This window comes from Marmota monax, unplaced genomic scaffold (genome assembly GCF_021218885.2).
Source record: "Marmota monax isolate L192 unplaced genomic scaffold, Marmota_monax_Labrador192_F-V1.1 WCK01_AAM20220418_F8-fsc00776, whole genome shotgun sequence".
NCBI lineage: Eukaryota > Metazoa > Chordata > Mammalia > Rodentia > Sciuridae > Marmota > Marmota monax.
This window is the reverse complement of record NW_026692771.1, coordinates 51,879-123,071: the sequence shown is the minus strand read 5'-3', so window position 1 is coordinate 123,071 and position 71,193 is coordinate 51,879. Positions and strand designations below refer to the sequence as shown.

Here is a 71,193-nt window from a genome sequence, read left to right as displayed (position 1 = left end):
GAGGGAGGGAAGGAGGGAGAGAGGGAGGGAGGGAGAGAGGGAGGGAGGGAGAGAGGGAGGGAGGAAAGGAGGGAGAGAGGGAGGGAGGGAAGGAGGGAGGGAGGGAGGGAGGGAGAGAGGGAGGGAAGGAGGGAGGGAGGGAAGGAGGGAGGGAAGGAGAGAGAAGCGGAAACACGGGATTCCAGAATCAAATCCACAAAAGAATGGAGCACTTGCGGCATACCTGAGGCCGTCACTCGGCGGGACGACAACCCCGAGCACTTCTCAGAGAAACCAGAAATCCTGACAGAGTTCTAAGCAATCTTTCCTGAAACATGACTGTCTTCCTACAGGTCATCCTAAGTAACGCCAACAGCCAGCTCTAGGGTTCCCAAAGGCTCTGAGAATATAACTTTGTTATACCCAACTCTTCAGTAAGAGACTGCCCAGGGTCTGAGTGGACACGTCCCTGTGTGGAGAGACGGAGCCTCACCGCAGTCCACAGAACACGGCCCAGGGGCAGCTGGAAGGTCCGCAGAGCAGTTTCCATCACGGGCTCCTGCAGTGAGCCCAGAGCCCTCTAGGATACCTGTTCACAGGGAGGAGTGGCAGCTCCTACCCTAAGGTACCAGAATCTTCTCACAGTGCCAATCATGACAGAGAACAGTCCACTCGCAGGACCAGCCTGGGCAGCACTGTTCCTACAATCCTTCAAAAAAGAACACTTCTTTCTGGGCTGATTTGTCATTCTTTAATTATAAATTTTCATTATAAATTAACGTGCAGCTTAATTATAAATTAAACCGGGATCATTACTTTCAACAGTTCAGTTATACCTGGAATATAACATTTAATATTCATATAACCTCATTTTATTTTACCTCTAAAATATCTTGAACACCTGTGAACCTTTCATTTCAAAATTCTACCAGTGAATTCAACTTAGGAGTTAACTTGGAGACGTCAAAAGCCCTTTGGAAATTGTTTTAGACAGCTTTTTCGCTGCTGTGACTAAAAAGACCTGACCAGAACAACTGTAGGGGAGGAAGAGTTTATTTGAGGGCTCACAGTTTCAGAGGTCTCAGTCCCGGAAGGCTGGCTCCACTCCCTGGGGCTTGAGGTGAGGCTGAACATCATGGCAGAGCATGTGGTGGAGGGAAGCGGCTCACATGAGATCAGGAAGCAAGAGAGAGAAATTCCACTCTCCAGATATAAACTATATCCCCCAAAGCCACACCCCCAATGCCCACCTCCTCCAGCCACAGCCCACCTCCTCCAGGTACCATGCAGTTCATCCCACCAGGGTCAGTTCACTGACTGGGTTGAGGCTCCTGTAACTCAGTCATTTCTCCTCCAAACCTTCTTGCATTGTCTCACACGTGAGCTTTTGGAGGACACCACATCTAAACCATAAAGAAATACACCTACACACACGCACACAGCCATTCCAGAGGTCTATAAATGGTAAGTGTGAAGGTGACACTGGTCACGAAGGGTGACAGAGGATTACACACAAATTGAATGCTGAGTCCCGGCTGCCTGTTGCCACCAGGCTCTCCAAGTCTCTCCAACTAAACCCATCCAACAGGGGTTCAGGATAGGGCCAGGCTGGCCCCCGAGAACCACAGTCAAGGGCTCCCCGGAGGGCGTTTCTGGGAGTCACCACTGTGAGTTCATCTCCTCAAGTTCCTGTGCCTGCAAGTGACCTAGTTGACAGGGTCTCCCTGGCCTAAGTTATTACAGAGAAAGTTTAACAGGAAAGGATTCAAAAAAGCTGGCCTAACAGGGGTTATTCCAGGAAGGCCGAAGGTCCCGGAACACAATGGCCTTTCCTAGCAACACTCTGCTGACAAGTATCAGTCCCACTATTTCGCCAAAACTCAAGCAGTGATGACGTACTACTGCTGACAATCATAGAAGAGCAGACCCCTGATCTTGGAATGCAGAAAACGGTAAGTCCAAGTAAGTTACTCAAAAGTAACTCATAAGACACTTGTAGGAATGGTAAATGCCAAGGAGGTGAGAGGGTGCCCAACTGCTGGCTTGCCCTGCCCCCTCCATCTCACCCAGCCCCGCCCCCTCACAGACGTGTGCTACACACCAAGGGGCTCAGGAGGGGTGTCTGGAAAATCCAGAATGCTGGTCAGGAAAGACACACAAACACTAGGGCACACATGCTGCCACACTGTGGACGAGCCTCCTGCACTTGGGAACGGCGGTGGCAACAAGTGATACCTTAAGTGGCCTTTGTCAGCATCGCTGACTGCAGGTTCTCAGAATCAATAAGTACACAAAGCCAGTTTTGGCTTATAATGCATAAAGAATGGTGGGTTTGTTTCTTACAGCTGAAACATTTTATTTTCAAATTAAAACTTTAAAAGTATGACCATCAGAGTAAAACAGCATCATAAATCAAAACGGGGATCTCTGACAACAGCCCAGCACTGTGGAGGTCTAGCACTGTTGAGGTCTCTTACATAATGGCTATTTTATAACCACCAGCAAGAGCCCTCAGGGCATGTCGTGAGGGCCGCTGCCTTCCCTGGGCTGAAGTCACTTGGCACAGAAGGCGTCTTAAAGACTCCAAGGTGTGGTAACATCTGTGACTCATGAATTGTCCTTTCGTTGCTGGACCGATTACGTGATTTCCAGCATTAAATACGCTATTAGACTCTGATTCCATTTGTTGACTACATACAAACAGTATTCAGTAAACATCATGTTCATTAAGGCAAACTAGGGGGATCACCTAGAGAGATCACCAAGGAAGGTGAGGGCGAGTGTCCTTAAACGAAGGGTCCCGCTGACACAGGGGCAATATGAGAAGGTAAGGTGGCTTTGCCCAAAGTCCGGACAGAACCGGAAGAACCTTGAGCTAGCAGAAACTCCCAAGGGCTGGGCAGCACAGCACCCAGAAAGGGCGGAAGCCCCACCAACGGCGCAGGGATGCTCTGACTGAAGGAGGGGAGCCGGAGGGTAGGGAGGCAGGACCAGAGGTCCAGGACCAGGTGGGCAAGAAGTGGGCAGGAGGTGAATCCACAGGGGAACTCAGACAAGGGGACCCCTCCTGAACTCAATCTCCAGGTGAGCTAGGGGTCTGGAGCTCCCTTTGAGTTTCACGTCCCGTGATGTTATGAACTGTGTTTCCTAGAGCACGTGTAGTGTCAAAGAGAAGGGACTCGCCACCCAGGACCCCACCCCTTCTCCAGGCAGGAGGGGTAGGCCCTGGGTCTCTCCAAGCCTTGATGTCCTCCGGTGCCTGGAAGCAGAGAAGTGTGAACGGCAGGCAGTCACCTCCAGGGAGAAGCCCAGGGCAGATGTAGCCCTTCTGACTGCCTCGTTTTGGGCCTCTAGGAGAACATCTGGAATAAATCGAACGCTAACATGTACATAGGCAGCATGCATTCACCCACTGCTGCAGTACAGGATGGACGTACTGCTTGGGATCAAATGTTCTCTCCTGTGTTTGCCGCCAGCTTCGCAGCTTCAGAGCACACCCAGTACACTACACGCCCATGGCCAGAGAGGGGGCCTGCTGAGATCCAGCAGCCACCAGGACAGCCAAGGGCAGCACACATGCTGGACGCTGCAGCCCTTTGACCTCTGCTTCTATCAAGGCTCAGTCAAATGAAGAGCACTGCAGGGCGATGAAACCAGCCAGGAAATGGAAATACCCAGAGTGACTCCAACGGATTTCAGCAACACGGAGCAGCGGGACAAGTGTGCATTGGGTCCTCTCCTCCTGTCTCTGCTTTCACAGTTTCCCTGCCCCACACCCGCACCCACCAGGCACCCACTATTTACACCACAGTCTTCGAAGCAACCCTGTCCAAACTCCACTCCTGCTCTGCCCTGGGGTAAGAACTGCACTCATACTTCAAGTTCAAAAATGGTTGAACTCGGCCATTAGCATTTTAGAAGATCTGGACAGAAAGTGTCATGTCAAAGGAAGAAATCTCCAAATGACAGGTTTTCAGATCAACTGGACAAAACACTCTGAAGAATGGGGCACGGGGTTTTTCAACTTTTCAAACAAGCAGCGATGAGCCACAGCTAAGTGGGAAATGGCGGCTGCCACTAACTCTGCTTTTAATTCTCCTGTTTGCTGGCTAGTCTGTCTGGGGAGCGTGTGCTGTCCATACTTGTCTTCTTCCTGCCATCCTTCCTGGGGGTCTCCTGATCTGCATCCAAGGACATCCCACAGATGGACAGGCACCCTCAAGCTCCTGTCCAAGTTGGACCACACAGAAATGTTTAAAGCCATCATATGCAGGTCTGTGATCCTGTCCATCTATTATCTAGCAAGAAGGGTCTTTTAAAAAATTTGGCCTACACAAATCTCAATATGCTACTCTACACTTCACTTTTGACATCTTGTCTTGGCTAGGTACAGTCCTAAGAGTTTACAACTCAGCACATTAGCATTTTAGAAGATCTGGGCAGAAAGTGTCATGTCAAAGGAATACATCTCCAAATGACAGCTTTTCAGATCAATGAGACAAAACACTCTGAAGAATGGGGCATGACATTTGGGTGAGGCCATTTTTTTTTTTTTTTTTTTTGCTGGAACTATCCTGTGCGCGCAGGAGGTTCAACAGTACTCTGGTCTCTACCCACCGTCCAGGGGCACCTTGCCAGGTACAGCAACTACAGACTTCTCCAAGCATTGCTGAATGTACCCTGGGGGGCAAAATCATCACCCCACCATCACCACGCCCCATTCAAGAACCAGAGTTAAAGTGCAAATGTAAAGCCAAGCCACAGTTGGGAAGAAAACCTTGATGGCTGTTTAAGGGTGATAATGTGGTATGCAGTTCCGAGTTGCCCCTACTCACAGTGTGTATGTCGTTCTACTGTAAAGAAAAGAGCTTCAGGGGCTGGGGATGTGGCTCAAGCCGTAGCACGCTCGCCTGGCATGCGTGTGGCCCGGGTTTGATCCTCAGCACCACAGACAAACAAAGATGTTGTGTCCGCCGAAAACTAAAAAAAAAAAATATATTAAAAAATTTTCTCTCTCTCTCTCTCTCTTAAAAAAAAGAAAGAAAGAAAAGAGCTTCAAAGAAAAAACAATGCACCGGAGTATCCAAAATACTCTAGATGATAACAGAGTATTAAAAAGAGTATCGGGCTGGGGATGTAGCTCAAGCGGTAGCACGCTCGCCTGGCATGCGCGGGGTGCTGGGTTCGATCCTCAGCACCACATAAAAATAAAATAAAGATGTTGTGTCCGCCGAGAACTAAAAAATAAATATTGAAAAATTATCTCTCTCTCTCTCTCTCAAAAAAAAAGAAAATAAAGAGTATCAAGTGAAGCCCCAATTAGGAACCTAATCTGAGGAATTCTGCTGTTCTTTAATCATGAAACATGCTTCTGAAGCAACAGATACTAGAAAAGAATAAAACTGAGACACCTTTGCCCATCAGCTGAGCCAGCCCAACAACTTCAGAGCAAGCTTGAAACAAAGGTAACTGGTTGCTCAAGTAACGGAACGGAGCAGTGCTAACCCCTATATGAAGTGACAAGCAGCTTCAGTTTTACTAAATAGTGATTCAGCTGTTTAAAATATGGCAGCCCCCACCCCCCAAAATTGATGACCTTCATCTTCTACTGGTTGGTATTTTGGAAGCAATAAATACCCAACTAATACTAATTTATAGTTTCATAGAAGCAAGAGATTCTGGTGTGCTGTTGCACAGTAGCGATACAGTAGTAATGAGAGAAGACAGCAATGTATTGCACATTTCACAAAGCTATAAAAGAGGATTTTGGAAATTTTTACCATAAAGAAATGGCAGGTGTTTGAGAGGAAGAAATGTTTGACCTGACTCAAACATTACACAATTTTTATTGCACATATACTGAAACATCATGCCACCATGATTCTGGTTTCTTATGAGTTTAAAAACTTACTTATAAAGAAAAGACAGCAAATCTACAAGTGCTTTTCCCATTCCTGTTTGATGGTCATCTTTCTCTTCTTCCTTCCCCTCCTTCCTGAGTCAGTGGAATGCCCTGAGCATCCCAAGATAAAGGCAGGGCTGCTGGGCAAGGGAGCTAGGGACCTTGCTGCTCTTTTCTGAGGCGAACAGAGGATTGGTTGTCTGCCTGGAACCATAAAGGAAGGAATGCCAGGACGCAGAGCCTTGAAACAGATGTTCTACCTATTTGCAGAGGGCTGCTTAAAACAGATTCCAGTCTCTTCTCTCTCACTTCAGATCCCAAGGGTTGTAAATTATGCCCTTTTCTTCCTACTTGGAGGGCCTACCAGAGGCCCTCCAAGTTCCAGGCAGTGCCCAGATCAGCACTGCCTGGAACTTAGTAATGAAGGTGTTCAACCCTCGCTCCAACGTGAAATTCCCGGGGATGGGGTCCAGCAATGGCCTTATAGCAAACCCTCCTGGTGATTCCCTATGCACCCTAGAGCTGGACGACCACTGATCAAGGCCAATGTTATACGCACAAAAAGATCCTTTTCCCAGAAAGCAGAAGTGTAATTCTCATTTCATCCTCGAACCTAGGCAAGGGTAGATTAGCAGCACTCCAAGGAGAAGGACCTGCTCAGCGGTTAAGCGCTGATCAAGGTTCCAAAGATAACGACTTGGGGGTTACGCTAGGGCTGTGCACGTCTGTTCACTGTTGAATAAAAGGTCTGTCGCACTCTACGAACAAAGTCCGGAATCTTTTTTCTCTCTTTTCGCTCGGGCTCTTTCAACGTTCATCAGGGGGGAAAGAAACCTGCGCGGGTGGGTACCATGCCAGATGCCTCGCGTCTCACTGAGTCGGAATGTAACAGCAGGACGTGGGAAAGGTATTTTCCAATGAAGAACACTTAATCCTGCCCTAGTCCCTCGGGTCTCGGACCCTGGGACCACCGCACGCACCCGAAAGGAGGCAGTCACTCGATGGGGACGCGGCCGGCTCCCCCAGCGCGGATCTGCTCTCCGCCTGCCTCCGGCATCGCGACGCCACCAGGGGCCCGCGAGGGGAGGGGCGCCCCCGGCTCGGCGCAGGGGGACCGTCCACTCGGGGAACCCGCAGCCCGGCAGCTCGGAAAGAAGCCACGCGTCCCAGGAGGCGGGAGAGGGAGGAGAGGGCGCGGGGCGCAGGCAGGGAGGGCGCCCGGGACGGGGACGGGGACGGGGACAGGGGCCGGGACGGGACGGTACTCACTGTGGGGGTCGCTCTTCTCCCGGACCCCGTCCACTCGGCCGTCGGGGTGGATGCGCAGGAAGAAGCCTCCGTTTTTGCAGTAGAGCCGCTTGGGGTCCTTGAAGTGGCCGGGCGGGAAGGCGCCGCCGCCGTCCTCGGGCAGTGCGGGCAGCGTGGTGATGCTGCCGGCTGCCATGGCCCCGCCGGGGTCCCTCCGGGCCGCCCGGGCCGCCGGAGCCGCCGCGCCCCGGCCCCGGCCCCGGCCCCCGACCCGCTCGGCGCCCCGGCCGCGGCCCCCCAGCCTCCCGTCCGGCGGCGCGCGGCCGCGGGCCCCCAGCCTCGGGCCGCCGCGCTGTCCCGCTCGGGTCGCCGCCGCGAACGCCGCCCCGCAGCCGCCGTGGGCCCCAGTGCGCCGCGCGCCCGCCGCGCCCGCCGCGCCCGCCCCCTGGCTCGGCTCGGGGCGGCTCCGGGCGCGCGCGGACACGCAGGCGCGCGACCTGCCCGGCCCCCGCCCGGCGCAGAGGGGCCCCGGCCGCGACTCCGCACCGCCCAGCCCGCGGGCTGGACGCCGGACCTTCGTGCGCCCGGCCCCTCTGCGCTTGTTGCCCGCTGGGTTTCAAAGCAAAGCAGCCTCTTCCACCCAAGAGGGAGAAGGGTGGGCAGCGGGGAGCCGCCCCCAACACGCGGGATGAAATGCTGAACTAACGCGGGAGACAGAAAGGCCAGATAAGGGGGCCGCCGAGCTGCCCAGAGGAAAGGTGCCTTTCTGTTTTGTTTTGTTTTAATTAGTTATACTAATTAATGACCTTGGTACAATGACCTTGACGTATCATACATTTGAATCATTTTTCTGAGTGTGCAGGTTGCAGAATCACATTGGCCATGCAGTCACGTATATGCACACAGTAATAATAATGTCAGTTTCATTCTACTGTCCTTCCTATCTCCCCATCCCCTCCCCTCTCCTCCCATCACTCCTCTTTACCGACCATTAGCTTCAGTCGAAGCGGTAACATGAGGATGGACCCTCGTCTCCATAGCAGAGTGTCAGTGTCTTAACCCGGGCTGCCATTTGCCCTGGCTAAAGTGTTAGGCATTTCTTGGAGACAGCATATTTCCTGAAGATCCCAAACTACAAAACTGAAGTTCGTTGCATGTGGTGGTTTTCAGTAGCATATAGCTGGTCCGACACACAAGTCACAAAATGCTCGTGCAGAACATTTACAGGTATGGAGTGCCCACCACGTGCAAAGCATTGGCAGTGGCTTTGGGCAGAGGCAAATCAGATGGAATCTTCCCCAGGCACACCCAAGGGGATAAGACAGGGGCATCAGGAAGCCAGCAGGAAGCACCAAGGCCGCCATGCAAGACCCAGCACTGTGGCTGCCACACTGTGGGTACCCCAGTTTTCCCAGAGGTGGGGGATTTGGTGAAGCCTCTAGAAGAAGGTGCCAATATTTGTTCCTGTGGAGGAACAAGTGTCAGGGACTATGCACATCCACCCCTCTATAATGCACATGATGAGTTTGGGTTTTTAAAAAACTTTTTTTGTAGTTGTAGATGGAAAGAATGCCTTTATTTTATTTGTTTATTTTTATGTGGTGCTGAGGATGGAACCCATGCAAGCTAGGCAAGCGCTCTGCCACTGAGCTACAGTCCCAGCCCAATGAGTTGGATTTTAAGTAGATCTTTTTACAATGAAAACAATGTATTCACTCACAGATACAAACAAGTCTGCTGAGGGTCTGCGTACTGCCCGTAAGTCCTCAGGACACAGCAGGGTGTAGATCAGAAAGATCCGTGATCCAAAGGCACTTGGGTCTCACGGTGGGACAGGGACTGAGAACCATTATAAAGAAAGAAAGAAGTTACAATTATAGATAACGATAGTGATAGGGAATTGCTAGTTGTTTCCATAAATATAAATGATTCTCCCACCCCCAAATAATCACTATTAACATTTTAATATTTTCATTCTGATATGCATGTGGGAGTCTACAAAGTAAACGAGATCCTTTATATAGTTTTGCAACCTACTTCTTTCAATTAAGTGAATATTGCAACCACTTTCCAGTTATTATCCTAACATTATGCATGTTAGCTCATCATTAGTCATTTAGCTTATCTCACATTTTCTCATTTTAATCAAGGATATAATGAACACCCAGATTACTAAATCTTTCTGTACATCCATGATTATTTCTTTAGAATAAATTTCTGGCACTAAAACTTGACTCAACTGATATTAAAATCTTAAAACCCTGAGACTTGAGAGCCTGAAGCAGGAGGATGGGAATTTCGAGGCCAGCCTGGGCAACTTAATGAGACCGTCTCAAAATAACAATACAGAACTGGGGCTGTGGCTTCGCGGTAGAGGGCTTGCCTGGCGTTCATGAAACCCTGCTTTTCATCCCCAGCACCGCAAACAAACAAACAAATAGAAAACAAGTCACAACACTTTTAGGCCTTGATACAGCTTTTTAAAGTACCCTCTCCAATGCTATAATAATTTAACCTCTCTCAGGCAGTTCTCGAGGTCTCTGGTTCACCTCATCCCTTACAGCAGAAAAATTTGAATCCGTAGGTATTACAACAGACTTGAAAGGCAATTCAGAGACTTCATGTTTGTGAATATGAAAGGAGAAAGAATGCTGGAGTGAATTTACAGATAGGTACAAAGCTGGCTTGTCCAATAGGCAGGGCAGAGAGATAGATACTTGTCCTTCTACTAGATATAATTGTTATGGGACAGGTTGCTCTGAAAATATACCAAGTCCATTTTGTCCAAATTGGAGAGTCTTTATTTAGCCAGCCAGCCTGTGACTACTCCTTACAGGACTCATAACTGTCTCTGTGAGGAATAGCCCTGAGTCTGAGTGTTTTAGGATCATTAAAGGCAAAACCCACAAAAACCATACCCCAGTTGGCATAGCAGCAAGCAAGCAGGGGTACAGAAGCTGAACTGAGCCGTTAGCAAAACAATGCATTTGACAAAATACAGCACACCTCTGTGTTAGAAACACTAGAAAAACTAGGCAAAGTAGGAACATACATTAGCCTTGTAAAAGCTATATATGTCAAACCCAAGGCCAGCATCATTCTAAATGGAGAAAAATTGAAAGCATTCCCTCTAAAAACTGGAACGAGACAGGGATGTCCTCTTTCACCACTTTATCCAACATCCTTGGAATTCTAGCCAGAACAATTAGACAAAAGAAAGAAATTAAAGGGACACAAATAGGTAAAGAAGAACTCAAACCATCACTATTTGCTGATGACATCATTCTCTATCTAGAAGATCCAAAAATTCCACCGGAAAACTTCTAAAACTAATAAATGAATTTAGCAAAGTAGCAGGATATAAAATCAACACCCGTAAATCAAATGCATTCCTATACTATCAGTGATGAATCCACTGAAAAATAAATTAGGAAAACTACCCCATTCACAATAGCCTCAAAAACAAAAACCCTGGGAATCAATCTAACAAAAGAGGTGAAAGACCTCTACAGTAAAAACTACAGAACACTAAAGAAAGAAATTGAAGAAACCTCAGTAGATGGAAAGATATCTCATGCTCCTGGATAAGGCAGAATTAATATTGTCAAAATGGCCATAAAACCAAAAGCATTATACAGATTTAATGAATTCCTGTGAAAACCCCAATGACATTCTTCATAGAAATAGAAAAAGCAATCATTAGATTTATTTGGAAAAATAAGAGGCCCAGAATAGCTAAAGCAATCCTTAGCAAGAAGAGTGAAGCAGGAGGCATCACAATACCAGACCTTCAACTGTACTACAGAGCTACAGCAACGAAAACAGCATGGTATTGGCACCAAAATAGACTCGTAGACCCATGATACAGAACAGAGGACACAGCGTCAAACCCACATAAATACGGTTACGTCATACCAGACAAAGGTGCCAAAAACATTCACTGGAGAACAGATAGCCTATTCAACAAATAGTGCTGGCAAAACTGGAAATCCATATGTAGCAAAGTGAAATTAAACCTCTATCTCTCACCCTGAACAAAAATCAACTCAAAGTGGATCAAAGACTTAGGCACTAGAACAGAGACCCTGCACCTAAAAGAAGAAAAATTAGGCCCAAATCTTCACCATGTCAGCCTAGGATCTGACTTTTTTAACAAGACTCCTAAAAAGCAAGTAAAATCAAGAATCAATAAATGGGATGATTCAAATTAAAAAGCTTCTTCTCAGCAAAGGAAACAATCAATAACGTGAGGAGAGAGCCTACAGATTGGGAGAAAATCTTTACCACACGCACCTCCAAAAAAGCATTAATCTCTAGGATACATAAAGAACTTAAAAAACTCAACACCAAACAAACAAACAAATAAATAACCCAATCTATAAATGGGCTAAGGAACAGAACAGAAACTTCACAGAAGAAGAAATACAATTGATCAACAAATATATGAAAAAGGGTTCAACATCACTAGCAATTAGAGAAATCAAATCAAAACTAAGATTTCATCTCACTCCTGTCAGAATGGCAATCATCAAGAACACAGACAACAATAAGTGTTGGCGAGGATGTGGGGACAACGGTACTCTCATACATTGCTGGTGAGACTGCAAATTGGTGCAGCCAATATGTGTGGAGATTCCTCAGAAAACTGGGAATGGAACCACCATTTGATCCAGCTATCCCTCTCCTCGGTTTATACCCAAAGGACTTAAAAATCAATGTTTATAGCAGCTCAATTTACAATAGCTAAACTATGGAACCAACCTAGGTTAGTCCCTCAATAGATGAATGGATAAAGAAAATGTGGTGTATATACTCAATGGAATATTACTCAGTGCCGCAGTCTGGCTGGGCACAAATCACGAGCCACTGAAGCAGGAACAAACTTTATTTCTGAACTCCACCAGCACACTCCACACGCTCCCAGGGAACTCTCCCGAACGCCACGCGGCTCCTCCAGGAACCAACAACCGGAAATCCCTCTTCCGGAAATCCCTCCTCCCGCACTTCCCCAACCCATGGGAACTCTCCGGGAATCCCCACGAGAATTCCAAAGTAGCACAAGAACTCCAAAGTAGCAGGCTGAGGCGGACAGTAAAGGTCTAATATACAACCGAATCGATCCAGCATCATCTCAATGGCTTGCCTCTCAACCAATACTATTGGCAAAATGCCAGGGGCCATTCCGACTCGGCTGTGGCTCTCAGCAACTCAGCTTTAAAGAAGAGTAAAATTATGGCATTCACCAGTAAATGGATGGAGTTAGACAATATCATGCTAAGCTAAATAAGCCAATCCCACAAAACCAAAGGCCGAATGTTTTCTCTAATATGCAGATGCCAATTCACAATAAGGCTGTGGGCGGGGGGACTAGAGAAGAATAGTATTACCTTTGATTAGGTAGAGGGAAGTGATGGGAGGGGATGTGGGGATAGGAAAGATAGGTGAATGAAACAGACATTATTACTGTATGTATATATGTGACTATATGACCACTATGATTCTGCAACATGTACACTCAGAAAAATGAGTAATTATATTCCAGCTATGTATGATATATCAAAGTGCATAAATGCATTCCACTGTCATGTATAACTAATTAAAACAAATTAAAAATTATTTTAGAAAACCAAGGCAATGGGTACACTGGGATTTCCCATGGGACTTTCCATAATGGTAAGCGGAGGGGAAGTGGGTCAAAATGACCCTGGTTGAGTACAAGTTAAAGGATGGTTACTAGTGTCTACACAATCAATCTCTTAGAGGTACATTGTGTAAGAATTGCCATTTTGTGTTGCCAAACATGCTGTGCTAAGCAACTATTGATAGGTACAGAGGTGGGGCTTTCCCTGGGAGAAGCATTTGGTATATGATATGGAGTCTCGGGGTACAATGGAGTCTGTTTGGTCATTGCCATATAGCCTGGCCCATAACATAATTTACTTATACATTGTCAGTGATCCACGATTTGCAAGAGTTATAAGGTTTTCAAGGACACTGAAAAGCAGAGAAGCCATAAACTCAGATCTTTGACATAGTGCCTTGATTTACATTGAAAAGGTCCAATAATCTTTTTGATCCATTTAAAACTCTCATTTTCCTCTATAGATAAAAGGAAAGGATTTGCTATCCTCATGTTTATTTTTCAAATGCATTTTATTTTTTATTTTTATTTTTGTATGAGGGATTGAACTCAGAGGCACTTAACCACTAAGCCACATCCCTTGCCCTTTTTATTTTTTTTATTTTAAGACAGGGTCTAAGTTGCTTGGGGCCTTGGTAAGTTGCTTGGGGCCTCAATAAGTTGCTGAGGAAGGCTTTGAACTTGTGATCAGAACTGCTGGGATTACAGGCATGCACCAAATTTTAAATATTGTTTTATAGTTTTAAAAATTGTTCTAGAACTTAAATCAGTACTATTTTAAATTCCTAAATATGTTTGGAGGAATTTTGCATAGTTATTTTGTTATGTTTCCATTCAGAAATATTAGAGAGTTTTTCTTAAAGCTTTTCATAAACTATTGTACTTTTTCATCATTAAGATTCTGATTACTTCTTTTTTTGATGGTGCTGGGGATTGAACCCAGGGCCTTGTGCATGTAAGGCAAGCACTCTACCAACTGAGCTATACCACCAACCCCTCTGATTACTTCTTCTTCTTCTTCTCCTCCTCCTCCTCCTCCTCCTCCTCCTCCTCCTCCTTCTAAAATATTTTAGTTGTCAATGGACCTTTATTTATTGATATGTGGTGCTGAGAATCGAACCCAATGCTTCACACATGCCAGGCAAGTGCTCTGCACTGAGCCACAACCCCAGCCCTGATTACTTCTTAAGAATTCCAAACTAATTCATTTTGGTAATGTGAGAGAATTTTTTCTCCTTTTAAATATTGAAATAGTTATCACTGGAACCTAGTGACTTTTTCATAATAATGAGTTTTGTATCCATCATCTTATCAGATTTTATTAGTTCTAATTATTTTTACCTAAATATTGTCCTTATGGTCCGGTAATTATTTGAGAATGTAAGTAGCATGACTGCCCATGGTTCTGCTGAAAGCTAACCCCTTGCACTTAAGGACGGAGTGAGGGGAGTGGACAGGAACTTGAGACAACCATTTCAGTGATCTCTTCTTGAAATCAACACCATCTTGGAGATGTGGACCTTCTCAGAGCTATATCAAACTTTCCTGTGCTACCCCCTGGCCAGGTTTTAGAAGGAACTAAGTAACAATAACATGGAATGAAGTTCCTTCCACAAGTCCTGGTCCATGTAAATATTTAACTCTTGTAGCTGCTGCCCAAACTTCTGGGTAGTTGCTGAGCCACGTTTCGGGTTAGATTTTATCCCCGCGCAAGTGGAACACTCTGGTTTCATGGCAGTTGTCTGAGTCCTCCGGAGGCACCAGGTGACACCGGGACACCTACTGAGAACATCTGGAAAGGGAGCAAAGCATCCCCATGGATTTTCAATGAAGATAAAAGTAGTCCATTTTGTAGAGATCAGCAAATTGATGGGGTTCAGGACCTGCTACCCCAAAATGCAGCACTCGCGGCAGAGGCGGGAAGGCCCCTCTCACCTTCCTCCATCCTTCGCCAGAGCAGGTCATTGATGCTCTTTGCAGAAATGCCTTCCTTCCACCTGGAGGAACAGAGTTCCCTCACCTCTGAAGACACAGGGACACAGGAATCTGACCTAACAGCACTTGCTAGTCCCCCTCCCCATTGACTCCCATTAGCTCAAACCTCCTTTGTCCGGTCACCCTGCCTGCCGCACAACAGTGTGCTTCCTCACCAAACTGAGCAAAAAACTCCCAGGTTTCTCTCTTCATCTGGGTCGTTTGCCAAGGCTCCTGTGTCACAAAAAATTGAAATAAATTAGTATGTTTTTCTCTTGTTGAACTGTCTTTTGTTATGGGGGCTGCTCAGCTGTGAACCTAGCAATGGGTGAGGAAAAGGATTTTTTTTTTTCCTCTACAAAGTATATACCGGCCTGGAGAAGAAAGCATGCTTGGTTTTAAAGCTTCACAAGACTCACTCACACTCCTAGTGCAGGTCTTGAAATGCGCATGCACACTTGGTAGTGGAACTCAACATGTGCATCCTTCTATGATGAAACTTCCATTAAACCCATTTCCTTATGAAAATTCCAGTAAAATGCACACATTTTTGTCCTGTTGAACACAATCATACCAGGTCTTGAGGTCCAGGTTGCACCATCTGCTGTGAAATCATGGAGGCCACCCCCAGGGCAGGAGAAATGAGGGCTGCTGTGGACTTCCTGTGTCCAGGCAGGGACTCCATCATCACCAGAAGAATCCTCTGTGCTTCATGTTAACTTTATGTCCTCGATTTAAATAAACAGATGGATACAAACTTGACACTCGACACTTCCCAGGACAGCCCAATGGGTGCTGATGCCATGTCTGGACACTGACTCGGGGGACAGCTGGTTCTCCATGATTCTCCCCACCTGGCGCCGCAGGGCAGGCAGCCCCTGGGTGAAGCAGGACTGACTCCCTCATGGCCGAGGAAGTCCCGCCTTGTCTCTAGTGCAAGTTCACTTCTCCTCCCCCAACATCAGGACATTGTGATTTTCCAGCCAGTGACCTCAAGCCCGACCCCGCAGTCAGCCCCAGGGATAGAAAAGGTCATGGACATTTCAAGCTTGTAGTCATTAGCAGAGGACCAAATCCCAGCTCCTAATGGGAGGTCTTCTCAGAGCCGTGGAAGAGATGAGCAGGGAGCTTCCTAAGCTGAATGGGACTTGGCTAGATGTGGAAATTTCAAATGTTTTCATAAGGTTCCTTCTGGTAGGAAAGAGCATTCCATTGATGTAAACTCTCCCAAACAGCCCACTGTCTGAAAAGCCATTGTTTTGATCAGTAGTTTTTACTGTGATGAAGTGACAGTGAAAATTCACTTCAGAAGCCCTCAGAATTCCGACAGGAAGGCTGAACAAACAGGAAGAACTGTTTTAAAACTAGCTTATACACGCGTGCGGACATAAAGAGTGCTAATTTCCATTTCTTCTTATTCAGTTATTAGAGAACACCTGGCAATCTCTGTGCTTCACATGTCAGTTTTGAAAATATCATTTGAGATGAGTTGCCTATGAAGCACCTAAGAGAAAAGAGTTTGAAAAACTGAAACTGAGCAACACAATCAGTTACGAGGCGAGATCCTAACCATAGGAGATCTGTGGCCATGTCTTCACAACAATCGATGAGTAAATTCACTTCTTATCTTTCAGGCAGGCAACACAAGATGTGTTCTAAAATTTGTGCTGTAGAATAAAAACTTACCAAAACATAAACCCTTCCTTGGCATCAATTCTCTTATAAACCCGTGGAGCAGCTCTTTACAAAAGGAATAGGACCCAAGTCTTGAAATATAGTTTTGCAAATCATTAAGAAAATGTTCTTCAGGGCAGGGATGTGGCTCAAGCCTTAGCGCGCTCACCTGGCATGCACGGGGTGCTGGGTTCGATCCTCAGCACCACATAAAAAATAAAATAAAGATGTTGTGTCCACCGAAAACTAAATAAATATTAAAAAATTCTCTCTCTAAAAAAAAAAAAGAAAATGTTCTTCATATCAAAGTCAGTCAAGTGTTCAACTTTTTAAATTTTTATTTGTATTTATTTTGTTGGTACCAGGGATTGAACTCAGGGGCATTTGACCACCGAGCCACATCCCCAGCCCTATTTTGTATTTTATTTAGAGACAGGGTCTCACTGAGTTGTTTAGTGCCTCGAGTTGGTGAGGCTGACTTTGAACTCAAGATGCTCCTGCCTCAGCCTCCTGAGCAGCTGGGATTACAGGCATGCACCACCGCACCCAGCCAATGTTCAATTTTTAATCACCTATGCTGCAGCATTTCTGCAGGGATTAAAATGTCATATTTCAAAGATATTGTGGTGTGTTGATCTAACAAGAGGATAGATAATTTAGGAGTTGGGTTGATTAACACACCCTGAGATCTTCTCTTTCAAATGTCAGTTATATTGAATCCAATTATATATTTGTTTTTGTTTCTGTAACTTTGGGAATATTCATGAAGGCAAGCTCAAAGAAGAAAAGATTGCTGTACTATCTGCGGCCAAAATTATTGTGGGAACATTTGCTGGTATACCCTTCCCAGACAGAGGAACAGATGAGGGTAGAGAGACACAGTTTTTGTCTTGCTTTATTTTGTTTTTACATAATTGGGTCATGCCAAACACACTCTTTCATAACTTTATTTTCCATGTATTCATATATCCTGAACATTTCCATGCGTCATTAATTGGTTTTCCATGACTTTATTATGACCCTATCTCATTGTGTGGATATACTGTAGTTTATTTAACCTGTTGTCTGTGGACTTTTAATTAATCCCCATTTCGTTACGGTCTGCTCTCTGCATGATTCTGATTACTCTCTCAGAAGTAACTCCTGGCTGCTCCTCGTCCCTTGGTCTTCCCTCCACGGGTCTCACTGCACTTGATCATTGGTGCAGCGGCGGCAGCTGGCGGAAGGCAATAGCCCACCCTCCATACAGAAGACCCTCTGTAAGGCCTTCACTGGATGACGAAGGTCTCCCGACTTGGGCAGCTGGGTCAGGTGGGTCTCAACAAGTCTAAGCCTCACACAAAAGTGGCCTGAGGGCTTCCTTCCCCACACTCTTCCTGATGGGCACCCCAGAAGCTGCCTTCAGACAGCCAGAGGCCAACGCTGCCCGCTCCTCACTGGTTTCATCTGGACTTCAGCCTCACTGTGGAACTGGGATCTTTTCCTGAGTCTGTGAGACACTGCCGGACAGTGACTGCCATGTGACCTGAGATGTTAGAACACCAGTATTCAAAGCAGTCCTCCGGCTCCAGCTGGCCGGTGACAGGCATGACCAGAGGCCCAAGACTCGAAGAGGTGCAGCTCGCCATCTGCAAGGGAAGAGGCTGTCCCTGTTCCGGTGGACCACAGGGGTCACCGTGGGCTAGCCTCTGGGGTCAGGCAGGAAACCCCAGTCCAGCACACTGACCTTGTTCTTTTCTGCTGAACTTACTCCACAGATAACTGTGTGTGTGTGTGTGTGTGTGTGTGTGTGTGTGTGCTGGAGATTGAATCCAGGGACTCCGCCATTGAGCTACGTCCCTTTTCATTTTTTATTTTGCAGCAGATCTCACTAAATGGCTGAGGCTGGCCTCAAACTTGTGGCCTCCTCCTGCCTCAGCCTCCAGAGCCACTGGTATTCAGCTGTGCCCAGATATAATAAGTTTTGCTTTTTTGGTTTGGTTTTGTTTTTTTGGTTACCAGGGATTGAACCCACCACTTAATCACTGAGCCACATACCCAACCCTTTTTATTTTTTGTTTTGAGACAGCATCCTGCTAAGCTGCTTAGGGTCTCATTAAGTTGCTGAGGCTGGCTTTGAACTCATGATTCTCCTGCCTCAGCCTCCAGCCTGTGGGATTCCGGCCTAGAACATGTATTCTTAAAGGAACAAGAACAAAATGCTGTTGTCTTGCTCAATCACTTCCCTCTCTTTCCCCTCTCACTGTGTTTGCTTCCCCTCGGGGTTTCTTATGCATTCCCTGGTCATCTCCTGATCCCCTAGGATGAACCCACCGTGCCCTCCCGTTCACCTCACCACCATGAAGTAGTGCCCATGACATCAGCGTTCAAACTGCAAAAGGCTACAAAGGAGTATGCTGCTTTGAGCAGAGTTAGTCATGCAATCTGTGTGGCCCTGTCATCACTTAAAGTCACCCAATAAAAAAAGAAAAGAAAAAAGATCGCATCACGGCTCAGAGCACAATGACTGATTCCTTCATTTTTCTGCATCCTGCCTCTGGGGTCGCCCTCGTGCATTCACACCAACCGGCCAGAGGAGCAGAGCCTGGCACCAGGGTACCCATGTCTGTGGACACCCTCGTGTGAGGACAGAGTGCCCAGAGTGAACAGGAGCTGACACTGGGCCACGGCCGCCGGCCGCTCGCCATCTCCCTGTGCTCAGGTGAGGTGAGAAGGGTGACAGCACCCACCAGCTCCTCTCAGAGGGACCACCTGAGATGCCAATGGAGCCAGGGGAGGTGGCCGAGAAGGTGGCGCGGGCGGGGTCTCCCCAGGACGTGGCAGTGAGACCGTCCTGCCAAGCCTCCAGTGGACCTCGGCTCCCAGGAAGCTTGCGTGGCCTGGTCCTTGAACTCTTTGCACCAGGAAGGCCTTCTCCACCTCCTTTGTCTTAGACTCCACACTTTCAGTCGACCCTTGCTTTGCTCATTCCCTGGGATCGAGGGGTCCATCAGAACAGAATCCCCATGAGGTTCACCATCAGGTACCAACCCCGCGGCGTCCACTCCGCCCACTCTCCTCCTCCCGGCCTGCCCTGGCTCAGGGCCTCCACTGCTGTGCAGGCCCCACCCCTCTCCTGGCGGAGGCCTGGCTCCTGCACCTGCTTTCTGCAGCACCGGTGTCCCCACTCGCTGTCAGTCCATCATTCTGAAGATGTGTTTGAGCTTCCCGGCGGCACACAGACCCTTTCCCCACCCGACTCCCTTCCCGGGTCCACCCCGTCCTCTGCTTCCTCCACAGTGAAACTCCTGAGTGCTGTCTAATGGCTGCCTGTCATCCTTCCACCCATTTGTCCCTGTTTCTCAGGCCTCTGATTTCATTTGTTGCTTAAGCAACTTCAGGACAACAGAAGTCTGACTGCAGTGGCGACTCCACCCACACGCCTCCAGCCCGAGCACCATCGCCCTCGCTGTGTCTGTCCCTGGCCAAGGCCCTTTTGGGGACTGCTGCAATCAGAGTCTAAAAATACATTTATGTTGATATTTCTAAATACATTTAAAGGTTTATCTATATAAATGTTTCACATATAAAATGAATTTACTCTCTCCTTCCTCAACCTTATAGTTTCTTGTCTTGCTACATAAGTGATAGAATTACTATTCTCAGAATTAAATTTCAGGAAGCTGCTATGTTTGCCAACCTGCTGCTCTGGGCGTTTAGGTGCTCCTTGGCCACGTTGAGGTGGCTCCTTCTGCCACGCTGTGGAGAAGCACTTCCCATACACAATTTACCAAATGGCCTCTGTGGGGACTCTCCACCCACTGCACAGAGTCTTTGAAGAGCTGGGTAACACCTGTGCGCCAGGCCGGAGCTGTTTCCAGTACTGAAGGACTGAGACCCACAGAGCAGCGCCCGCTGGTGCAGGAGTGGGGAGAAGAGCTGCCTCGGCCTCCGGTCCCCTTCAGCCTTGCCATCACCTGGCCCCGCCCTCAAGGCTCTCCGGATCTCCCTTCCCGGCCTCCACATTCTCTGGGAGCTCTCTGGCCGGGCTGCTGTGGCATGCAACCTGACTGGAGTGGTGTCCTGGGACCCTGCGGCCCCCAGTCCAGGAGCCGCACCCCTCCCCTGGAACACTGCATTCCCAGGGCCCTCATACCACCTCCCTGTCCCATTCCTTCCTTTACATAGATGGTGGGGACAGGGACGTTGGCCGCTGTGCCCATATAAGTCCCAGAGTGATATTCTGGTGGCCTGGCACCCAGGTGAGCAGTTCAGTGACACCCCCTCTCACACACGTCCCAGATTTGGGTGTAGCATAAATTCCGTGTCTCCTGGCTGGTAGGACAAGTGCTGTTGCAGTTAGGAACCTGATCAGAGCAGGACTCCCCAACGCTCCATTCCATCAGAGGGCCGGCAGCTGGACACCTTTGCCACCCCTTACCCAGGCTCTGATTCTGTGAATAGCACCTGCACCTCTGGACGCCCTGGGCCCTGCCTGCTCTCTGCCCCCGCAGGCTGCTCTGCACGTCCAGGCCAGCTGCTGCCTGTGCTCTCTAGCCCTCCCTGTGACGCCCCTGGGGCTGCGAGGCTCTCAGCCGGAGTCACTGCTCTTCCCTGGTGGCCTCCTCCGGTGTGTCCTCCCTTCCAGGTCTAGCACTGCGCCCTGCCCTCCGGGCCAGGAAGGTGGCCGCTCTGCTGGACTTAGCCCAGGGCACGGGGGCTGCAGGCTGTTCTCCCACCCCCACCTTCCCCAGCCACCCTTCCTCAGATCATCCTGCTTCACATCTGTCACTTGCTGCCACTCTGACCCTCGTCGTCCGTGACTGGATCTGATTTTCAAATGTTTGCCTTTGGGTAGGAGCACTTTGCGTTCACAGTCAACATTCATGTGACTTTATTCCCTCCAATTTGTTCATTTCTAGATGTCGACTTCCCTGTCTGACTTTGGTGATTGGGCGGACACCCTTCTTTTCCTTTCTTTCCTCCTGGGCTCACACTGGGAATTCCCACCACGGGCCTCCACTCTGCAGCTGGGGACCTCCTTCAGCACAGTAGTGCGCTCACCGTTCTACGTGGAGGGTAAGTAACCAGGACTGTACCCGCTCGTCCCTGGCAGACCTTTCAGCTGTCCTAACAGCCGTCCCGTTCCTCCCCGTCTTATTAAGTCTGTATTTCTACTCACATGCCAGAACTGTGCACAGCCTTGACTTTTAAACATTTTTTTTGAGTTGTAGATGGACACACACCTTTACTTCACTTATTTTTACGTGGCGCTGAGGATGGAGCCCGGTGCCCCGCCCGTGCCAGGCAAGTGCTCTCCCGCCGAGCCACAGCCCAGCTCTACTCGCAGACTTCTGACCGGATCTCAAGCTCTAGGCTCTCCTCTTCTCCCAGGGAAGTGAGAGATTCAGGACCTTAACCAGGTCATCTTCCCTGCCACCAGGGTCTTGCGTTGGACAAGATAATGACAGCGTTGCAACCCTGGACATGGCCTGAGGATTGAGAAACGAGTCTCTCCTGTTTCGCAATCCCTAACAGAGTAATTCCCAGTTAGCCACCGTCATCTTCGACCTCACTGTGAATATTATCTGATTCATCGTCCAGTGTTTCTTGAACTCTCTTCTTCCTTATCATGAATTTAATTTTCACTTGGTTAGAGAATTTTCCCAGAAAGGTCTTTCCACTTTGCACACATGTGGGAATGGGGACGTTCCTTGAGATTGGGATGTGTCAACGCACTGGGAACGTAAGTGCCAATTACCTGGCCCACTGAGGCTGCAGAGGAGCCGTCCTTTATCCGTCTTGTGTTAGTCGGGACCTTCCCTTTGGTTCCCAACCTGGCAAGCTGTCTGTGCTTTGCCTTGGAGGCACACAACAGCTTCTATGTGACACGGAATGGCATTGGCGATGTCACCACTCCTTCCACTTTTATTAGGTGACACTGCGCTGTAAGGAAAAGCTTTCTCTTCCTTCGTAGATTTGGTATTTTCACATTAGTAGGACTCACATGTTGGTTTGGTTTCCCGGGCAATGATGTGTCTGCCACGTTGCTGTGGGGCTGTTTCTGGGTGTGGGTGCTGGGGACGGGACCAGGCCTCAAGCATGGTCGGCAGCATCGCCACTGAGCCACTTCCCCTGTCCTTTTGCAAAGATTGTATTTTGAGAGAGGGCCTCACTCAGCCACCTGGCTGGCCTAGAGCCCAGCCTGCTCCTGCCTCGTCCACCGCGGTTCACTGCGGTTCACTGATGGCCCTCTTACCCCAGGCTGGCCAGCCAGTAGGGTGCCATCATGTCCAAGATCTGTCATGCCAGATTCCTGTCATTCTTTGAACCCATTTTTACTTTCTGACAGACACAAACAAATGTCACTGACTGTTCTCGTAAATTCCCTTCCCTAGACCTGAAATCAGGTATATCTTTAAAGTTGGTTGCAGCTGCTGCTGCTAGTCGTGGTGTGTGTGTGTTCACAGAGTGGAATTAGGAATGTTCTGGGCTAGGTATGCTCTATGTTAGAGCAACGACATGGCTCTCAGGCAGGTCTGGAAATCTCTACATACGTGTATATGGACACATGCTCACACACTTATACTACTGAAAACACAAGTGATATACCCAGTTTTAATCTTACACACCACAACACCATAGTATCAATTACATTTTTCTCCTTTTTATATTTGTAACTCTTTTTTTTCTTTTTTTGGCAGAACCCAGGGGTGCTCCACTACTGAGCTACATCCCGAGCACATTTCATTTTTAATATGGAGACAGGGTCTTGCTAAGTTGCTGAGGCTGGCCTTAAACTTTGATCCTCCTGCCTTAGCCTCCCACGTCACGGAGACTACAGACATGTGCCACGGAACTCTTTTCTAACAGTAAGCAATCTGGTTCCCTTTACTCAGTGTATTGGTTTATTAGATTCCCCTCCAATCTTCAGTCTCTCCTCCTCACCCTGCTCCTGAAGGGGCCTCTTCCTCACCTCATTCTGCCTCCAACATCCCCTGCTGGAGGACGGACCCTCATGAGTGCTTTCCTTATCTTGCCTGGGCTCCATGTGACATCCCCCACTGCCACCCGACTCCATGCAGATGCCCTTCCATCCCTCTTGGGCTCCGGCTCCTTATTCAGGGTCACCAACCCCATTCCCTAATATGAATGCTTATTTTTGTTCCACCCTCTTACTGGCTTGGGGATCAAATTATTCAGGCAATGTCTTTGTCCATTTGTGTTACTATAACCAACCTAAGGCTGGATAACTCATAAAGAAAAGAGGCTTATTTAGCTCACAGTTCTGGCACTGGCTTCTGGTGAAGGCCTTGTGGCGGATGGCGTCATGTGGCAAGATCACACGTGAGAGATAGAGGTCGCACAGGTGTGGGTGCTGGGGATGGGACCCCAGGAGGAGGCAAGAGAATAAACGAGAAAACCAAACTCACTCTTAACCACTTGGTCTTACAACTCAGTACTGTCTAAGCCCCTCTTGAGATGGCATTGTCCCTTCCAGGGCAGTGCCCTGTGCCTACTCTCCGCGAGGGTCCAGCATCTCTCAGCAGCATCACACGGGGACCAAGCCCCCAGCTCATGAGCCCTTGGGAGACAAACTGCACCCAAGTACAGCAAGTGGGAAGCAGAGCAGGAGGTCAGCGGCAGGGAAATGGCTCTGCCCGGCACGTCTGGGTTTAGATCTGCAGAGCCCGAGCCCCAACCTACGGGCTGCCCTGGACTCCAGGCCATTCCATGAGTATGTCCTTCCTATTACCAGGGAAAGACACAGGTCACTGTAGGGAGGACACCAGGAGCACGGTCATGGTGCCGCTGCCCAAGTGCTGGCTTGGCGCGGCCCGGGGTCTGTGTTTGAGGTCCGAGCCTTGCCGACCCCATCGTGAAATGCTTGCTCATTTTTAGACAAGGGTTCCTATAGTTTCAATTTGCTTCTATTTCTTTATAGGAAAGTAGACATACATTTATAATTTTATATATATTTTTATAATTTTACATATTTTAAATAAAGTCATATAATAAACATTTTTTACCTTCTCTTTCAGTTTAAAATAATTTGTGCATCATTTGAATGGCTGCATAATAGTCCATGATATGGGTGTAACATTAACTATCTAACTAATTACTTCTTATTGGACAGACTGTTCTCTGACTTGGATAACAGGCTCAGTTTAAAATTCTTCCATCATTACTTACTGTCATTACTTACTGGGTGTATCACTTTGAAACAAATTCTCTTGAGTCTCAACGTCACGTATAAAGTAGGAGAAATGATAGATCCTCAGAGGGTTTTTTTGGGTTTTGTTTTTAAATGATGCTTGGGCCAGGCTAATTAGGCCTTCAGGCCACTCTGAAATCATAACAACTGTATTTTTTGAGGAGCTGGGAATGGCGCCCAGAGCCTAGTGGACGCTGGGCAAGCCCTCTGCCACTGAGCCACTGCAGCCCACTTGCAAGTACTTTCAAATCTTCATTACTCCTTTATCTTTGGTACTGGGGATGGAACCCAGGGCGCGTTCCCACTGAGCTGCATCCCAGCCCTTCTTATTTTTTATTTTGCTCAGTGCTGTTTCTTCTGCCTGTGACGATGACACAGATGACATCTCAAGCTGACACTGAGGCTGCAGTCTGGCCCCTAGCCTAGAGTGAGCCTGAAGGAGTGTTTCAGAGTGTGGTCTGAAGCTAGCCCCAGTCTCATCTGCCCACTGCCCTCTGCCTTTGCTCTCAGCTCAGCCTCCTGAACCCCTGGGGCCGCCTAACCCTTTCCTCACCGTTCTGTAACACAGTAGGATGGACGTGGGAGGCGCGTCACGGGGATCAGTAATTAGGACTGGAATCCAAGCCTGTGACTACCCAGCTCCGACCCATGAGCAAGAGTGAACTGCAGCCAGTGAAGCTCATGGCTGTGGCTCTATTGTCACTCAGTGTCCCAGTGGAAAGGCAGGCATGCTCGGGCTGTGTTAGTGGCACAGCTTGCTCAGAACCCCCATGAAAAGCTTGTGAAAAAAGTCTGTCAAATTCCTTTGATCCAAATATCTGGCCCTGAGAGTGACCGTGTGGCTGTTTGCTCTGGTGAGTTTCTGGAACACACCGGACAGCTGGACTTCTCACTTAGGTGGCTAAACCTGTCTTTGATCATTACTTGTATTTATTAAACCAGAATAAGATTCTCCCCTTCATGTGTCCTTCCTAGAATGAAGAAACATGCTTTCTCTTGTCCTGTTTCTTGATACTGTTTTTATTTAGCTGTCAGATACTTTGAATTACTTTCTCATGACTTTTGAATTCTCCTCTGGCGGTGGGTATTCCGAGTATCACACCTTCACGGCCACACAGGGTGAGCAACTGGATACCTTGTTGTGGTACTGGGGATGGAACCCAGGGGCACTCTGCCACTGACTACATCCCCAGCCCTTTTTAGTTTTTGAGACAGGGTCTCACTAAGCTGCTGAGGCTGGCCTGGGATCACAGGCGTGGCCACAGTGCCGGGTGAAGGTGTCTCCCGTGATCTGGTCTTCACTTCCTCTGGGCCCGACCGCCCTCCGTGTGGGGTGAAGGGAGCCGGGCATTTCCCGGGGCTCACTTTCCACATTTTTGCTCCACGTGCCTTCCCGGCACTTTCCTAGCACACACCCTCCTCTTCAGAGAACTCAGTCCCTCAGTGTCCCCAAGACGCCTCTCTGTCCACTCCCAGCCCAGCCGCCTCCTCCATCTGCGCAGAAGCAGCACTCCCCCAACCTCCGGTTCAGAGGCTCTGGGGAGGCCCGCCCTGGGGAGGATGAGTTACTCAAGCAGAACAGGGAAAGAAAGGAGCGATTATGCCTCAGCTTTTGTTTTGAGTAGTTTCGAAATCCACAGCTGAGAAAAGAGTAATAAAAACAAAAAACAAACAGGCCATCCAGAGAGAAAGGTATTTTTAGCTCCAAGAGTTTAAAGTGGTAACAGAACAGTCCCCGGGCAGAGGCTGAACATCAGCACGCTGTGGAGGGCAGAGGAGGGACCACCAGGCCTGGAGAAGCCCTGCCGGGGAAGGGGAGGAGGCCCTCCAGCTGCTCCACGGGCTGCGGGCACATGCTGAACCCCAGAGCACTGAAGGGGCACCCGGGGGTGCTGGGGAGCCTGTGGGTGGGTGGGAATGCAGCACCCTCCTTCCCCCACAAGAATCCGAGCTCCCCAGGCTGCCACAGCATTGGCCACATCCCTCAGATGGCTCCCAGCTAGGCCTCAGCAGATGGGGCCACCTGAGGACCAGGCCAGCCACACATCTGTGTCACACCAGTGTGGGCAGCTGCAGGTAAATGCAGACCACCAGTGGGGCAGAGGGGCAGAACACCACACCAGGATCAAGCACCAGGACTCTGGCCTGATGGCTGGGCACCTGGGAGGGCCTCCTGGGAGGCACGGCTGGCCCACCCTGTACCCCCTTGACCAGCACACCCAGCCTGAGCGGCTGCGACTGCAGGATTGCTGGCCAGCAACGGTGTGCAGGGCGAACTTTCACTGCACACAGCCCTACCACCCGTTTAGAGGTCGCCTCACTGTCCTGTTCTGTGGGACAACTGAGGTTTTGAGAAGGAAGGTGGGGTCCGCAGAGGGGCAGGCCTCTGCAGCTCTTAGCACCGGGCCATGCCCAGCATGCTGCAGCAGACCCCAGCAAGTCCCCACCAACTTCTTCTTTCTGGATTCTTGCTTCCTGAATTGCAAGAATGAAGTCCAGAGACAAGATGAGTAAGTGTAAGAGTAGGATTTGCTCGATGAGCACAGAAATGCAGGCCCCAAAGAGCAAAAAGACCTCCCCAGCGTTGCCACTGAAGGTGCAGAGTTCAGGTTTACACAGCACTTGGGTCAACACCATTGGCCCAAACTGTGCTAATTACGTTTTGGAAAAGTACGGTTGTCATTGGTCCAAACTAGTGCTAATTCGGGTGTGGAATAGCACTGACACTGTTGGCCTAAACTTATGCTCACTGGGGCTGGGCTGACGCTGTTGGTCCGCCCTGAATCCCAGTCAGTCAGGTTTGCTCCACTTCATCTCCCGCTTGGCTGAAGTCAGCGCAAGGCGCGTGCTAGGTGAGGTGTCAGGACTGTAGCCTGCATGGAGCACGCTTCTGCACCGAGCCCAGGCTGGGCAGCTGCAGGGTGACATGTTGACTCGTCCAGCTCACCTGGGGCGGGCTTGCACCCTCAGGCCAGCCTGGCATGGTGGGCTCTGAATGGCAGCCCAGCCGCCACCTGCTGCTCCACTGCTCCCCTGTCACTTCTCAGGGAACCAGTGTGCCAGCTGCACAGGAGCCATGTCCCCAAGCACCAGCATTACTGACGGGGAGCACAAAAGCCAGTTCCCCATCTCCGGTGGGGCCAACCTGGTGGGGCCATCGCGCCAGCTGAGGCAGGTCCCAGTGGAGGCCTCCGCTAACTTCTTCATTTCTCAGTTTCTCTGTCAATCACTGGACAAGAACCCCTGCCTCAGGCTCCTGGCCAGGCAGCCTGCCCAGGGCCGGCTCACACACCAGAGCTGGCACTGGAGGACCAGGGGCTGTGGAGAGTCTGAGGACTTCAGTGTACCCAGAGCCAACTGGAGTTTGGACATCACAAGGAAGATACAGCCTACGTGCGACAGAGAATGTTAAATGTTCCATTCCTCACCAGAGTTGGGGTCTGGGGGACACTAGACTCGCTGTCCCCAGACAGCCCTTCCTCCCCAATGTCACCTTCAGAACCTTCTCATGCCCCAAAGCCCAGATCGACTGCTAAGTCTGCACAGCATCCATCTCACTGCCTTCTCCTGTCACTTCAAAACACAAAGCCCAGGAGAGCTACTGAAACCCAAGGCAAACCATGTCACCAACAAGTGACCCCAGCCTGTCTCTGACCTGGGAGCAAGGCGGGGAAATCCCCTGGGAGGCCGGAGGCCGAGCCCACGTCCCCGTCTCTGTCCCTGGTTGTTGCCCAGGCAAGCCAAGCCCTGCTCTGAGCAGGTCCTCCACGGCTTCGCCCAGGGAGGCAGTCCTGGCTCAGGGGCAGGGCGGTGGGCACAGGGGTCAGTGCGCAGGGTGGCTGGGAGCCTCCCTGCTTTGGTGGGTCGTTCTTTCATGGGCAGTGCTCGCGTATGTCTCCCGAAGCTCCTCAGGACCAGCCCAGCCCAATCAGCCCCCTGGGATGGGCCCCCTAGGACAGGCCTCCTAGGATGGGCTCAGAAGGCTGTGCAATGACGATGACTCCACAGCCTAGCGCCAGAAGGTCGCTGTGAAGCCCAGCCTCTGTCCTCCTGGGTCAGAGGCCTCCTGCCAGAGCCTTGGCTCAGCAACCCCCGAGGAACCCTCGGAATGCTGCTCTGCTTGGTTGGAGTGTGCCCAGGATAGCATTTCCTTGGTGGGACAGGGGACGCAGTCACTCTGGCAGGAACAGAGCCAGGAGGCCTGACAGGGGGGTGGCGAGGAACAGGCAGCTCCAGCTGCGTGTGTCACTAGTGTGGCATCCTAGGCTCTGGTCCCTGGGGGCTGGACATCAGTTGCCATTGCCTAGTAGGATGGACAGGAATTTTAGGAATTTTAGCAATGGTACGGAATGAGTAATTGACCTTTCATGAAATCTCTCTAGATTCTGAAGAACTGACCAATATGGAAAAACTGGTGAGCAAGTTCAAGGACAGCTCTTCAGATAACTATTTCAAGCTCCTTGGTTTTCTAGGAGGCATGACACACTTACTTCCTGCATTTTTCAGAGAAAGTGCTAGACAAGTCTGGGCAGACTGAAATGCCCACCTTGCACTGACTGGCCTGCACTCTGTTTGGCAAGTGTGGGTTCTTGCTGGTTTACCTTTTAAGCATTGAACTCCATCAGTTATCCTTTGACTCCCTGGAGAGCCTCCTTCTACAACATCGTTTCTTGTAATGTGTGTGTGGTTCTGGGATTGAACCCAGGGGTGCTGTACCACTGAGCCACATCCCCAGCTTTGTGACAGGATCTCACTAAGTTTCTGAGGTTGCATCACACTTGTGATCCTTCAGCCTCCCAAATGCTAGAATTATACAGACTTCTTTTGTTTGGTTTAAAAATTTCTGAGTATTTGAGCATGAGATTATCAAGACTGTTAAAATGCAGAACAAGGATTGCTAACACCTTCCCAGAGCAGACGGGGGCTCCCAGGCTGTAAACACGTTTCTCCCTCTTCTCTCCCTCCACTCATCCTCCTGCAAGACTTGCCTACACCTGTGACCTTCTGTCACCAAGTTGATGTTCACAGGTCCTAAAGATTCTGCTTCTGAGACGTTGCTAGCCTCAAGTTCCCTGTCCATTTCCACTGTGTCCTCTTTGCTGGGTGATATGTGTACCTGCTGATCAGTCCCAGCAAGTAGTCCAGCAAGTAGTTCTCAGAACTTGAGCGGCCACACACAGAGCCTCCATGGGGATCCCTCTCTGCATGGCTGCCAGGTGTCCTGGCTCACACCACAGGGGTCCTGCATTTCTGTCATTCTCAGCATCCTGCGAAGCCCACACTAAATGCTCCTAATGGAACTCTTCTGTTTTCTCCAAACAAAAAGACACTCCTTGAACTCCTTTACCATCAAGGGTCTCATTTATGGTTTTTATTCTACTCTATTTTTACTACCATTTATTCTCCGTGCAATTAATTTGTTCTGCTACATTCCAAGTTTCCGAAAAAGCAGAGTCTTGGTTAACTTTATACCATCTTCTCTGCCTGTGACTAACTACTCACAGAGGCCATTCAAAGCACATCCGTTGAAGATAATGGAATCAGGAAACATCAGCTGGTAGGTGGGGCACAAAGAAGTTGTGTGTGTGTGTGTGTGTGCGCGCGCGCGCCCATGCATGTGTGCGCACATGTCTCTAGCAGATGGATTCACACTCTCATAAACATATTTTATGCATATTTAAAGAACTGAATTAACTTCCACATCACAAATTAATTCAAGACGCAATTTGAAACTGGCCGAAGTATCACATGCCTGTAATCCCAGCAACACAAGAGCCAGGAGGATCACAAGTTTGAGGTCAGCCTCAGCAATTTAGCAAGGCCCTAAGCAGCTTAGTGAGACCCTGTCTCAAAATCAAAAAGGACTGGGGATGTGGCTCGTCGAGTGGTTAAGCACCCCTGGGTTCAATCCCTAGTACCAGAAAATAAAAATAGAAAACATTTTTAAAAAGATGCCATTTCACCAGTGATGCTAATTTAGCCTTGAATTGCTCCATTTTTTGGTCACTATGACAAAACTGATTTAATAACTTTTTTACTTTATTTCGTATCCCATTTACTTTTCTTCCAAGTTTTTAAGTGTTTTAATTTTATTGTTATTTTTATAATTCAATTTCTAACCTTTTAAAATAATTTCTAGAGCATATTTTCTGGCTTATTATATGTGGTTCTTAATAATAGAAGTAAAATAGAGACAAGTTGTGCTTTTAACCAAAGTCAGTGAAAAGCCTCAAATCGAGCACTGCCTCCTAGCTGATTCTCCTCGTCCATCCAGGAATGAGGGGTTTTGTATTGCACTTGAAATATTCATCTTTTCACAAAATCTTTCCATTTCTCCTTTGAGGCCTATTTCCGGATAAACTGATCTTTTACCTGAGAATTAAAAAGATGAAGAAGGCACTGGTACTCTGGCAAAAACCTTAATATTAAAAATAGTAATGTAATGGCGGGGAGAGCAGCTGGGGAGGGAGCCAAATCTCCAGTCTGATAGGACACCTTTTGGGATGACCAGAAAACAATCCAAAGCATGCCGCCTACTGGGCACACTGCCTTTCAGCTCTCCCTGGCCCTGGCACAGACTGCTCCCAACCCCCAGGAGGGAGACGCCTCCAAGGCAGGCCTGGGTCCCTGGCCTGCAGTCCTCTTGCTACTTTGTTTACGAATGCTAAGAACACAACTTAGTGTCGCCACTGGGTTCTTTACCTGCAGTGACCTTTGTGACAATTGGTTTAAGTGAGGTGTGTACAAGATGGCTTCAGAGGGTGCACGTCCTCTTCTGTAATTTCACTTCCACTGCAATTTATATGTTTATTTTATGGTATTAGGGGAGGGACGCTGTGCCCAGCACAGTAGGCAAGCGCTCTGCCACTGAGCTGCACCCCAGCCCTCCCTGACAGGAGCGTGGGGAGCAGCTGGTCAGTCGTTGAAGATGAGGGAGAAAAACAACTTTTTAGAAAGCGGAATCTTTCCATTGTGGGGTTTTGTTTTTGTTTGGTACAAGGGATTGAACTCAGGAGCACTAAACCGCTGAACCACACACCCCCAGCCCCTTTTTGAATTTTATTTAGAGTCAGGATCTCGAGCTGTTTAGAGCCTCACTAAGTTGCTAAGGTAGCTTTGAACTCTTAATCCTCCTGCCTCAGCCTCCTGAGCTGCTGGGATTACAGGCGTGTGACACTGCATCTGGCTTTTTTTTTTTTTTTTTTTTGTCATTTTAAACACATGAGTCTAGAGTAAAAGTTGGCTGTGTAGAGTACTTTTGTTAGTTTTACTGAGAGCCAAAACAAAAAATATTTTAAGTATTTTCAGCCTAACTGAATAACATTATGATCTAACATAGCAGTTTTGTTATCAAGAAAATAATGATGGATTAAGAGAAGAATAAAAGCAAAAGGGAAGAAGTCTACTTATTCAAAGTAAAGGCTTTGGCAATGGCGTGGCCTTTACTTTGTGAGAGTTGGGGGGGGGCCCTTTCATATGCAGTGTCTCTTATCTCCATAACAAGCCTCTGTGCTAGAAAGGGATTCAGACGGGATCCAGAAGAAATCATCTGTCTTTATAGTTATGAAGAAGAGATCAAGGTTGGCTGGGACAGGCTGTTGGGGTTCTGTTGATTTGTTTCCTGGCTGGAGAATAGACCCACTGTGAGCTGGAGCCCTGGGCCTAGGGGTCCAGGGGAAGGAAGCCTTTCCACTTGGTTGAAGGGCATGTGCTCCCACAGTGGTCTCTGGAAATGCACTTGGAGCTGCTTTTAAATCCCGTGTTCCTTTAAGTTGTTGACTTACAACTTCATCAGAGTCAATGACCTTCTGAGTTTGAATGCTATTCTAGTTTTTTTTTTTTACTTTAAATTTTACTTTTCTTTAAGGAACTTCTTGCTGCATTTGTCATAGATGTGGGGGAAAAGAAAATGTAGATTTTGGGACAGAGCTGTGGCTCAGTGGTAGAGCGCTTTCCTAGCATGTGTGAGGCGCTGGGTTTGAACTTCCACACCACCTAAAAATAAACAAATAAAATAAAGGTATTGTGTCCATCTACAACTAAAAAATTTTTGGAAAATGTAGATTTTTCCTTTTTCTCTATGACAAAATAAATACTAATCTTGTTTGAATTCTCTTTGAATCGGATCAAAACCATCACATGGTAATTCTTGGGGAAAACAGATTAATTTTGCACTTTGGAGAAACAGCCCAAAGCTTTGGGGTCTCAGGCCATGTTACTCACGCCAGGGGGCCAGGAGCCGGCTGCACACTCGCAGCGCCTGCCCAGGGGAGAGGGTGGGAAACGGTCTGCTTATGAAGGTGATTTTCTTGTATGTTTGATTTTTAAAATAATGGAAAAACAGAGCCGAGACTGGAAGCTGAAGTTGCAAGAAAGAGAAACGGGGCCGTGGCGCTGGACCGCTGCAGGGTGCCTCCTGGTACTCCTTGGTGCACACGGATGGCTGCCCGCCTTTTGTGGTTCCTGTGCATGCGAACCCTGGGGCCAACTCCTCCACCGCGGCTGCCCAGGGTTCACAGGCTCTGCACAGGCTCCTACCCCTCCATTAACCAGGCTCCCACCCCTGGGTTCACCAGGCTCCCACCCCTGGGTTAACCAGGCTCCCCGGCTGCACATCTACCAACAGGCCCCCACGTATGTGGTGCATTGCTTGGTCTGTCTCCTTGTGTCATACTTCAATGTACTTCTTAGTTGTTAGATGGCTAAATTAGCACCAGATTGAACAAATTAAAAGGGTGGCACATGAGATTAAATCATCGAGTAAAATGCTAAGGTGACTAGGCCACCGTGGGACTTACTTTCTGTCCTGCAGCCTTTAGGAATTCCTCATCTCATGGCAACAGAGACACACTTGCAATAAAACCTCGCAGAGACCCACCATCCCCTGTGCTGGAGGACAAGTGGACGGTGTGTCCCAAGCTCCCCTGGGCTTCTGAGGCTTGAGCCCAGGAGCACCCTACCACTGGGCTGCGTCTCCAGCCCCTTGATTTGATTTTTAGCTTTTAAGACGGGGTCCTCCTGCCTGAACCTCCTGAGTGGCTGCACACATGTCCCCACAACTTCTGACAGTTGATGGCAGGAAAGGGAAGGAACCATCAGTAAAACTATCACCTTCCAGACCAAGCTGGGAGCCGGAGCACATGCACAAACACCATGCACAAATGCTGTGACACCAGCATTTATGACAGCTACATCTTATGGTCTCACTGTACCCACAGAGAGAAGTGATCATGGTGCTGGGCCCCAGCCAAGTGTGTGCTCGGCAGGCTAGGCCTGGTCCAGTCCTCAGCACCAAACAACAGCAAAATCACACACCTGCATCAACCTGACTGGGACATGATGGCAGCGTGCATTGGTGTCCCCAGCATCTTCCTTATGAAGGTGACCTAGGCTCTTGACAGACCTGGCTTCTTGAGAGCAAAAGATGCTCTCAGGATGTTTAAATCTGAGTGTTCTTTGTAGTTTCAGATGCTGCATTTCCGCATTGCTGTCTTACCAAGTGACACCTCCTTGACAGTACATGCCATTATCTTCAGCAGTCTTAAGACACCAGGACACAGTCAGCATCCTTGCAGAGCTTAAGTTTAACAAAGATTTAGTAAGTGCCCCTCGTTGTTAGGAGGCAAATATCTAGTGTGATTGTGCAGAGCAGATTCGTATGATTTTATGTTGTCTTGGCATCCATTTTGAATATAAGTTGGACTTTTTCTTTTTGTGGTGCTAGGGGTGGCACCCAGGGCCTTACACATGCTAGGCAAGTGATTTGCCACTGAGCTTCACCCTAGGCCCTTTTTAAAAAAATCTTTTGAGACAGTGTTGAGAGCCACAGCTGAGTCGGAATGGCCCCTGGCATTTTGCCAGAAGTAATGGTTGAGAGGCGAGCCATTAAGATGATGCTGGATTGACTCAATTGTATATAGACCCCTGCTGTCCGACTCGGGCGCCCGCTACTTTGGAGTTCCCGTTGAGTTCTTGCGGGTTCCATGAGCGCGCAGCCAGGTGGTGTTCTGGAAGAGTTGGGGGGTGGGGGAGTTCTGGTTGGTGTGTGGTGTTCCTGGAGGCCGCGTGGGTGGCGTTCGGGAGAGTTCCCGGGGAGTGTGCCTGGAGTGCTGTTGGAGTTCAGGCAATAAAGCTTCCTGTTTGAAGATACAAGTGCTGTGTGGCGGCTCAGTGATTTGTGCCCAGCCAGATTGCGGCAAGACAGGGTCTCACTAAGTTGCTGAGGCTGCCCTCGAACTTTCAATCCTCCTGCCTCGGCCTCTGGAGTCCTGGGATTACAGGTGTGCACAACTGCACCAGGTTATAAAGTGGTCTTTCTCCAACCAGAAGTAGGACCTAGTCACGCAGGGCACAATGTCTAGTTTCTGCCTTCTCTCAGTTTCTCAAGGAAGTCCATCCAGGCATCTTCCTTATATAGCTGCCTCCCGGTGGCCACCCCCTCATGGGATAGCTATATGCAATGGACCTGACTTGTCCCGGGACCCCCACCCCACACAGATCGCTCTTGAGCACTACGTGTCCATGGGACGTGGGCATACTTCTCTAAACCTACCCTGGGTTTCCAAGCTCCCGGTCTCCCATGCCCCCCACCCAGAATTGAGTACACATGTCCCGGTGTACCCGCCTCCTCTGGCCCTGCAACCCTGCTTGTTATCTCGTGAGTTTTGCGTGCTGCCCTCTGTCTCATTGGCCCACACATTAAAATACATTTGACACACTCACCCCACTGAACATCGTGCCTACGACAGTGCACTGTAGAGCCCCAGCTGGTGAAATGCGAGCTAGTGCTCTCTGCCTCTGCCCAGCACCAAGAGAATCATACAGCATATGGTAGTCCAGGAGAAAATTAAAACACAAAAAGGTCAATAAGGACCAAAATGCAAAATCTGAAGCACAATCTCTGTTGAAGGCACATGGCTTTTGCACTCTCATGAAGCCCAACCCTGGTAAGGGAGGACCACGTTATGTGTTGAGCAGAGCTAGTCAAGCTATCTCTAGACTTGCAGCAGTAAGCAAAGTCAGCCGGGTGCCAGGGGCCAGGCAGAACCACCTCGCCACCTCAAAGACCCAGGAGCCAAGTGCTCTTGATGCCACTGGTGGTTGAGGGGTTGTTTGTTACCCAGCCGTATCTGGCTGCTGTAATTGTATGAAGTCAGTCTTCATCATCTGGACAAACAATGGATATTTCAAAGTGTTACCCTGTAGAATAGGACAATGATAATTCTAGTTTGGAAAAGTTTCCAAGCCCAGTGATCCAGCACTCTGTTTAAAGTGAGTTAATGAAGCACTCTTCTGACCACGCAGACATATTTGGAGACTGCCTAAGAGAACTTTCATCACTGAACAATGTAAATTTAATGGGAGCAAGTATAATGCTTTTAGAGGCAAGGTTTAGCCAAGTATTACACTATTCACAGAACATTAATAATCTCATTTAGTTTTCATCAATTACGCAAGGTAGAAGGTAATAAAATGCAAATTCCTGTCAGAAGATGTTAACCTACTGATGGTTACTCAAGGGAGCTAATTTGCAGATTCTCTTTAAGTAACAAGGTCCTTGGTTGGGGTCCCTGCTCTGTGACTGACTACGGAGGCCTGGAGTCTAACTGGTGCACCTGAAGTCTGGAAAGCACACGGGTCAGGTGGCTTGGCACAGAGAAGCAGGCCTGGGTGCCCCACTTCTCTTGTGAATTCTGTCTGGGACAGTCTTGTGGTTTCCTAGTTCTCTGCTCCTGTGGCCGTTGGTGTAACAGTGATGGGAACAGAAGGGCTTTCGCCCAGGCATTCTTACTGATTCTGACACATGAGGCAGCCAGCCAGCTTCTGAAGACAGCGGCCACGGGGAGCAGGGCCAACGCACCGTGCGCATGGCAGTCCTCCTGGCCACGGCCGTCCTGGGCCTCCTGAGAGCCAGGCAGAGAGCAGGGAGCTCCTGCCACACAGGTCGTGACACTCTGGGCAGGGCTGCTGCTTCCAGGGGCCACGTCCTGGTTATCACATAGTAATGGTCAGTGCACACTTGTCACTCCTGGTGGCAGGGTGGGAACAGGGAGGAGGCCTCAGGCGTTTTGTACAGATGGAGCTCACAGGCTGCCTTCAGAAGCCGGAAAGTGCCACTGCACATTAGCAGGCACCACGGCCTCTGCAGACCATGAAGGGGTTTGGGACGTGTTGTCCAGGGTCCTGGTGGCCTTGTGTCCTGGAGAGGCCAGTGGCCACATGGGACAGGCTGAGGTTGCAGTCTGGCCTGACAGGGTGGCCCCTCCCTAAGGTGGTGAGCATTTGAGCTGGCGACAGCCAACAGTTCTGCTGCTCCCTGTCTTCAAGGAGACTGACGGGGGGTCTCTCCCCCTCGCTGCGCTACCCCTCGCTCCTCACAGCAGGGCACGGCGCTGGCCTCATCACAGGGTGATTGTTTCCTCCTGGTCCTTCCCAGTGCCCACGGTCACTAGCACCTTGGGTCGCTCCTTTTTGTAGTCTACATAAGCAACAAACTGCCCAACGCTAAAGGGCCCCTGTCTCCACGGGCCAGACCGGCAGCCTTTGGCCTGGGCGTCACCTTGCCTGCTGAATGGACACAGGTGAGAAATCAAAAGAAGTCGCCATAAAGAGTTCAACCAAGCAGCCAGGACTCTTTGAGTTAGGGCAGGAAGAAGACTCATGCTCATTCCTGAAGTAAGAGTAAATCACACTTTCTGTCAATTTTCTTCAAACTGTAGAGAACACAATGTGGCAGTTATACCAGTTATTGTGTTTTTTCTGTAATTTTTTTAGTTGTATATGGACTCAATGCCTTTATTTGTTTTTACGTGGTGCTAGGATCGAACCCAGTGCCTCACACTTGCGAGGCAAGTGCTCAAGCACTGAGCTACAACTCCAGCCCTCAGTTATTGCTTCTAATTATTTAATTATTTCATTGCAAAAATAAATAGGAATATAATATACATTTATTAATCAAATAAGACAAATGATTTCTTTATTGATCTGTGTGAGCTCTCCCCATAGTAAAGATACTTTCTTTACATACTTGTTGAAAATATTTTATTTCTGATTTTTTTTAACTTGGGGGCCTTCTGACACCCAGATTTCCACATTTTTACATGGCTAACCCTTGGATCTTCTCCCTCAGTAGCTCCTCAGTCTTCATCACAACTCTAGTCTTGACCTCGTTTTTATCACTCAGGTTTCTTTCCTCCTTCCCTTTCTCAGTTGCCCCCTGGGGATGGAGCTCAGGGCTGTGCACTTGCTGGGCAGTGCTGCCCCCGAGCTGCGCCCGTCCTGACAGGAGCAAGACCGCACTCTGCACTCCACAGTTTCACAATGGCTTCCTTGAGATACAGTCCACGTGCCCTGCACGCCGCTCACTTCAGTGATTCTCACACATTCAGACAGCACACTCAGCCACCACCATGATCAGCCTAGGACGCTCCATCAGTCCAGAGGAAGCCCCACCAGCCACCGCCCACTTGACCCCAGACTCTCCAGTCCAAGGCAACCGCTGACCGTTCAGCCTCTATGGATATGCCTGTTTGGGCGTTTTATATAGAAGGAGTCCTGTGTCCTTTGTGACTGGCTTCTTTCACTCAGCACATTATTTTCAAGGTTCATCCACATTGCAGCACGTATCAGTACTTCGTTTCTTTTTATTACCAGTAGTATTTTATGGTATTAGATATTCTATATTTTATGTACCCACTTGCCAGTTGATGGGCACCTGGCTATCATAATGCTGCTGTAAATATCATGCCCAGGTTTCTGTGTGGACGTAGGTTTTCAACATCCAGGAGTGGGCTGCTGGGCTGCGTGGCAACCCTGCAGACTGCGCGGGAACGGCCAGGTTGTTTTCTAAGCAGGGCACATCCTCTCGCCCACCTGTGGGTGTGAGTCCTTCCTGATCCCTGGGCCGCCACTGACCTGTGCTTCCCTGGAGCTTTGCCTTCCCCGGGATGGCCTGGGAATAGAACCGCCCGACGAGGAGCCGTGTGTTGAGCCTCACCTATGTGCATCCCATGCCCCTTCCTACGGGTATACCAGTTTCCCCAGCTGGGGACATCTAGATTGTTCCAGTTTTGCAAGATTCTAAATAAAGCTGCTGTAAACATTGGCATACAAATGTGTATGTGAACACAGGTTTCATCTCACTTGGGTAAAAATGTAGGAGAAGAATCTCTGAGTCAGACTGTAAGTGTATGGTCAACTTTATCTTTTCCACAATGGCTATGCTCATTTGCACCCCACCAGTTTGCATGAGAGATCCAGTTCCTCAATATCCTTGTAATTTGCATTATCCACCCAACAACTTTAACTATTGTAATAGGCATGTAGTGGTATCTCACTATGGTTTTAACTTGCATTTTTCTTGTATTAGTCTACTGACAAATGATGCTGGATCTTTCTGCTGGCCAGCCAACTCGATGAATCTACTAAAGACTGATTGCACAACTCTCTGAATATACTAAAAAAAATTGAATTTTGGTTTGAGGCATTTTGGTAACACATCTTTTCAAAAACCTTTATCCATATTTTAGGGCATTGGTTGTTCTCTTAATTGTTGACTTTGAGGAGTTATTTGCATTTCTGTACACAAACATGACTTGTAAATATTCCTCCCAGTCTGTGACTTATTTTTCATTTTTATAACAGGGATTTTCAGAACACAAACTTTTAATTTTGAAGTCCAATTTATTAATTTTTTTAAAAAGAGTCATACTCTTGGTATCATATCTCAGAATTCTTCGTATAACCCAAGGGCAAGGGTTTCTCCTGTCCCCAAAGCTGTTGTGCTTCACATCTAGGCTGTGACATATCACATTTACACTCCTGCAGTCACTGACACTCCGTATTTGTCTAAGGCCCGAGGCTCACTGTTGGGCCTGGGGAGAGCTACTTTCCATCAGACTCTACTGCCTCACGAGTTAGGTTTCTGTGATGTGATAGGGCCTACTGTGAAGCTATTTTCCTGCATCATTGGTCTGTTTGATGATGCCATGCTGGTAACACACTGTCTTCTTAATTACTATAACTTCATAAACTTAAAAATATGTACAGTATAAAGTAAACACTTATATACAGTATAAGGCTCCCGTTAGTGATAAATACATGGAATCAGCACATTAGCTATATGTCATCCATGCTCCTAATCAACCTCGACAAGTTCAGCCATACCATCAATAAATATATCTCAATTAGAACAGCAATGCTTTGTAAGGACAACCTGTGTTGGCACAGAGGCAAACATACAGCAAACATTTGGAATTTTAGCTCATGTGTCAGTAAAAGTATAGATTATTTGGCAAAACTTGTTTCAAGTTATTAAAATATATAAGACAAAATTCATGATTTTTTTTTTCTTTCTGGTCACTTAACTGTCAACGAATTAAACAATCACCATCACCACCAGGAAAATAAATTAATACTATTTTAAATTTTGTTTCAATATTCCATACACATTTTATTAATAACAAAATTGGAATGAAGCAGAGAATAATATATTTTCTCTATATGACTCTGACTCTCTGAAGGGCATAAATATACCTCTGTACCAAGGCCCTCAAGAAAGCACATGGCATTTAGGGACTTCCTGTGAAAATGCTATTCTAAAATGTTTATAAAATCAACCATTTTTTTCATTCTTGACCCCATTTGTGAATGTGGTAGAATGCTTTAAAGGTAAAATGTTGGATTTCAGAAGGAATAGGAAAAGGGCCAAGGACCAGATCATCAACAGGATGAAGAGAGGCTCTGAGGGATGCCACGGAACCCACGGGGACTGCTGTATTCAAAACCAGGACTCTGCCCACTCTGGTCAGCTACAGCATGCTCTGCTCACAGTAAGAATAAGTTCGGGGCCCTCGTTTTTATTAAGGCCTTTTGAGCCACTGCAACGTAAAGAGAAACCTTGTAAAACTAGTCTCTATCTTACGCAGAAGTCATTTTATTCTCCCTCCATTAAAAATGCTTAGATTTGCAGAGGGCCTCTATGGAGGTGGGGCCCTCGCATGTGAATAAGATCAAGTCCCCATGAGCAGATTAACTAGAGAAGATCTGTAGCTAGAGAAAATCTGCTTCTCTGCTTAGAGCCTTTCCTAGGCTTCCCAGTGCTTCCAGAATGAGTACAAACACCTGCATCTGGGGAGACGGTCCCTTCCAGTCGCCCTTTCTATTTACGCCCAGCACGGACAGACCTGCGCTGTGCTGACATGCCCAGGCCTTTGAACTCGTGCACCCTTTCTGTCCCACCCTCCTCCAGGGAGTGGGTGCTCCTCCTCAGGGATTCCTAGCAAGGTCTGTGTGTGGCACCCTGGCACCCATTTCCCCGGGTATTTATTCTCTCCCTTATCTTTGTGATTCTAGTGGTTAGCACTGAATAGCAGCCCCCCCAAAAAAGTTTACTGAATGAATAACGAACATCAGGATACATTCTAGAACAGTGTGAACTGAGAATCTGGAAATACCAACACAGTGAAACTGAGAATAATTCTTTAAAAAAATGCATTTACCTGAAACACTGCGAAACAGTATAATTTCTCAAAAGTCAGTTACTTTGATGGCACTCAGGGAAAGCTCTTGCCCTTGGTTTTCAGGAGTCAGTTCGTTTTTGTGGACTCATGAGTAAAGGTGACAGACAGTCTTTACTTCCACCTAAGAGAGGTAAAAGTTGGGGGGCTCAGTAAACCTGGGCCTCCGATAGATCATTCAAGCCCTCACTGCTTTCATGTCCCTTGATACTGGGTGTGGAATAAAAGATGCTTAAAGCAACTCCTGAAAAATCACTCTGGTAGAGCCAGGCACGACGGTACACACCTGTAGTCCCAGCAACTTAGGGGGCTAAGACAGGAGGATCCTAAGTTCAAGGCCAGCCTCAATGAGGTGCTAACAACTTAGTAAGACCCTGTTCAAAATAAACAATGAAAAGCACTGATGATGTGGCTCAGTGGTAAAGTGTCCTGGGTTCAACTACCCAGTATCAAAACAAAAGAAGGAAGAAAAAGGGAGGAGGAGAAGGAGGAGGGGGAGGAGAGGGAGGAGGGGGAGGAGGAGGGGGAGGAGGAGGGGGAAGAGGGGGAGGAGGAGGGGCAAGAGGGGGAGGAGGGGGAGGACTGGGGCTGTAGGTCAGTGGTACGGAGCTTTCCTCTCATGTGTGAGGCACTGGGTTCAAGCCCCAGCACCACATAAAAATGAATAAGTAAAATAAAGATATTGTATCCATCTACAACTAAAAATATTAAAGAAAAGAGAAGCTATGCTGTAGAAATGAGGTAACACGCTGGGACGCAGGGAGTCCACAGAGCTGTCCTCAGAAGGCGGAACTTGACTAATGTGCTGTGAATCAAACAGGAGCCCAGAAATGACTTCAGGAAATAACTGAGGGGGTAAGAGAAATCATGGTAGATCTTAGGTCAGAAAATGTGAAGTAAAATTTCTCTTTCATCTTTCCCAGCGATGGTGTGGATTAGCCATCACAGCTCTACACGTGCTGGGATGATGTGTAAGAAGTCTTTGAGACTTGCGGTCAACACGGTAGCCTGGACCAATACTGGAGACCCAGACATGTTTAAAACAGAGGAGACAAAGTCAGATTGTGGAGGTGGAGAGGAATCCAAGAAGAAAACAAGCCTCACAGGACCACTAAGGAAGACTGCAGTGCGAGGACCAGACTATCCGCAGCTTCAGAAGAGAAGCAGTGCAGGCTACTGCCCCTTGCAGCGGGGGCAAGGATGTGTCTGCCTCCACCCAGGCATGTGAGAGGAGACACTGGCCCAGGTCCAGGAGGCACAGCTGTATGCTGAGGATGTCTGAGAGGACGGTCATACGCTGATTAATGCCGGGAACGTAAATATGCATGTTAAAATCGAGTAATCACTCGAGAATACAAACTGAACGTATAACCTTCCTCTAGCTAGCGGATCAGTGACAAATAGCAGCGAAGAAAACAAAAAGGAAAGAAACAAGTAAGAAATAAGGCTGTGAATGCTTCAGTTCAAATGCATTAGTAATTGCAATACAAATATATCGAACACACAAGTGTAGACTAGTAGTAATAGTCGTATATTTATTAACATACTACTCATAAAGTATTTAGCATTTTATGCCATGGAAATACTCATTGTTAGACACAGCACAGAATAGTGCTCATACTCGATCCTGGTTTAGTGTTTTCCAAAGACCTTTAAGAGGACTTGTTTGAAGTCTGTTCTGGAAGCACTTTAAGTCTAGCCCTTGGTTTTGCTTTACTATATCATGTTCACTGAGTTCTTTTTCTCCCAGCAGACTCAAGATGGCAGCCCCCAGCAGAACAAAGCACCCAGAGCTGGGCGCGGCCACGCCTCAATCCCAGAACTCAGAAGCTGAGCGAGAGGTCCTGAGTGGAAGGGCAGCTGGGCAGCTGTCTCAGATCGAAAATAAAAACCGCTGGGGATGTGGCTCAGTGTTAGAGCGCCCTGAGCTTAATCCCCAATGTCGTCAAAAAAAAAAAAAAAAAAAAAGATAATAAGTAAGATGAGCGCCCAGGTCACGGAGCTTTCTGGGCTTGTTATGTCTCACCATCTATTTAGCATTAACAGGACTGAAGTTGGAAAAGGAGGAGGAGAATGATGGCTTCGGCTTCCAATTTATTTTGTCCTTTGTTCTGTCTCTTCAGAAGTTGAACTGAATTCCACTGTACACTGCAGATGCCGTGTTAAAAATGCAAAGCAAAACTGTGAATCCAACAAAATTTGTTTGCCCATCAGACAGTATCTGGGGTCATCCTATGTAAAACACATTTTGCTGTTGCTTCGAGAAGACAGTACTGTGAGGCCGACAGGTCTGTGGCAGCTGACTAGCGCAGCGGGTGCCCAGCGGTGCTGGGACAAGGAGAGTGGGCAGGGCCGTCAGCAGGAGGTGGTCCAGCGCCCTGTGCCCTCCCCTCCGACATCAGCTTGCTGGGGCTTCTGCACAAGGCTTCCCTTGAGAAGAGCATCTTCCCATGAATGAAGGCAGCTGGGAGAGGCTGAACGACCAGGTCTAGACCCTGTGCCACAGTGAAGCAGAGGTTCAGAAAGACCAGAGAGCAAGAGCACAGGAGGGCAGGGCCGCTCAGCCTCTTTCTCCAGCATTCTCTGCTGACAATCTGCCTCGGCCCCTTCTCCTACAGAGGAATCCAGAACCATGCTGGGTGTCAGGGCTCAAGACACCTGTGGACTATGGCCTCAGCTCTTGGGCCTTCGACTTCATGGAAACTAGCCAGGAGAAAGTTTTAAGGGGTGCTAAAGCCATCAACAATTTTTAAAAAATATTTTGTTTATTTAGTTGTAGTAGGACACAATACCTTTATTTTATGTTATGTAGTGCTGAGGATTGAACCCAGGGCCTCACACATGCTAGGCAAGCGTGCTACCATTGAGCCACAACTCCAGCCACCCCCCCACACACACCCCTACCTCACCCCCCTCCCACTGCCGCACCCCCTGCAACAATTTTTGATGTGGCCAATAAACGAGGAAGGCATGAACAATATAACCCAAGGGAAGAAAACAGATACAGAACTCACAGTCAGAGTAGGTGAAATCTGGCCACCATTTATTTTTGACATAAATGGCCTTACGTTTACTTTAAATGTGTCCCCCTAAAATTTACATGGAAACTTAATCACTAATGGGATAGTATTAAGAGGTGGGCTGAGGAGACTGGGTCATGAGAGGAGAGCCCTCATGAATGGATCCCAAAAAATCTAGAGGAAACTAGCTAGGTCCTTTTTTGTCCTCTAGTCCTTCTGCAACACGAGGCTACAGCAACAGGGTTCCTAGCAGAATCTCAGAAGACCCTCCCCAGATGCTGAATCTGCTGCCTTGATCTTGGGCTTCCAGCCTCTAGAATGGTGAGAAATAAATTTCTATTGCTATGAATTTCTCATCTGTAAGTATTTTGTTATAGCAGCACAAATCAACTAAGATATACACCATTAAAAATATTACCTCTGGTCTGGGGATGTGGCTCAAGTGGTAGCGCGCTCACTGGCATGCGTGCGGCCCGGGTTCGATCCTCAGCACCACATACAAACAAAAATGTTGTATCTGCCGAAAACTAAAAAAAAATATAAATAAATATTTAAAAAATTCTCTCTCTGTCTCTCAAAAAAAATAAAATAAAAAAATAAAAATATTACCTTTTCCTAGAGCTTTGGGAAGCAAATAGATAATCAATTTGCTAACATAACCTAGATTAACTTGATAAAGGTGCCAACCTTTTCTTTCATACCCGAACAGAGTTTGGTAGTGCCAAGGCCATTTTGTTGTCTCCAAGACCACCTTCGGGTTCAATGATCCACCAAAAGGTCTCATATGACTCAGTGAAAGTGCCATGTTCACACTGTGGCTTATTGCAGTAAGGAGACAGACCACATGAGCCCCAGGAGTGCAGGCTTCAGGGCACCTCACCCACACCTCCAGGTCCACTCCTCACTGGGTGGGCTCATGCCCTTATTCTCCAGCCCTCGCACTGCTAGGTGATGAAGGTGGTCCCCCGTCCCTGGAAAGACAAAGGCACTCTGACCAGAAAGCACATTCCAAGGGCTGCAAGCCCACCCCAGGAGCTGAGGCAAAGACCAGGCCTCTTTGCCTTTGCAAATGTGCAGATCATGAATGATATCACTGTCTTAGGTCTGTTCTCAGAGCTAGAGCAGAAAGCCCAAGTGGGGCCATTTGCCCAGCTCCAGCTCTAGAGCTGGGAACTCTAAAGCAGGACAGTGGCATCTGGGGAGGGCCTTGGCACTGCTGGCCCATAGCAGAGAGCCCGCCCCGGAGCTAAGAGACATCAGTGCTCTCACCGGGCCCGACCTCCCCGCACCCTCGCTTTGGGGTTTCAAGTGTCTAACCCATGAGCTTTGGGGCACATTTAAATAACAGGTGAGGACAGAATGTGCATTAAGAAACACAGAGTAACAGAATTTATTATTCGTTCCCTTTATGAAGTGGGTGCCCCCCACTTGGACACCTCCAGGCATGAATGTCTGAAGCCTGACACTAGAACAATTACTTCCAGATCTTTTCTATAGTTAGAGCATTGGTGATTCCCCCAAATGAACTCTGCTGTGTTCACTCATTAGCCAAACTGCTGCAAAGGAAGTGGAAAGCATACTAGAAACAGGAGGCCCAGGGCTCCTTGCTGTCATCTCAGCAGTAGAATGGGAGGTACAGTGAACCCAGCGGTCAACAGCTGTTACCAACCTGTGGCTAAAAAAGGAAACGGCATGAGGAAGGGGGGATGGGTATTCTCTTGGAGTATTACCATTTTAGAAAACTCAGTATAAGGTGGAAGAAAGAAAATAATACCAATACTAAAACACAACAAATTAGAGAAATGCAAATCAAAACTACTCTAAGATTTCATCTCACTCCAGTCAGAATGGCAGTTATCAAGAACATAGACAACAATAAAGTGTTGGTGAGGATGTGGGGAAAAGAACACTCATACACTGCTGGTAGGACTGCAAATTGGTGCAGACAACATGGAAAGCAGTATGAAGATTCCTTGGAAAACTGGGAATGGAACCACAGTTTGACCCAGCTATCCCACTCCTCAGTTTATACCCAAAAGATTTAAAAACAGCATGCTACAGGGACACAGCCACATCAATGTTTACAGCAGCACAATTCTCAATAGCTAAACTGTGGAACCAACCTAGATGCCCTTCAGTAGATGAATGGATAAAGAAACTGTGGTATATATACACAATGGAATATTACTGAGTATTAAAAGAGAGAAAAAAATTATGGTATTTGCAGGTAAATGGGTGGAGTTGAAGAATATCATGCTAAGTGAAGTAAGTCAATCCCAAAAAACCACATGTCAAATATGTTCTCTATAAGTGGATGCTGATCCATAATGGGGGGGAGCATGGGAAAAATGGAGGAACTTTGATTGGGCAAAGAGAAGGAAGGGGTGGTGAGGGGGCATGGGGGCAGGAAAGATGGTGGAATGAAATGGACGTCATTACCCTAGGTACATGAATGACTGCACATGTGGTGTGACGCTACATGGTGTACAACCAGAGAAATGAAAAGTTGTGCTGCAATTGTGTACAATGAATCAAAATGCATTCTGCTATCACATATACCTAACTGAAATAAATAAATTAATGTAAAACAACAACAAAAACAAAGAAAGGTACTTTGCACTGAGAAGGGTTTTTTCACATTTTTATGGGTGCATTATAGCTGTTAATAACGTGGGATATAATACAACACAACAATGTAACTTAGCCAATATTCACTCCCCAGCACCCCCCTTCTCTCCACCTTGCACACCTTGGGCCCTTTCTTCTACTGATCTCCCTTTTTCATGAGACCCACCCTCACCTTTCTTTTCCTTTTTCATCTTTAGCTTCCACATATGAGAGAAAACATACGACCCTTGACTTGTGAGTTTGGCTTATTTTCACTTAACATTATGTTCTCCATCTATTTTCCTGCAAACGACATAATTTCATTCTTCGTTACAGCCTAATAAAACTCCATTGTGGTATATACCACATTTTCTTTATCCATTCATCTCTGGATGGACACCTAGGCTGGTTCCAGAGTTTGACAATTGCTGCTGTCAACACGGTGTGTACAGACCACTGTGGTATGATGACGTTGACTCTCTGGGGTCAGTACCAGGAGAGGGGAAGCTGGGCCAGGGGGTGGTTCCATGCCCTGTGTTTGAGGAACCTCCGTGCTGATTTCCATAGTGGTGGTTGTAATTTACAGTCCCACCAACAGTGTAAAAGGGTTTTTTTTCCTCCACATTCTCTCCGTATTTATTATTTGTATTCTTGATGGCTGCCATTCTGACTGGGATGAGATGAAATCTCAGTGTAGTTTTTAATTTGCATTTCCCTAATGGCTAATGATGTTGAACATTTTTTTTTCATATATCTGGCCATTTGTTTTTCTTCTTTTGAGAAGTGTCTGTATAATTCATTTGCCAAATTTATTGGAGTTTTTTTTTTGTGTAAAGTTTTTTGAGGTCTTTATACATTCTAGCTATTAATCTTCTGTCAGAAGTGAAGTTAGTAAAGATTTTCTCCCATTCTGTAGGTTCTCTCTTCACAATCTTGTTTCCTTTGCTGTGCAGAAGCTTTTTAATTTGATGTCATATCATTTAACAACTCTGGGCCTTATTTCCTGAGCTTTAGGTGTCCTAAAGAGAAGGTCGTTGCCTGGGCGTATATGCTGGAGTGTTGCCCTGTTTTCTTCTAGGAGTTGCATGGTTTCTGACTTAAATCCGCGGTCTTTGATTCATTTTGAGTTGATTTTTGTGCAGGCAAGAGATAAAGAATCTAGTTTCATTCTTCTACATATGAATAACAGTGTTCCCCGCACCATTTGTTAAAGAGGTTGTTCTTTCTCCAGTGCATGTTTTTGGCACCTTTATCAAGGATCAGATGACTGTAGATGTGTGGGTTTGTCTTTGTTTCTTCTATTCTGAACCACTGGACTGGTCTATGTGTACTTTTTTGTTGTTGTTGTTGTTGTTAGCAGGAATTGAACTCAGGGGCACTCGACTACTGAGCCACATCCCCAGCCCTATTTTGTGTTTTATTTAGAGACAGGGTCTCACTGAGTTGCTTAGTGCCTTGCCATTGCTGAGGCTGGCTCTGAACTGGTGATCCTCCTGTCTCTGTGCCAGTATCAATCAGTTCTTGTTAGGATAGCTCTGTGGTATAATTTGAAGTCAGGTATTGTGATACCCCCAGCAATGCTTTTTTGGCTTAGAATTGATTTGACTATTCTGGGTCTTTAATTTTTCCCAATAAATTTTAAGACTGTTTTTTTCTAATTTTGTGAAGAATGTTATTGGTATTTTGATGGGGATTACATCAAATCTGTATATTGCTTTTGGTAGTATGGCCATTTTAACGACATTACTTCTGGCTATCCGTGAACATGGGAGATCTCATCTTCTGAGATCTTCTTCAATTTTTTTTCTTTAGTGTTGTATAGTTTAATTGCAGAGGTCTTTCACCTTCTTAGTTAGATTTATTCCTAGGTATATATTTTTTTTTTTGAGGCTATTGTGAATGGAACTGTTTTCCTGATTTTTTCTCAGCAGATTCATTGTTGGTATATAAGCAAGCTATTGGTTTTATAGGAAAGTATGTTTATTTTGTAACCTGCTACTTTGCCAAATTTGTATATTAGTTCTAACAGAATTTTGGAGGAGTTTTGGGATCCTGAGGAAGTTCTTAAATTTGTGCTAATAATGTATTAAAGGATGCTTAAACAGTGGAATCTAAAAAAACTGAGTTATTTACCATAAAGCATATATATTTATTTTAGTTGTTGATGGTTCCTTATTTTATTTGCTTATTTATATGTGATGCTGGGAATCAAACGTAGTGCCTCATGTGTACAAGACAAGTGCTCTACCACTGAGCTACAACTCTAGCACCTACCATATAGTTTTTTTTAATATTTATTTTTTAGTTGTAGTTGGACACAATACCTTTATTTTATTTATTTATTTTTATGTGGTGCTGAGGATCGAACTCAGGGCCTCACGCGTGCTAGGTGAGCGCTGTACCGCCGAGCCACAACCCCAGCCCCTACCATAAAGTTTTAAAGAAAATAAATAAAAGCTAAAATGCCTCAGTATACCTACGAAAAATATATTAACAAGTTAAAATACTTAGAAAAAAAAGATATAACTTAAATACAATGAAATGGTGGGGAAAGAAATGTGAGAATGGCCTTTACCAGTAGTTAACTTATAGATCCTATAAGCCGTTTCCTCATCTGTAAAATTAGGACATTAAAGGAGGAAACGAGTCTGGTGTGGTGGCATTCTTCTGTGATTCCAACAACAAATCCTGTCACAACTAAAAATACATGAATTGCCCAAGTTTCTATGGTGAGGCCATGGGAATTCAAAGCTCTTGACATTTTGATTTCCAGAATAAAAAGTAGAACAAATTAAAGGCAGACTGAATTAGATCCCAAATATCATCTGTCCGTTACCACAAGATAATATCCAAGACAGAACTGATTTTACAGCAAGAGTTCAAAGACAATTCTACACCCTTCTTTGGTAATAAACACGCCAATATCACGACCTCTACTCTCAAAAATCATCTCCATGTTCTGGAAACTTGCTTTGGTTGCTGGTTAAAGCAGAGTCCCAGCCAGCCTTCCTTCACTCTCAGTGTAGACATCTTCTAATCTTCCCTTGATGTCTGAGTCTCCCCAAAGCATGAGTCATGAACACAGGGCTCAAAAAATGGTCACAAAGTGACCTCTGTACACTGCCAGGTGCACCCCAGGTCAGGAGTAAGTGTAGCGCCAGCCCCCAGCCCTCCTGCACTCCCTCTTCCTCCCCAGAGAGAACCTCTACCCTGCATCCAACACTTTGGCTTAGCTATGCCTGTTTCCGAAATTACAAAGATGGAGTATTTAAGGCTATTTGTCTATATCGACATAAAATTCACCACTCTAAAATGTACACTCTAAATGTTTTTTAGTATATTCACTATGTTGTGTAATCAACACTAATTCCAGGATGTTTCTATTGCCAAAATAAACCCCACACCTGTCAGCAGTTAGTCCTAATTACTATTTCTCTTCTGTACCTGGCTTCTTTCACTCAGCCTTATGCTGGTGAGATCCCTTGCCACATTCAAGAGTCCATGTGTCTAAAAAAGACCTAAAGAGGTACGTACAGGTTTTTCTAGTTAATTTTGGTTCCATGTACAAAACTAGTAGTTTTGGACCCTGACTGCACACTAGCCTTAGCCAGGGAATTAAACAAAACAAAACAAAACCTGGTGTGTAGGCACCACCCCACAATCAGAAATTAAAACCTAAGGAGTGATGGGGGTATGTTGAGGCATTGGTAATTTTCTTATCTCTAAAACTATTCTCATTAAACCCTCTCTTTTGGTGCATTATAGTCATGTATAAAAGTGGGGTTCATTTTGGAATATTCATAAATGCATATATTCTGCTCCATTCAATCCCTGTTATTTCCTCTTTCCTGCCTTCCTCTCTTCCCTTGATCCCTTTCTTTCTTTGGTAACAGGGATTGAAGCCAGGGATTCTTAACCACTGAGCCACATCCCCAGTCCTCGTTTATATTTTATTCAGACACAGTCTCACTGAGTTGCTTAGGGCCTGGCTAAGTTGCTGAGGCTGGCTTTGAACTTGCAATCCTCCTGCCTCAGCCTCCTGAGCCGCTAGGATTACAGGTGTGTGCCACAGTGCCCAGCTTTGATCCCCTTCCTCTCTTAGTCTTTCTTCTATTTATTTTTAACTGGTGCATTATAGTTATATATAAAATTGGGATGCAAGGTGACATATTCATATGTGCACACAGCATGATTTGGTCAACTTCACTCCCCGGCCTTTCCCTTCCCTCCTCTCCTGCTTGGTCCCTGGCTTCTGCTCTGGGGCACAGGTAGTTTTAAAAGCTCCTTAGGGGGTCTCTTTGTGTAGCTAGGGTTAAGAAACTTACCTGATCAGGCTTCAATTAAAAGATAGCTTCTGGCTCTGGGGATCTGCATTTTGACAACTGGCCCATGAGATTCTCAAAGTTTCAGAATCTAGAAACAAATGATTATTTGAAGGAAATAAATGATTGTATGAATAGAAGCCTATTACTTTTAGACAAGAAATACTAATGCTATTTAAAACATTTAAACTATGTTAACAAGAACCCATTTTAACCTCCGGTTCAGCTAAGTGGTGAGGGAGGGGCTGCTGCCTGCTCCAGTGCTATTCACCATTTACCCCAGGGGAAGCCTGCTGAGGAGTCTGCTCTGAGGTCAACACAGGAAACACATCTACTGTTTTGGGACATCAAACCAGTGCTTAATACTGTCAACAGACTGAGTGTCCCAATTCACTTGCATAGCAGACTGCGTACAGAGAATTTTCTTCACATCACCAGATAAACATACTGGGAAAATTTCTAATGTGACTGCCAAGAAAAATGGCAAAAGAAATGGGGGGAAAAAAATCTCAGGAAAAAAAACTTAAAAAATGGGGTTGGGGATGTGGCTCAAGTGGTAGCGCGCTCGCCTAGTGTGCATGAGGTACTGGGTTCGATTCTCGACACCACATAAAAATAAACAAAGATATTAAAAAAAAAAAACCCTTAAAATCACCTGAAAAAAGACTTTGTTACATATTGTGGTATATAATAGTATCAACTTTACATTTTTTCCGGTCATTTGCTCCAGATGGAGGTGACTATGTACACTTGGGGGTGAGGCTAGTTCTTTTTATACTCATCCTCAACTTACAGGGCTTACATCCTGACGAGCTCATTGTAAATGGAAAGTGCATTAACACACCTAGCCTAGCCTAGCCCACCTTGAACACGCTTGAAACACAAGCATTTGCCTACAGTGGGGCAAAATAATCTAACAAAATATTTCACTTTATTGTTCTGGGTACTAGAGAATGAACCCAAGTGTACTTTATCACTGAGCCACATCCCACAGCCTTTTATTTTTTGAGATAGGATTTCATCAAGTTGCTGAGGCTGATCTTCACCTTATGATCTCCTGCCTCAGCCTGAGGAGCTGCAGGTGTGTGTCCTGCTCGAAGCCCATGTTGTGATGAAGTGTTGAACACCCTATGTGGCCCATCAAATACCTGCACGCACACACGCTGGCAACACAGCGTGTGGTGACAAAGTTCCCTATCTTGGCATTTTCAGCTTGCCGTTCCCTGCAGAGCATAGGGTCCACCCACATGACTGCTGGCTGCAGAAAGCCACCTCACCCTGATGGTACCCTAGCAGCCCAGGAAAAGAGGGAATCCAAAATGTGAATAAGTCTCCACTGAAACAGCATTGATTTTGCACAAGGACAAGTGGAGCGGCAGCAAGGGGGCGTGTCCGCATCCTGGGCATTTTCAGCCCTGAGAATGCACCGCACTCCCCAGCAAGGCAGTGGCTCCGAGGCGCTCTTGGCAGCAGCACCTCAGTCTGAGCCCACAGGCTTCCCCTCCTCAGCTGGGCACTCTTGGAAAACCAGTTTCTATTACTTGGTATATTAGCCTCCGTGCATTGAGTGGTATTAGTTGTTTGAACACACCAACATATTTTTAAAATACATGATGATTTTACACTTGCAGAAAAAGTGTGAAAATATCCCCCCAAATCCCACGTGCCTCAAGTCTTGGTCCATTTCCTGCAGCTGTAACAGAATACCACACACTAGTGATTCAAAGAAGAGAATTTACTTCTCACAGCTCTGGAGGCTGGGAAGTCCAGGATCAGGAGCGGCCTTGGAGGACGGGGCCTCACACAGCAGAAGAGTGGAAGGGAGGATCCTGCTTAGGGCCTTCAGGAGGCGGGAGCTATGGGGACCTAAATACCCCCACCAGCCCCATTCCAACACTGCTGCCCCCGAGATGAGTTCCAGCACTTGATTCTGGGGGGACACAATCACACCACGGCACCCCACGTCTATCTTCCCTTACTATTAACATCTTACATTACTCTGGCACATTTGTCACGATTAATGAGCCAGTATTGATATGTAAGTATTAGCTCAAGTCCATATTGAGTCCAAATCACTCTGATTTCTCTAGTGTTTCTTAACATCTTTTCTTTCTCTGCTCTGTGACCCATCCAGGACATGTTATATTCAGTTGTCCTGTCTCCTGTGAGCTCTGCTTGGCATGAACAATTTTTTTTTCTTGGTACTGGGCATTGAACCCATGGATGCTTTACCACTGAGCCACATCCACAGCCCTTTTAAAATATTCTTTATTTTGAGACAGGGTTTCACTAAGCTGCTGAGGCTGGCTTTGAACTTGTGATCCTCCTGCTTCAGCCTCCCAGGTCGCTGGGATGACAGGTGTAGCCACCATGTCCAGCACTGTTTTGTTTTTATGATCTTGACAGTTTTGAGCAGTGTCAGATATTTTTCAGGAAGCCACACACTAGATTCCATTATTACATGGGGAAAAAAAAAATCTGACAAAGCAATTCTGGAAGGAAAATAAATGTTGTGAAGATGGTTCAAACTATTAAAATCAAGTCACAGCAACTTGAACAACCGGTCTTAGCCTTCACAGAGATACAACACCAGATGCAACCACCATGATGAGCAGTGGCAACTGTCATTTCTGAACATTAGAACTTTACAATTAAACAGCAATTCCTTCACATTCCAATCTTTGTCACTGTTTAGAAACCTTTGTTTTTTAGTTGTAGATAGACACAATAATTTTTACTGATTGACTGACTGACTGATCGTGTGGTGCTGAGGATGGAACCCAGAACCCAGGGCCTCACACCAGCTAGGCAAGCCTCTGCCACCGAGCCCTGCCCCGCCCAGGGAGGGATTTAATAATAGGGCCGCACTGTCAAGACAGATAGGGTCATTCAGGAAGTTATTTCACTCACCAATGGCTTCCGGGTGATAGTAACACCATCATAATGGTCTGAATCTATAATTGGCCAATTTTTGAAACTGTAATATTATAAAAATGGTATGACTTTTTGGTAATTAATTTTTACTTAAAAACTTAAGAATTATGGTGAAATGTGACAAAGTTCCCTAACTTGGCATTTTCAGCTTGCCGTTCCCTGTGCTGCGAGGTCTGGCCTCACACTGCCTCAGGAAGCACCCATCCGACTAGCTGCTCCCCTTCACGTGCCTTTCCCTACCACTCAGAACCTCCCAGGGCTGAAACTGGCAATGAGAATTCAGAGCAGGCAGGTGAGCAGGAGAGACTTCCCTCAACCTTGTATGTAAGGGGAGATGCCGGCCCAGAGAACCCCCTCCTGCAGAGCCAGCTTTGTGGACTCACACACACAGCAACAAAAGGATCTGCCCAAGGGCCTTTGCCCTAAATCCCTGCTGGCAGACCTCTGCCAACCTCTCTCCTCCAGGACTGTAAACCTGTGGCTAAGCCCTGAGAGCCACGGCGGACGTCTGCCACCTGCAGGTCAAAGGAAAGCGGCATCTTTGAGTTTTCAGAGCGAGCTTTGGTGGAATGAAGGGTTTTAGAAGAGAAACTGGACACAGGGAGACTTCTACCAGCGGGGTATTGCCTTAATTTCCAGCATTTTTAGGGCGATGAGTTTCTAACTACATTCTTTTCTTCATTAGTGTACAGCACTATGGTGTCAGAAAAAATTATGATACAATGCTGAGCAGTAGGACCTCATGATCAGAAAGGCATGGAATGCTTCTAGCAATGAGAAGGAACATGGACCTCTTTCTGCTCACACTTGCTCATCACAGCAAGAGTTACCTGAATGATGACGTTGGGACAACTGAATAACCACTGGAAAAGTTTAGAGTCTTTAAATAGTCTACTAAAATAAATTCCAGATGGCTTAAAAATGTAATTAGAACAACATAAAAATGTAATTAGAAAATATAATTAGAACAAATAATTTCTAAAAAGAAAAAAAAATCACTGTTTTCTCCCTCATTAATGGTCAAAGAATGTTTAAGTAAAAGGAAATAGCATTCTCACCCACACTGGTCAAACAGAATAAAAATGATAACATCCAGGTTGACAAGGGTCGGTGAAGCGATATACATGTGTACGCACACACATTGTAGAGCCTTTTGGAGAACAATCTGACAAGAATATTTCAGAGTACCTTAAAGATATCCGTGATACCTGTTGGTCCATTTCTAAGAATTTTTCTAAAGGAAATAATGATGACTAACAGGAAAAATTCAGCTATAAATACACTTATGATGGCCTTGTTCATAATAACTTCCACACTGGGTCTGACCTCAATGTCTGACAGGTCACAGGCTAAGTAAATCACAGCAGTTTACTGTGCTGGAACAAGTGATGCTGGATGATTTTACAGGACTCTGGGGATAGGATACTGGGGAAAGTACTTGAGAGACTAATGGACAGAAGTAGATTATACACAGCATGCGCGGCAATCCCATTTTTGGACTATAAACTCCATCTCCATATCTAGACACACAGAAGCCCCTTGGGAAACTGTACCCCAAATATTGACAATTATTACATGGGTATGTGGGAAGAAAACAAAGGGACCAAGAAATTTTTTTTAAAATGGAGTACAGAGCAGATACACACACACACACACACACACAGAGTTGTTGTTGTTGTAGAAGTAGTAGATGGACACAATACCTTTATTTTTATTTATGCATTTTTATGTGAGGCCTGCAAAGCCACGATCATGGAAACCATGGCACTTCCCCCGGGACCGGGACTCCTGGAGCCCACCACAGCCTTCCTTCTCACTAAACTGCGCCTTCTAGAGGAGAACACGGTATGAACAGGTGAGCCACAAACTGCCCTCTGCTCGATGGCTTGGCCTTCCAGGGGGACCTAGGGTGACTGGCCCTGTCTCACTCTTTGCAGTTCGGCCATTTAAGCAATCGTTTAGAAAGAAAAATGGCACAAGACAGGTCTGTCTTGGGCCTTTGGCCGTCTGAGAACGGGGAGCTCCTTCACTGAGGCTGGGGGACTTACCGCCTCACTGCACCGCTCCCCCCAGTTCTTTTCCGTGTTCCCATTTCATGACCTGCTTGCCATCTGATACTTGATATCGTTTTGAGACTGTACTGCTTTTCAGAAACTCTGTTCCGCATGACCTAACCCATTTAAACACACTCTTCACCTGCTCTAGCTTTTTGTTATTCTGGTGAGTTTCCGTTACCTGTGGGAATCTCTTTGGTTTGTGCTACTTCCTGAATGTTTTCATCCTCCCCCAAACACCTGCTATTGGAAACTGAGTCCCCAGTGTGACCAGCTGGGAGGCGGAGCCTCTGGGAGTGCACAGGATGACCCTGTGGCCCTACAGAGAGGGCTAGGGAGTGGCTCTCACCCTCCCGCCTCTCCAGCCTTCACGTCCCGAGGACACAGCGCTGGCACCTTGACCTGGACCCCTGGCCCCCAGAACCGTGTGGGTTACCAGGCAGCCTGTGGCACTGCCGCAGCAGCACAGAAGACACCGCAGTCGGTTTAGCATTTTTCTTATACTGTGGTCATTTGATGTCGAATGGCTTTGGCTTCTCATTGTTCCCCATGTTCAAGGCACCTGCAGGGAATCTTTGTGAATCTAATTAGAGGAGGGGACTCCTCTGAGGAGAGGGGTATGGGTCTGTGCCAATTCTGTTTTATGACTCTGGGGCTCGCTCCTATTCTTGAGGAGGAACTGCTTACCAGACTGTCCAGCTGCTTCCTAGAGGCCAGTGGACCTTGTCTTCAAGGTTACATTGTTTTGGGGGGTGGGGATGATAGTGGGGATTGAACTTAGGGATGCTCTACCAGGGACCTACACCCCAGTTCTCTTGGACTTTTTAATTTTGGGACAGGGCGTTGCTAAGTTGCTGAGGCTGACCTCAAACTTGCCATTCTCCTGCCTCAGCCTCCCGAGTTGCTGGGATTATGGCCGTGGACCACCACACCTGGCTCACGCTCACACTAGTTCTCATTGCTCTTCTGCCCCTGTGTTACTCCACTTGGCTCCCACCAGCAAGGTGGCTGGGACTGCTGGCAACGGCGACACACCATGGGTGACACTACCCTGCACATTTGCTGGGGATGCGAAGGACACAAGGACGTGAGTGACCTTCAGCCAGCCCACGGCCATGGCTGTGCTTACACTGAGCACCCTGAAGTATGTGGTAACAGCTCCCGCTGGACAAGGGTGCAGAAAGGGTTCTGCTATGACTGTGCCAAGCTCAGCACTCATGAAAGCCAACGCAAAGCTCTAGACACCACTTCTGCTTTGACTAGCCGAGTCCTCTGCCACTGATCCCAGTGTCTTGTGTTCTCTGGCACTCCATGAAACAGGAGCTGGGTTATCTGCCGGCTACCCAGTAGGGTAAAACCTCAGCCCCTGCATAGCATGAGGGTCCTCAATTATTTTCTTCTTGGTAATACCTAGCATTTCAGGCACTATAACTTGATTATTAACAAATTTATTATTTGCATGGTATATTACAAAAGATCATTTTCCAAAGACTTATCCAATAACGCTATAAAAACAAAAGCCCCCCTACTTCCTGTGAGTTCATCTGTGGGGCATGTCCAAGTCCAGTGATAATTTCACTGTCTGTCTTAAGTACCAACAATACCAAATCCAGGGCTCGGCGCCATGCCTCCATCTTTGGTGTGACAATGTCATAAACTCTTGGAACCTGCTCCAGTTTATCTGAAAAATCTGCATTAAAAATTCCACTATTTAGTTTACTATATTCATTTAAAATGTAAGCCAACGGTGAGCCAGAGGCTGTAGCATTTTGTACATGATGCTCGATGAACGTGCGGGCTGCAAGCGCTGATGGGCAAGTGGCTGAGTTACACATGAGTGCCGAGAGGTATCTGTGCCACCCGCCTGCCAGGCATTTAAGCACAGCTGGCCTGTATGCTGGCAGGGAGGAGACCAGCCAGCAGGAAGTGTTAGGAAGCCACCCCAGACTGGGGTGGTCGCCTTTGTTCAGAGACTGCTCAGCAAGAATTTGAAGATGACTCAGACACAAAAATTCAACTGCTCCACCTCCAAGGAAGACCTTTTCCTCTTCTAGAGCATAATGCAAACGATATGCACAGGTCCAGAACCTGTCTTCTTTGGCTTGCATCTGTGCAGGGACTGAGTGAGTGAGCACCGCTGTGATCAGATTAATTCCTTCTGTTTTTAACAAGATTGGCATTCCGCTGCTCCTGCCTACAACCTCCAAGGGAGTTCTCCAGAAGGTCACGGAGACGCCACTGCCCACACAGTCTGCATTCACTTGGGAAACGTAGGTCACTGGCACTGCTCCCACAGCCTCAGCGAAAGCCTGCATCACGCTGCTGCCCACAGATCCCACCACCAGCCGCTTACTGTGCCCACACTTTTCAGTCAAGGATTCAGATACATTTCCCTGCACCAGGATGAGGTTCACGTTGAACTGGGTCAACACCTGTAATACATAATTCGTCCACAGTTCTTCTGAGCTGTCTCCTTGAAGTTCCATGCTATCTAGTACTGTTTTAGTATTGGTGGACTCATTAAATCCCAGGTGGTGGTAACTCTCTACAAGGTCACCCTCAATGAGAACTACCCGGAGAGGCTGATTCTCTAATCCCTTGATCAGGGTTATACTAGCTATTGGTACAACAGTGACATACCCTGAACAAACACAAGACAAATTTTCGGGCAAGCCTGGGAGACAGCAAGTGAAGACTCTAGAAATATCAAACATAAATGGCACTGTACAGTTGCCTTGTTGCACACATGCCTTCTGATACTGCAGTTGTACTGCTGCTTCTACCAACTTCATGGTGCCAAGATCTCCATGGCTCAAACCCACTGCCAACTCTACCAAATCACAACATCTGTAAGTTTTGGGAGTCGCTGCGCTGTACTGTTCTAGAAATCCATCTGGTTTGCTTATCCAGAGACTGTTATCGGTCCTGTTAAAATGCCTACTGAGGATCAGTACTGACTTTCTAGAGCAGGTGTCTGTGTGCAGACTGCTCTTCAGACCTTGTGATGCCTCTTTACCTGCTTCGACCTTTACTGGAAGGTTGAAGAATTCTGGCAGTTTAACAGGTCTCCCAGAAAGACTGTAAACGGTCAATAGTTGAGAGGCAGCATGTTTGAAATCATGCTCTTTGGGTATCCCACCAGCACCTGAAGGGGCTTGTAGGAAAGGACAGGAACCAACATGAGGTGTTTCAAGTCCAGAAATGGTCCTTGAGTTGTGCACATGGTCAAATACGTTGTGGACTGGGACTTGAAGGAAAGCTACCTCTTCCCTGCAAGAGTCCAAGCCTTCTGACATCACTGCAGCGATTATGGAAACAGGAACACCCAGATGGAGGCACTCTTCAGCAGCCCTGCTCCACGCACCGACGAGAAACAAGAGAGTGCTGGTGCCAGTCCTATAGGTGTTGTTTTGTGCTTGAACTGCCTCATGGAGAAGCTGCCCCACTGTGCTGGTCAAATCCAAACTTTCAAGGAGTCTTACTGTTGAGCTGATCAACACACTTTCATGACAGTCCCCACCTGTAACAAATTTGGATGATTTCACTGGGCCCAGGAACGTTCTTCCTGTTTCTGCAAATGAGGACAGTTGTTGAAGTCCCACATGTCGTCTTTTGTTTATTACCCTGCAGGCCATCACAAGTCATCATCTGCAAATAAAATAAAAACTTGGAAACTTATTCAGTGTGATTCATCATTATGAATGCATACAGAGAAGAAAAATAAGATATGGTCCCTGCCTTTGAAGTACACATGGTTTCCATTAAATGTGGTCAGTGCAATGTGCAGTAAAATACTAATGACAAAGGTACAAAGACATGGCGGTGGCCACACCATTCAAGACGCAACACACACTGTGTGCAGAAGGCAGCAATCCCCAGAGCAAGCCCTGAAGGACTACCTGAGCGAGTCAGCTAGGTGGAGGAGGAAGGAGGTGGGAGGTGGCAGTAAAGTACACACACAGACCAACCCGTGGTGCTGGGGTAAGACTGGTTATCCTGAGCCATGGTGCTGTGGGCGCATACCGAGTACAGGGGGACCTCAGGAGACCAGCCTCCTGCAGAGGACAGAACCTGGATCAAGAAGGGCATAACATACTATGCCGAGAAGCCTAGCCTTGCTCCTGCAGTGGAGGCCACTGAAGAGAGCTCCCCAGCTCACTGTGGCTCAGCAGTAGATTGATAATAAGCATGAACCCCTGGGTTTAATCCCCAGTATCCCAACAGAAAGAGAAACAACTAGACATAGTGTTTGAAAGTTTGTACTACTACTTATTTTACTTTCCCGAGTCAGGGTCTGGCTAAGTTGCCCAGGCTGGCCTTAAACTTGTGATCCTGCTTCAGTCTCCGAGTCCCTGGGATTACAGGTGTGTACCACTGGCCGTCTCCTGAAAGCTTGTATATGTATGTCTAGATCTCTGGGCTTGAACTCAGCTCACTGCTTACTAGCTGGGTGGCCTTCAGCAACTTAAACATTTAACTACTCTGGCCCTCAGTGTGCATATCTGAAAATGGAGCTAATCACAGCATCCACTTTGTGGGGTCATTAAGACAGTACAATGCTCCAGAGGTCTAGAGTCCTGTTCAAGGAGCCTTGACGGGGATGTTCTGGACATGTTAGCACTGTGGTAACAGATTCAGAGGACTGACTGGCTGCATGTAGAGAGGAGGTGGAGAGGCCAATTAAGAATTTTCTGTAATTACCTTGGTGAGAAATGTGGAAGAGAGATGGAGGGAGGAAATGGATTTGATCAAGGATTACATTATAAAGGAAAATAAGTGCTATTTAAATGGAGGCTCAAGAGCAAGCTCAGGAGGCTGAGGCAGGAGGACTGCAAGTTCAAAGCTAGCCTCAGCAATTTAATTAGGTTCTAAGCAACATAGCAAGACCATCTCTATTTAAAATATTAAAAAGAGCTGGGGATGTGGCTCCGTGATTAGGTGTCCCTGGGTTTAATCCATAGCATGCATGCAAGCGCGCACACACGCGCACACACACACACACACACACAAGCAAGCAACTAACTCCACATAATACTTTGGAATCTGCACCCAAAATTAATAGGAAGTTACAAGGGAAGGACTTTAGTCCTATAAATAGAACTCCTGGAGTGCCCCCTAACTGAAAAGCCATCTATAAAACTGATGCCTTGGGAGGCATGATCCCTGGCGACTCAGCAGGGAAGCCGAGATCAGAGAAAATACAAACTTGCCCTTTGCTCTAAGAATCCATGATTTTTTTGAATAGTACTTCTTAATCACAATCTTTTAAATCTCAAACACTGAAAAGCAAACAACTCAGACTTTTGCTTTTCCTCCCACGCTGTCTCTGCACCCCACCTGGCCCCCCGCACTGCACCACCCCTGGAGAGTGCCCTGAGAGGGGCTCCAGGGCAGCAGGCGCTGAGCCCAGAAGCAGCTGGCGGCGTCCCAGGACTCGGAGGGAAGCTGGAACAGCCTGACAGACTCTCTGCGTTCAGTTTCAAGGCCTCTTTTGTGAATTTTCAATTCTATATAACAAAAATTTATGATATGGTCAGCACTATTCCTAGATAGCACCATAATACGTCAGAACAGCCCCAGGTTGAGGTTGATGGCTCCAACCTCAACCCTCCCAAGACTGTCATGTTCTCCGACCCACAGTGTGGTGAGGTTCTGCCGCACCACATCCGCCTTTTACCTCCTACTCCGTAACATCAACTCTCTACTTGCCTGTTTTGAATTCTACTTGTCAATTATTACAGTTGCTCCCTTGTACAAATATCCTTAAATTCAGCTCATCTGGATGAAGTCCAGCCCCAGCCACTCCGTGCTTGCCCCAGTGTAGCTGAAACACACACACAACCACGCTCACTGGTGTCATTTGAGGTTCATTGCCCCAAACCTCAAGTGGCCTTAAAACCGCCTCACAATATATTTCCCTAGTCCATTTATCTTTTCTTCTTTTAATAATTATTACTTTCTCTTATCTAAGAAAGGTTTTTTTCCTAACTCTCAGAAGAAAACTCATTTTTCTGTATTTCTTCTGAAAGCTTTATTGTTTTAAATTGATCTAAAATTCATTTAACATAAACTGAACCATTTTAAAGTGTACCACTGGCATTTACAGTGGCCTTCAGTACATTTGCAATGCTGTATAACTATTAGTTTCATCATCCCTAAAGAAGCCCTAGGGCTATGAAGCAGTCTCTGCCCCATTCCCTCCCAGACCTGGCAGTCACCACCCTGCTTTCAGTCTTTCAGCACTATCATTCTTGATACCTTACATAAACGGCATCATAAAACACCGATTCTCACTTGGCCTGTTTCTGAGGCTCATCCACACTGCAGTATGGACCAGGGCTTCATTCCTCTTTCATGGCTGAGCGACCTGCCTTCGGACAATCGCACTTAGCATATCCTCATTTCCATGGATGCACATATGAGTTCCTTCCATCTGCTGGCCATTGTGAATTATGCTGCTATGGACTTCCATGTACAGTGTGGACCTGAACAACTGTTTCCAATTCTTTACCCTAGGAGGGAACCTGAAGGGACTTTCTTTAAGGAACCACCACAGTGTTTTCCACAGCAGAACACTCACACCAGCCACGCACAAGGTATTGGTTTCCTGGGCTGCCCTACCAGATATCACAGAGCACCAGAGGCTCAAAACTACACACCCATGCTCTTACGGTTCTGGAGACAGAATCCAAAATCCAGGCACTGGCAGGGCAGTGAGTCTCTCACCCCCCAGGGAAGATTCTTTCCTTGCCTCTTCCAGCTTCTAGTTACTCCTGGTAACTTAATCTCTGTTTCAAATGGCCTTTCTACAATCATGAACCAGTTGGTGGGCCTAGGGCCTAGCCTAATCCAGTATAACCTCAGCTTCAGTGATCTCCCTCATTTCAAAAAACACCACATTCTGAAATTCTGGAAGGACATGAAGTGTGTGTGTGTGTACTGTTCAATCAACAGGACACTCAACAATACTTTTTTTTTTTTTTTTTGGTAAAATTAAAGACATCCCACTGATGTGGAGTGATCTCACTGTGCTTCTGACCTGCACTTTCCTAATGATGATGGGCATCTTTTCATGTGCTTGTTGGCATTTGTACTGAGGATTGAACACAGGGGCACTCTACCATGGAGCATTTCTCCCAGTTCTTTTTAGTCTTTACCTTGAGACAGGATCTCATTAAGTTGCCCACGCTGGCCTTGAACTTGCCATCCTCCAGCCTCAGCCTCCTGAGAGCAGTGGAATTTCCAGGAGCGCAGCACTGCATCCAGCTTCCATTTGTAAATCTTAATGGAGAAATGTTTTTTCAAGTATTTCACCCATTTAAGAAGCGCTGCTGATTTTCTTGTGTTGAGCTGCAAGTGCACGCTGGGTACTAGACCCTTATCAAACAACAGCAAGTGCCAATCAGGGTCCTGCACGCAGGGATCCAACTGTGGACACAAAAACGTGGGGAAAAAACCTGCACCTGCAGCTGACAAGTTCTTGTCACTTTCCTTCAAAATGCCTCATAACAACTGTTCATGTGGCATTTACATTTTATTAGGAAGTAATAAGTAATCCCAGAGGAGAGTTAAAGTATATGGGAAGATGTAAAAGTAACTGGCAAACCTGTGGACTTGGGTATTCACAGGGGAGTCCTGGAACCAGTCAACCAAGGACGTGAAAGACCACTGTATACAATTTGCAAACACACTCCCGTTTGCGGAAAACAAATGCAGTGATTTCTACATTGTTGAGGACATGCACAAGTTTTTAGTTTTGATGCAGTCCACTTTTTTTGTTTCTGTTGCTCATGTTCTTGGTGCCATATCATTCCACTGCCACATCCAAGATCATTCATATTTAACCAAACATCATCTTTAAATTATAAATTCATCCCTTAACAGTGTTGATCAATTTGGGGTTAACTTTTGTATATGGTATAAGCAGAGGTCCAATTTCATTTTTTGTGTGGTACTGGGGATTGAGCTCAGGGGCACTTGACCACTGAGCCACCTCCCCAGCCCTAGTCTGTATTTTATTTAGAGACAGGGTCTCACTGAGTTGCTCAGTGCCTTGCTTTTGCTGAAGGTGCCTTTGAATTCGTGATCCCCCTGCCTCTGCCTCCCAAGCTGCCAGGATTACAAGCGTGCACCACCAAGCCCAGCCCAACTTCATGTTTTGCATGTAGATATCCAACTGTTCAGCACCATTGGTTGAAGAGAGTCTTCTCTCAACTGAGTGGCCTTTGCATTTTTGTCAAATACCAACTGGCCATAGGTACATGGGTTTATTTTTGGTTTCTCAATCAATTCCACTGCCCCTGTGTTCACTTGGTGCCAGCACCATACTGTTGTGACAACACAGCTTTGCAGTACATTTTGATGTCAGGAACCCGGGCTGCAAACTTTTTCTTTACATTTATGTTTATAATTCATCTTAAACTGATTTTTGTAAATTACTGGAAACATTGGCTCCTTTTTCCTCATGAATATCCAGGTGCTTCAAAATAAACTGTTGAAAGGAATAGCTTAAAAAGACTGTTTTTGTTTGTTTGTTTTGCTTTTCATTTCTAACACATGTTGAGAGTTCACCGGGTGTGAGGCACTTACCAGGCCTATGTCACGTGGCCCTCACAGCAGCAGTGTGAGGTGGTACTGCCATCAGCCTCCTGGTGATGCGGAAAGGAGGCGTGATAATCAACACACACGACCTCGTGACTAGTAAGTAAAGGGCTATGGACTAGAACCCAGGTTTGTTCAAGCTACCAACTGCCTCACGATGCTGCCCTCGGGCTGCATTCTCTACCCACGGTCTCCATTCCTCAGGCCTCTGCCTTCTTCCAAGCCTGGTTAACACTCTTATCAGGCATAGGCCCATGTCTTTTTAAGATGTCTGCTTACGGTCTCCTTTCTGTACTGTCTGAACCACAAGGATATTAATGCACAAATGGAAAAATTCATGAGCTATTCCAAACTTAGTTGGTATGGAATTTATATGAAAAAAACCTTCCCAAAGAAGGCATACAATTAAAAAAACTAGTCTACATGCAAAATATCACATACAACTGCTATGAAAATAAATATTTACAAAAGACCTGTTTCAGCATCTTGAAGAACCTACTCCAACTTTGAGTAGTAATCTAAAAACAAAAACAAAAACAAATCAGTCTAAGGTTTCTAACTTTGGATGACCTTCTTAATTATTACTTTAAAGAAGCTGCAAGGGCCTACCATAAACACAAAAAAAGAGACTGAAAACAAGAATTCCTCACCTTCTAAGAGGCTGGGCATACAAAGGCAAAGACAGTGAAGGTGATGGGGGACAGGACCTCTGGCACCTTCCTGCCTCCTCCCTGAGTGACAGACCAGCAGAGTCGCCTCTGTTTATCCAGGATTTTGAAATCAGAAGGCATTTTCTTTTCACAAGGTCATGTCTAGTTTTGTCCGAGGTACTCAGCTCAACACTAAGACGCGTTTCTCAGGAGCGGCCTGGGGACAATCAGCCTTTCATCATAAAAATCAACAGTTTCCTCATCTCCAGTCTATTCCCAACACAGAGTCTAATCCTATCAACCCACTGTTTAAAAGCCTCTCAGAAAGTCGTGGACCTTTGTCTGACATAGGACTCCCTTCACTGATGGTGGGAATCTTGCAAAGCCTCCCCAGCTCACTGATACGAGAGTCCCAGTGCTCACAAGCCCCAGGAACATGCACTTCTTCCCTTTCCCTTCTGACTCCACCTCACTCTGCTTTGGCCTCCATCCTGTTCCTGGAACATGCAAAGCCTGCTCTCCACCTTAGGGTTTCTATTCTAGTTGTTCTCCCTTTCTGGAATACTCCTTCTCCAAGAACTCTACTGTTTCACCACCTTTAAATATTTTCTCAAATTTCCTTTTCAGTACAGCCCACCCTGAGCATCCTATTAATAACACAAACTCTTCTCCCTCTACACCCTGGATACTCTTAGTAGCATACAGTTTACTTATCATTTATGAACCCTGTTAGAATATAATTTCCAGGAGAGCAATTTAGTCATGGAAGTATCTCAAGTACCTACAGCATTGTTGTATACTTTACTGCAGGCACTCAAAAATTATTTGGTAAATGATTTTCACATTTGTTATCCCAAATTTGAGTACACACCTGAAACAAGAGAAAACAGATATCACTGTTTAGTATTCCTCCAACATGAATATAACTTTCAACTACCTTTGGAGTTGACTGATTCCTATTTGGCACTGCCTTAGTTGGAACCCTTTAATTTCTTTTAAAGAGGCTTCAGAATCATTCTGAAAAACTAAAAATAGAATTGGGTAAATTGGGTATTCCACTGCCAATAACTATTTATCTTGGAAAATAAAGTCTTCTTAACATTGTGCTGTAAAGTCTACACTCAGACTTTTTAAGACCCATCTCCCACCCTTCCTTGAAAGCCACATGATTGTGCCATACCACGTACCTTACTTTGTACATACTACACTTTGATTTCAACAGCCTATCCTCTTTATACCTCCTTGAATGCTCTATGGCTCTATGACCCAAGGCAAATGCCACATTTTGGATACAGCTTTCTCCAGTGCTGGAGGAGGAGTCCCTCCTTTCTGTGCTCCCAAGCACAGCCCCTGTGTTTATGTCTTGTCTATCTCAACCACTAATCTGGGGACCCTTGGTTTTATTCATCTTTTACACTCCACATGCAATTCCTTTCAAACTCAGTAGCTGACAGGCTGACATGTAAAGCAATAAATCTGGTAGATATATAAGATATAATAAATCTGGTAGATATAAGAAATCTAGTTATCACTAGGAATGTCTATAGTGCAACCGGATTAGTGGCAGCCCTTTTTCAAGACTGAGTACATTCTAATCAAGACCTAGAACTGCAATCTGAGCCCTACCATTTAAAAAAAGAAAACAAAACATCTTAACTCCACGTTCCCAAACAGAAGCGTAAATCGCAGAGTGATGCAAAAACAGGTCACCCACTGTTCAACCTTCTCCTTACCGTCAGATCAGACCCGATGCAGCCGAGCCTGAAGCCGGGGTCAGGCTGAGGCCCGCTGGACCACGTTCCTTCCTGGTCTCAGAAGCCCCGCTAACGCAGTGCTCCAAGAAGCACTCGGCTCCAGCTGGGCGACCTGCGGTGGCTAAACCGCACCCTCGCCCCGGCCTCAGCTGGTTCTCCGCCGGGGCCGCAGAGGCCCTGCTGGGCGCGGGCCACCGTCGTCCTCTCACCCGGCCCTCGCGGCCAGCGGCCTCGGAAGGCGCAGGTTCTCCCCGCGCCCGACCTGAAGAGCCCCACAGACCTGGGATTCACGCCGGCAGCCAAAGCCGGAAACGCCCCCGCCCCGTCCGCGCTCGGGAATTTCCGTTTCACGGCGGAGAAGGCGGGGCACGCCACGTTATTGGTGTAGAATCGGGAGGGGGGGGCTTGAGGACTCCCTTTCCGACCATTGGATGGAGTGTCCGTCCATCAGTACGCAGCCCGGTGGGCGGGGCTCGCGGGGCGAAGGTGGCCCTAGCAACGCGGGTGGAGCGGGTGGAGCGGGCGGGGCGGAGGGCGGGGCGACATGGTGAGTGGGTCCCGGGAAGGAGGGGAGCTTGGGCCTGTGAGGTGGAGCCTCTGCTTCCCTCGGTGCTCCGCAGGAGTCGCCGAGGCGTCCTTCCTGTGGCTCGCTCTGGGCGGCCCGCAATCCCTCCCTTCGGCCGCCGCGCCGCCGCCGCTGGAGGCAAGGGCGTGAGCTGCCCCTGGAGCCGTGAGGCCCGCTCGGCGGCTGCAGCTACGTGAGGCCGAGGCTTCCGAACAGTGCGGGCCCAGGGCTCCTGGGTTCAGAGCTGGAGGCTAGGGCCCCGGCGCGGCCGCCGGCCGAGGCTAGCCCGAGGCCCCGCTTGCCGGCAGAAAACCGCACCTCGCCGGAAGAGGACGCCGCCCAGGCGGCGCGGACACTGCCAGTTGGCGCACCGTCGCCGTCCGGCCTCTGCAGTAGTATTTCGCCTGGGCCGCGTGGCCGTTCGCCCCTCCACCGCTGTACACGGCAGCACGGGGAGGAGACGGGAGCGGCTCTTGTTCCGTGGGGCGGCCCCCCACCCCGTGCTAGGAAACGGGCCTACGTGAAGGTCACTCCTCCTCGGCGAGTGCCCCTCGGATACCCCGCGGGGGGACAGTCGCACCACCGCCACTGCCCGTTCCACCATCTCTCCTTTGCTCCTTCCCCTCTCAAAAGGCACTAATTTTAAGGAAAAAAAATCTAAGTGATAAAAAAGAACCAGGCTTTCCACCAAGTTCTTAATAACCCAAAGCACAAATTTAGTGAGGGGCAACTTTATAATAGCAGGAAGTAGGGTCCTTCAATAAGTTCATTTATCAGATTCAACTATGCGTCCATTATTCTAGGCATGTAGTTTGTCTTTCACCCACGTGTGTATTTATTGCAGGCGTCTGACCAACACACAAGTTCAGAGAAAAGAGCAGCAAAAACTGAAGTGAATGAAATGCAAAAGCAAGAAATTAAAGAGGCCTTTGACTTATTTGATGCTGATGGCTCTGGGACCATAGATGTGAAAGAACTGAAGGTCCTGAAATAATTTCCAATTCCAACACATTTCAAATTCCATGTTTGTGGGATCAGACTTTAACGGTAGTCTTCAGGAAGCTTGAGAGTGTTAACAAACAATATCTTGTTAACATTTAAATCATGTTCTATACGTGAGCAAGCCAAGCCCCGGTGTACAGTATACTGTAGCACAGCTGGGTTGAAACCTGGGACTGCTGACCTCATTTCTAGGTTAATGCTCAGTCCCTGTTAAAAAAGAGAAGCCTGGGCTGGAGTTGTGGCTCAGTGGTAGAGGGCTTGTCTAGCCTGTGAGAGGCACTGGGTTTGAGACTCAGCACAGCATACATTTATTAAATGAATAAAGGTCCATCAACATCTAAAAAAATTTTTAAAAAGAGAAGCTGTTGATTAATGAATATTTAATCAGAATGATATCTTGGCATATTAAAATTTTTTTCTTCCTATTCTAGATTGCATTGCGGGCCTTAGGATTTGAGCCAAAGAAAGAAGAACTTAAACAAATGATAGCTGAAATGGACAAAGAAGGAATTGGCACCATTAGTTTTGAAAATTTTTTTTGCCATTATAAGTGTAAAAATGGTATAGTCATGATATTGTTTTTTTCAGAGAAACACAAACAGTAGCTTTCCAAATTTGAGGGAGGGCTGAAACAGGTTTCATAGAAGAATTTGGGTCTAGAAGTTTCAGATTGGGTGGGACACAGATAAACAGAAATTGCAAGATTAAAACATTCTCAGATTGGTAATGGAGACTGTTGTGGAGAATGGGGTTTGTCGGGAAATAATGAGGACATATGTCAGCATGGACAGAATGGAGCTAGAATTTAAAAACTTGCACTTGGCAAGCATGTTGAGGGCCTGTATTTGCAGGCCTTGTTCTGCAGAGCCTTGAAGGAGCTCTGCGGAGCCTATGTCTTTGGAATGGACCTGAGTGATGAGGGCCAGTATAGGGTGCATTTTCCTGCCTCACTGTGTTCTGCTCCTCAGTTCCTTGAGGGCAAGTGTGAGGGCATTGGGTGGTTAACAGTGCAGCAATCAGCTCAGCTCAGCTGCCCAGTATACTGGAGCGCTAGTGCTCAGAGGCCTGAGAAGATCTGTCTTTAGAATATTTATTTATTCTAGCAGTATAATCAAAGACAAGTGCCAGTTATTTCATATTTTTAAAGGGTGAGAAAGATGAAAAAGAAGAAATATTGAAGGCTTTCAAATTATTTGATGATGATGATACTGGGAGGATAACACTAAGTAATATCAGGAGAGCCGCCAAGGAGCTCGGGGAGAATTTAACAGATGATGAACTGCAGGTAAATCTTGCTTGTTTTTATAATTTATGTGTAATTACAACTTTTGTATAAAATGTTATATTCTAACTTTAGTTGTACATTAAAAGTAAAATTTGATTTCGAGCATGTACTTGAACATTCATTTCTGTCATTCATTTTAGTAGATTTTATATATCATTTTTTGTTTTGTTTTATAGGAAATGCTTGATGAAGCTGATTATGATGGGGATGGAGAAATAAATGAGGAAGAATTTTTGAAAATGATGAAGAAGACCGCTTTTTAATACTGTTCTTTTCTGTCCCATTTGTTATATGATTCAATAATGTAAGATCTGAATGGATTCATTTTCAATTTTTAGTTTGTCCACACAGATTGGTCTCTTGGTGTCTGTGTGAAAAGTTGTGTTTCTACCAATATTGTTATATTTGCCATACAAAGAAACAAAACATGAGAGCTTCCTTGAGCCAGGAATGTAAGAGCAGTGTTAATCCCAACTGCTTTTTTTAAGTGGGTTCCACAGACTTAGAATTTTATTGAAGTTTATTGCAGTTGGCCCCACATCCAAATGAATCTGGCAAACAAACCATTATTATTGTGTGACTAAAAAAGCAGATTAGCATTGTCTTTTTAATCACTTCTTCAAATATGTAAAAAATAAAACTGGTTGGCAACTAAGTTGTTTGCTAAATTTTCTTCTTACATTATTGCTATGGCATGAATGTGGCCCATCCAAAATCTCAGGTGTTGTCACTGTGGGGCCTGGGAGAGCTGAGCAGGCCCTGAGGACCCACCTTCCTGAAGGGGGTTAAGGGCTGTCCTGGGTGCACACAGCTAGGGCTCTCACCAAGCCAAATACTGGTGCCTCCATGTGGGACCTCCCAGCTCCAAAACCCTGAGCAAGAAACGTCTGTTCCCCTTTGGGCTGCTTGCTCGCCCTGGGCGGTAGCACGGCCAGCAGCAGCAGCCCCGTCAGGGCATCACACCGGCACAGGGCCCTAGGAGTATGTGAGAAGCCCATGCAGGTGTCCTGTGGACACTCGTTTCTCTGCATGCCTACAGGAATGTCTGAAGCCCAAGAAACCTGTCTTGGAGGTGTGCTGCAGTGCTCTGGTACCTGGGGCCCCAAGCTGTGCAGCGCCAGAGGCAGATTGAGAGCACAGAGCCTTCTTGCCAAGGCTGCCTGAGAATGTCTGCCTTCCTGTTTGTAGTGGCGCTATCAATCATTATTCGGAAGCAGGTTGTCTTTAAATGCAAGCGAATATTCGATCACACCAATCGAGTGACGAGCTT

At 47.0% G+C, this 71,193-nt stretch overlaps 2 protein-coding genes, 1 long non-coding RNA gene and 1 other non-coding gene across 32 annotated transcripts in view; 1 reads left to right on the top strand and 3 right to left on the bottom strand.

Annotated features, from left to right (window-relative positions):
- LOC124094398 (fibroblast growth factor 2) overlaps positions 1-8,145 on the bottom strand; it is a 41,526-nt gene extending 33,381 nt beyond the window's left edge. Inside the window, exons 1-2 of the mRNA XM_058580108.1 lie at positions 8,115-8,145; positions 7,151-7,738 (exon numbers count right to left, since the gene is read on the bottom strand). Coding sequence (XP_058436091.1) covers positions 7,151-7,738; positions 8,115-8,145 — 619 coding nt within the window. The remainder of the gene's footprint in view (positions 1-7,150; positions 7,739-8,114) is intronic.
- A 5,543-nt stretch (positions 8,146-13,688) lies between these two features.
- Positions 13,689-13,761, bottom strand: Trnav-uac (transfer RNA valine (anticodon UAC)). The gene has a single exon. It is a non-coding gene; the product is annotated as a tRNA-Val (tRNA).
- Positions 13,762-13,856: 95 nt separating this feature from the next.
- Bbs12 (Bardet-Biedl syndrome 12) lies at positions 13,857-67,434 on the bottom strand. 29 transcript variants are annotated; one of them, XR_009226982.1, is made up of 9 exons: positions 67,051-67,433; positions 65,318-66,188; positions 63,224-65,185; positions 51,082-51,169; positions 45,730-45,824; positions 44,837-45,120; positions 44,568-44,676; positions 41,112-41,253; positions 13,857-32,607 (listed from the first exon to the last, which is right to left on the bottom strand). XR_009226982.1 is itself a non-coding variant. In XM_058580114.1 (5 exons), the coding sequence occupies exon 5, from the start codon at positions 59,699-59,701 to the stop codon at positions 57,572-57,574; it is 2,130 nt and encodes a 709-aa protein (XP_058436097.1). In that variant the 5' UTR covers positions 59,702-59,714; positions 60,035-60,121; positions 63,224-65,185; positions 65,318-66,188; positions 67,051-67,413; the 3' UTR covers positions 57,499-57,571. The 29 variants fall into 29 exon arrangements, 17 of the variants coding, with proteins under 17 accessions (XP_058436097.1, XP_058436098.1, XP_046303054.1 ...); XR_009226985.1 differs by lacking the exon at positions 41,112-41,253; XR_009226983.1 differs by lacking the exons at positions 13,857-32,607; positions 41,112-41,253 and adding an exon at positions 42,640-43,624.
- Positions 67,435-67,640: 206 nt separating this feature from the next.
- On the top strand, positions 67,641-69,913 carry LOC124094399 (uncharacterized). The gene is made up of 3 exons (XR_006852224.2): positions 67,641-68,618; positions 69,070-69,199; positions 69,786-69,913. It is a non-coding gene; the product is annotated as an uncharacterized LOC124094399 (long non-coding RNA).
- The last annotated feature ends 1,280 nt before the right edge of the window (positions 69,914-71,193 follow it).

Excerpts from the sequence above, each read along its gene's own strand:
- Bbs12 (XM_058580114.1), bottom strand. The coding sequence starts at position 59,701 with ATGGCCTGCAGGGTAATAAACAAAAGACGACATGTGGGACTTCAACAA.